Source organism: Phoenix dactylifera, unplaced genomic scaffold (genome assembly GCF_009389715.1).
Source record: "Phoenix dactylifera cultivar Barhee BC4 unplaced genomic scaffold, palm_55x_up_171113_PBpolish2nd_filt_p 000144F, whole genome shotgun sequence".
Lineage (NCBI taxonomy): Eukaryota > Viridiplantae > Streptophyta > Magnoliopsida > Arecales > Arecaceae > Phoenix > Phoenix dactylifera.
Genome location: NW_024067699.1, coordinates 62199 through 123186, shown reverse-complemented (window position 1 = coordinate 123186; position 60988 = coordinate 62199). Strand labels below are relative to the sequence as shown.

The window sequence follows — 60988 nt, the reverse complement described above, 5'->3', positions numbered from 1 at the left end:
AATTTCCTATATACTTGAAACCCCTGATCTTGGAGATCTAGGGATGATGCTACAGAAGAGAAGGTTGCCACACATAAGATGTGGAAAAATGACAGTGTGACTGTCAAATGTATCATACTTGCCTCTATGAGCAATGAATTACCGAGGTAACATGAAGGCATGGGACACTCAATCCATACTTCTCAATTTAAAAGAGTTGTATGGAGAACAAAGCAGGACTGCTAGGTATGAGATATCTAAGCAGTTGTTCCGTGCTAGAATGAATGAAGGAACTCCAGTGCAAAACCATGTTCTTATGGTTATAGACTTGATCACCAGATTAAGTCAATTAGGTTTTGCTATGGATAGTGAGCTCAGTCAGGATTTGATCCTGCAATCACTGCCTGATTCATTTTCTCAGTTTGTTGTGAACTTTCACATGAACAAGCTGAACACCTCCCTGCCCGAGCTGTTAAATATGCTCAAAACAGCTGAAAGGCATATTAAGAAGGATAAAGGTCCACTCCTTCTTATAAATAGCACCTCTATGAGGAAATTGGAAAATAAGGTTCTAAGAAACGATTGAACCCCAAGAGTAGCATCAAAAAGAAAAAAGGAAAGAAAAACTCCGGATCAAGTACCTGTTTTCATTGCGGCAAAGCTGGCCACTGAAAAAGGAATTGCAAGAGTTTTCTTGCAAGTATGAAGGACCGATGCAAGAGTTGCATCAAAAGGTATGTTATGTTACATGCCAACTTGTCATTAAGTTCTTCAAATTTAAATTCATGGGTATTGGATACCGGCTGTGGTTTTCACATTTGCAAATCTTTGCATGGACTACAGAAAATTAAAATTTTGAAGAAAGGTGACTTCGAGCTATATGGCGCTGGAGGAGAGTCCATCAAGGCTGAAGCTGTTGGAACCTACAACTTGGAATTGCCTTCGGAAAAGCTCCTACAATTAGAAGATTGTTATTATATACCCAAAATTATTAGAAATGTAATTTCCATTCCTTTGTTGTTAAAGAAAGGTTTTGAAATTAATGGAAAGGGCAATGGTTGCTCTATTTATTTTTCTAATAAGCATCTTTGCAATGGCATTATGGAAAATGATCTTCTAGTTTTATTACTTAATGACAATGTCTTTCATATTAATAAAAGCAATAAAAGAAAGAGAGAGGAAGTGAATAATACCCTCCTTTGGCATTGCCGACTTGGTCACATAAGTGAATCAAGAATCAACAAGTTATACAAAGAAGAGTTCTTTGATCCTTATGATTATGAATCATTAGGAACTTGTGAATCTTGTCTTATGGGAAAAATGACCAAGTCTCCATTCACTGGACATGGAGAAAGGGCAAGTGAGTTATTAGGACTTATACATACAGATGTATGTGGTCCTATGACAACTCCAGCTAGAGGTGGATACTCTTACTTCATCACATTCATTGATGATTTATCAAGGTTCGGATTTGTGTATCTTATGAAACATAAATACGAAGCCTTTGATAAGTTTAAAGAGTATCAAAGTATGGTTGAAAAACAAACCGGAAAGTGTATTAAAATCCTTCGATCTGATCGAGGAGGTGAATACCTTTCTAGTGAATTTTTAAATCATCTTAAAGAAAAGGGCATTCTCTCTGAATGAACACCTCCATATACGCCACAACTAAATGGTGTAGCTGAATGGAGGAATCGTACTCTATTAGATATGGTAAGGTCCATGATGTGCTTTACAGATCTTCCTATTTCCTTCTGGGGTTATGCCTTAGAAACTGCTACATATGTGCTAAACAGGATACGTTCAAAATCTGTATCTAGTACTCCATATGAGATATGGAGAGGTAGAAAGCCCAATCTTAAATATTTTAAAATATGGGGCTGCCAAGCATATGTCAAAAGAAATTTTGGACATAAATTAAGTGCTAGATCAGATAAATGTACATTTATAGGTTATTCCAAAGAAAGTATTGGATATCTCTTCTATCACCCTACTGAACAAAAGGTATTTGTTAGTAGGCATGCCACTTTCTAAGAAAAAGAGTTTATTTTAGAAAAGGGCAGTGAAAGAAGAATTGAACTTAATGAAGTTCAAGACCTACAAATAGAAACACAAGAAATTCTTCAACCAGATGTACCCATTGATGAAGTACAACCACAACATACATCTCCTCTCCAAAGGTCAGATAGAGTGCGAAATGCACCTAAAAGGTATGGGTTTATCATTGAGAATGATGAAGCCCACATCATCGAAAATGATAATCCTCTGACCTATTCGGAAGCTATCATGAGTAATGACTCTAACAAATGGTTAGAAGCTATGAAATCCGAAATAGACTCTATGTATACCAACCAAGTATGGACTTTGGTTGATGCACCAGAAGGTGTAAACCCTATAGGTTGCAAATGGGTCTATAAGAAGAAGATTGGAGCAGATGGCCAAGTAGAAACCTACAAGGCTAGATTGGTGGCAAAAGGTTTCAGGCAAAAGCAAGGAATTGACTATGATGAAACTTTTTCACCAGTTGCCATGCTTAAATCTATTCGGATTTTTGCTTGCAATAGCTGCATACTATGATTATGAAAATTTTGGTAGATGGATGTCAAAACCGCCTTCCTTAATGGTTATCTTGAGGAAGAGGTTTACATGACACAGCCAGAAGGATTTGTCTCAAGTGGGAGAGCAAATCAAGTATGCAAGCTTAAGAGATCCATTTATGGATTAAAGCAAGCATCGAGGAGTTGGAACATCCGTTTTGATACAACAGTCAAAGAGTTTGGTTTTATCAAAAAATGTGGGTGAACCATGTGTGTACAAGAAGACTAGTGGGAGTGCCGTTGTCTTCTTAATATTGTATGTAGATGACATACTAATCATTGGAAATGATATTCCAATGTTACAATCGGTCAAGACTTGGCTATCAAAAAGCTTTCCATGAAAGACTTGGGAGAAGCATCCTATATACTTGGTATAAAGATCTATAGGGATAGATCTAAAAGGATGCTAGGCTTGTCCCAGTCTAAGTACATAGATCGTGTGCTGAAAAGATTCAGCATGGAAGGAAGTAAAAGAGGTTACTTACCTATGAGTCATGGCATACGTCTCTCTAAGAAGATGTCTCCTAAGACATCTGAAGAGAGGAATAGAATGAATTCTATTTCCTATGCTTCGGCAGTAGGATCAATTATGTATGCTATGCTATGTACTAGGCCTGATGTTGCTTATGCCTAGGCATAAACAAGCAGATTCCAGGCTGATCCAGGAGAAAATCATTGGATAGCTGTGAAAATATTCTTAAGTACTTAAGAAGGACTAAAGATATTTTTCTAGTTTATGGAGGATCTGAGTTGAAACTAGAAGGATTTTCTGATTCTAGTTTTCAATCAGATCCAGATGATAGCAAGTCCACTTCAGGGTATGTCTTTACCCTAAATGGTGGTGCAGTGAGCTGGAATAGTTCCAAGCAGCAAAACTGTAGCTGAACTCAAACTACTGAGGCAGAATACATCGCTGTAAGTGAAGCCGCTAAGGAAGCTGTCTGGATGAAGAAGTTCATCGCTGAGTTGGGAGTAGTTCCTGAGATTGCTGGACCAGTTTCAGTTTATTGTGACAACACTGGAGCTGTTGCTCAAGCAAAGGAACCAAGATCTCATCACAAATCCAAGCACATTCTAAGACGTTTCCACCTCGTTCGAGAGATCGTCGAGAGACATGACATAGTCATTGAATGAGTAGACACAAAGAACAACTTAGCAGACCCGTTCACTAAAACTCTACCACAACAGCAGTTCGATCGCCACCTCGATTGTATGGGGATAAATATAAGAGCGATTGGCTTTAGTGCAAGTGGGAGATTGAAAGAGTAGATGCCCTACAAGCCAATCGCAATATGTATTGCGAAAGGTTTTTTCTTTTGATTTGTCCAAATCATGTACATGACATTTAAATATGAATAAAGGCGTTATGTTTTATCATATGCTGTTGATTATATTTATGATAAACTCCTTAGATTAGGGCAATGGTTTTAAGACTATGATGAGATCATACTAGTGAGACTTAAAATCCTAAAATCCTAATCTTAAATATTCCCAGTCATTGGTACATTGAGTCGGGGATCAATGATTACCGGAAAGACTGGCATGTCTTATGTATGCTCGATGCAGAGGATGATTGATCTCACAATCATTTGTGTGGAGACACTAATACAAGGATGTGGGTGCTCATTAGAGGAATGAGTTCACTGAATTGACCTATGATAGTCAACTTTAAAGACCACGCAATAGCACGTATCTAGTAGGATAGTGATTACGGTATCGATCCACAGGGATTGGGGTATAGTTATTTTTCTTTAAAAATACAAATATTTAAAAGGATGAATTTGTAAAGACTATTAAACTAAGCAATTTAATAAAAGAAAATGCAATTAAAGGGATATCAATTTAGGAGAACCTAGGGCAAGGAATTCACCACTAACATCGGAACAAGGATTAATTATATTTTTAATTTATTCTTGGATAAACATGCAAATTGGCTACAAGACTAATAAGCATTCGAATATAATTTTACAAAAGTAATTTGGGCATAATCCATCTTCAGTTGGCATGAAATGTCTACCCTAATCTAAGGTGGCCGCACATCGCATCTTCCCTAAGCATGGACTATCTTATATTTACCTAGTGATCATGAAGAACAGTTGTACGAACATCATACTTAAAATCACAGAAATTAAATATGATTCAAAAGAAGATATCCATTAAAACAATAAGTTCATACAACTCCAAGAATAGAAAATAAAATATAAAACCCGTCTTCCTTTGTTAGGGCTGCATCCAGCCTTGGAGAAGAGCTCAGGCTTCCATGCAGTGGTGGACGGCGGCGGCAGCACAGCAGCAGCAGGTCCTTCCTTCTTTATTTCTTCCTTTGGGAAATATTCTCAAAATACCCAAAAGGTTTCTCTCTCTCCTGGCTCTATGGGATTCGGCCTGTGAACCCAAGCTTCTTCTTCTCCTGGTGAACTATGTGGGATTCCGCCTCTGAGAAGTGATGATGGGAGCAGCCCCCGGTGGGGGAAGAGGGAATGCCCCCCGGTGGGGAAGGAGGAATGCCCACTCTGATCAGAAGTCCTCCCTTATATAGGCAGTCCATCTCTCTCTCTCTTGCTTGTAGCTGTTCCGAATGGGTGGATAAGGCATGAGCTGATCAGGGCGTTTGAAAGAGGCTGAGCTGGGAGATGAAGCTCGATCAAATGATTCGGGAGGATGAGGATGAATATGGAGACGTGGGAGTTTGGATTCTAAACGGGATCTGGGACGGCTGGGAACTGATCCGGAAGGACCTTGAATCGTAGACGGCTTCTAGTTTGTAGGGAAGATGGGTTGCTCTGTTTTGAGACTGGGAAGCTAGATCAATGCATGGGTCTAATCCGCACGCGGCTGGGAATGGGATAAGGACGATTACTAACGGGATGAAGGCTGAGAAGAAATGAGATGAGCCGTTGCTGCTGATCCACGGATGCTTTGGGCTTGGTTGGGAATGAACACTGGAAACAGGGGATAAACTTGGATTCGGCTGGCAGTTTAGATGCAGCTTGCTTGGAAGCTTGGGAACGGCTGGCCATGGGATAAGGATGCATTTGTTGGCTTGACCCGAGATGAAGGGATGATGGGATGCACGCGGAGATGGTTGAGAAGATCCCGGCTGTTCCGAAGCAATGGAAGACCGTGGACGTTGGGAGGATCTCATGCGAACGGGCGGACGTGGATGCAGGGAGATGCTTGGAGTTGAGCAGCTGGACACGGGGATGATGTATACGGTCTGTTTCAAAGCAGGGGAGGATGCATTTGAACGCCGTGAAGCTCGGGAAGATGAAGCCAAATCGCAGATGATTCAGGATGCTTACTGGCTGGAAACAAGGGATGATGAATCGCATGAGGATGATGATAAGGTGAGCTGGGAGCAGGGGATGCTGTTTACGGTTGAAGATGCTGGGAGGGAGTTGGATTCCTGGGCTTTATCCCGTGGAGGGGATCTAGCGGGAGAAATAAAGGAGTGTGGGATGTTGGGATCATGCGGAGGAGGGGGTCTTGGCTCTGTTTTGAAGCTGGGAATTAATCCTATTCGGCTGGAACGAGGCCAATGACTAGATTCCTCTGAGATCTGTGCAATTATAGATGAATAGATGATTTACTTTGAGATCTGAGAAATAAATGAATGAAAAGTGTGGGAAGAGAATTAGGTGAAGATGGGAATTAATGGGAATCGCTGGATTTTGGAAGAAAGTTCTTGGAGTCGACTGAGGATGTGAAATTATGAAATGATGCAGTGTAGGTTTAGGCTTTATCTTATTGAGCTTGATTCGACCTGCATACATTAGGCTCAATTAATAAATAATTAAATCAAACTCGAATTAATTTATTAAAATGCAATGATGAGGGTAACACATCTTTTATGGTTAACTTTACAAAATATGTGCATTAAAATAATGATAAGTGCTATGAGAAAGAGGTTAATTTATGTATTATTTAGCACTTATCAACCTACAAAGAGAAATCTTATGAAGTCTTACTTACATGTCAAAAGATGATTCTCTTAGTGGGAGTTGTGCAACTGATCCTATGACCTGAGATCACCATGGTATCTTGTGCACATGAACCCATATTTTGGTTTACACTCATTCATGACAATAAGTTATGTACGAGGTCTTCTGGATATGGTGAATTGTGTACGAAGATTATGAGTAGGTCAACAAGGATTAATCACTTCTAGTAAGAGAAGATAGCATCCTATTTATTCTAATCATATGATAATTCAGGAAGCCTTTGATCAAAGCCAGAATAAAAATTAGAAAGAGTTTCTAATGTTTCATTATTTGAATTATCATTAAAAGATTGAGAAAAATATGAATATGAAATTGAGTTTGACATATATTCATACTCATATACATATTTGGGATGCAGTTTGATTAAAGGATTGAATTGCATGGTAACTTGCCACTGAAGGGTATTTTTGGTATTTCTACCAAATTCCATATTTTTCGGATAGACATGACACGTTGCTAGACGTCAATCTTGTTTTATAGGTTTGATCAAATTAAAGAGTTTAATTCGATCACCAATTAGAAAGGATTCTAATTGTTAAGTTCGGGTTCGCGCAGTTTGGACTTAAATCGATTAGAAGAGTTCTAATCAAGTTGGCGTCAACTCGCACTCACACCTATTGCTGGCTAAGTATGGAACCCAATGGGTCACACACAAGGAAACTTATCAAGGGTCTAATTGGATTAGATCATGTTTGCAAGATAAACATCCTAGCAGGTGTTGCAAACCTTAGCTCCTAATTCGAATTAGATTCGAATCTGATTCGAATTGGATTCGAATCTGATTCTTAATTGATCTAATTTGATTAGATCATATTCTAATATGGGTTAGCCAAGAGTTGGCACCTAATTGGCTTGGTTTGAGTCTAATTGGATTAGATTTAATAAATCATTCAATCTAGACCATTAGATCTTGATCTACCGTTGGATGAAGACATAATGAAGAGTTGGTTTAACCCAATTGGATTGGGTTAGAGGATGGCTACCATAATTGACCATTGGATCTTAATCCCACCATTGGATGAAGACATAATGGGTCAAGTGAATGGCGCCTTGCATTGGAGCCCTTGGATCATCATCATGAAGATCAAGAGGTGAGGCGTGATGGACATGTGATTAGCATGTGATGTTGACTTGGTCAAAATATGGCACCACATGAAAGGACATATCATTTGATACATCTCCTCACTTGATCTGCCACCTCCTCTTATTTGATTATGGCCCTTAGATGATGTCCTTTCATGAAAGGATGTGTGGATGGGATGCATCCCTTGGAGATGCATCCCTACACCTATTATAAATAGGCTAGCACTCCATGGGTTTCATCATTCCAATTCCACCCCACTTCTCTCTTCTTTCTTTCTTACATTAGTTTCTTTCTTTCTAGCATTACTTCTAGTGTGTCCTAAGCCAAGACAAGGTGGTCTTCTTTAGGACAAAAAGGATTAGAAGTGATTTTAGAAGGCTAAAGAAAAATAGAAAGGAAGGAAAGCAAGCCATTAGAGTTCTTTAGAAGAATTCTGCATTAAGCATCAAAAGTCTTTGGAGCTAAAGTCTTGATCAAGTTTTCGTGTGGATCACCATTGGAGGGTGGACACTTGGACGCCTCGTGGAGATTGTACACTTTGGATTAGCGTTTGAGGTATTCTACTAATTCTACATTTATTTTATATCATTTGATTGTAATCATTAAGGTGATCTAGGCTTAAAAGGGTTTCATGCATAGGGACTTTATTAAGAAATTTTTAAAATTCCTAGCTTCCGCTGCGCATTATAACATGCTAAAACCCTTCATCCAGGTGGTCAAGGGGGTCGGTCCTGCCGTTGTAAGGCTCCACCTGGGGCATCTTGAACCTTGGCGGGACCGGCTCATCTTCAATCTGTTGGGAGAAGGGGGACCTCGTGGTGAACTCGAAGTCACCATCGCGTCCCGACCTCCTTCCATGGAGTGCCTCAATCTAGCGCTCCAGCCTCTCGACCTTTTTGTCAAGCTCATTATTCTGGGGGATCGCCGCGGCGGTCCGCTCCGGCGCAGGTTGCCCTGGGACTGATTCGGCTTCTGATGGTTGTGGCCAGCCACCAGGACTTCTCACCGGGTGTTCTCTCCAGAGGGAGGCCTGAACTTGGGAGTCTTGGCCTCAGAGGGGGAATCCGCTTGCAGGAGGCACCGGCTGAACTGGGGCTGGAGGGAGCGGTGCCGTTGGGATGCCCCTGGGTTGCAAGCTTTGGACAGCAGTGGCCAAGGCCTGAACCTGTTGTACCAGAGCATCAAACTGCTCCGGCCGAACTTGGGGAGTTAACTCGGTCGGAGGTGGCGAGTTCTGGACAGAGTGTCCAGGACTGGGTGGAGGACGTCAAGAGGCATTAGAAGCTCCCTTACTTCTCAGTTTCATGGCCGCGACTCGGGCCCTTCCTCTAGCGCCAACTGTTGCTGAAAATTGAACCCGGGGGCAGCCGCGAGCTGAGAGGGGAGGAGCTCCGCTGCTGGAATGGTGGGCGGCGGCGCGTCAGCTGGTGGCGTCCTCCTGGAGAGTCCTGCAAGAAGCCGGTGGCCGGAATCTCCGGCGCCGGCCCTCCGATGCTTAAGTCAGAGGGGGCTAGTATATGAGTGTGAAAAAAGAGGAGAATGTTTGTTCTTGTGTCTGTCCTCTTTCCCTCCGGTTTCCTTTTATAGAAGGATATTATATTACCTAGGAGGTGACAGGGAAAATTATTTTCTTCGTGATAATTGGGGCACGATCATGCTCATTAATGGCGTTGTGGAGAACGAGACCGGATCAGACCGGAGCCAGCGAATTGTCATGGTTGATCGGACCTGTTGGAGTGGTTCAACCGCCGGCCGTGGTGGGCTTGGGGTTCGTAGATAGCAAGTGCATTAATTGCTTGAGTGAACCGGTAATCAGGGAGAGCCATACGCTTTGATGGTCCAGCGATCCGGAGATCATCTTGAGCCGTGTTCATTAATGGTTGAGTGCACTGGAGGCCCGCAGAGGTCACACACATTAATGATCGGGTGTGCCAGAGGCCTGCGGAGGTCACGTGCCTTAAATGGCTTGACGACGGTAGCAGAGTACGGTGGAGTTGGATATCTAGTTGTCAGATTCTCTCTAAGGGATTAGGCTGGGGTCGAATATTTAGACAAGGCATCTTTAGGGCTCGGCACCTGGCCAAGGGATTAGGCTGGGGTCGAATATTTAGACAAGGCATCTTTAGGGCTCGGCACCTGGCCGGGTGCCGAGCCAAGCCAGTTGCTTAGTGGGGTGCCTTTGACTCGAGCGTCGCGAGGTCGGCGCGTTCTAGTCGGCGTCTCCTGGTCGGACGCTTTCTGGTCGGGCGCCTTTCTGGTCGGGCGCCACTTGGGTTTTTCCGTGTTGCGAGGTTGGGGCCCCCTGATCGGGCGCTTTTCGGGTCGGGCGCCTTCTGGTCGGCGCCCTCTGGTTGGCGCTCTCTGGTCGGCGCTCCCTAGGCGAGCGCCTCCGGACTGGTGCGACTTGGGTTTTCCCCCAACAATTACTAACCAAAAATTAAAATACTCATGATTGTTTCTAAGCCATCAAGCACAAAATTAATATTTTGACCCCCCAACATGGCATTGACTTGTCACCAAAAATAAATAGATTTGCACCGGTCTTTGCTCAATCGTAGCATCACATGTTATGTTTTTCCGAAAGAAAAATGTTAAAAGCCAACTGTCCTATCATTGGTTAATTCACGGCGCTCCATATAGCCAGGCTGGACCGGCGCATTTCCGTATGATTACTTGATTAGATGTATGACTCGGACAGTATTAGTCCAAGAAGTTGACCGCCGCGAAATATAAATATAAATATATATATATATATTATATATATATTATATATATATATATATATATATATATATATATATATATATATATTCATCTTCTTTTTACCACTGTTTTAGCTCAAGTTAGAGATTAACGCCAGTAGTAGGTAACGATGATTCAGTATTTTTGGAAATATAGAGTGAACACAAAAGATGTCACATATACATGATCACTTATGGATTCAATGCAACCGTAAGGTGTGACTTATTATAGCCCTAAGTTTATTGGTATTAAAAGTTTCCTTTTACCCTCCCCCTAGTTACTGACTGAAAAATTCATAGCAGCACCCCATGTCAAATGAGATTTGTGCTAGAAATAATGAGAAGGCTAAGAATGTTGTTGCCAACGCTCTTAGCTTCTAGCTCTTGCAGTAGGTCTTCTACTTGCCTTTGGTCATGATATCGGGGCAAACTTTTTCAGCAATAGTCCTACAATCATGGGAAATGTTACATGCATAACTTCCCTACTCACAATCTCTATATTACTTCACTCAACAGTGGGAGTTTTATCCGATGAACATTATGATTTGGTTTCTCTTTATACTTACATGTGTTGAGAAATAGTCCCACATTGGATAGGTTAAGAACTCTAGTGATGCTTATATATTTATAGGCCTACCTACTAGCTTAAGCTTTTAGATTGGATCTTTTAGATTTTGCAACCTTTTATGCAATTGGCTCTCTTTCCATTCAAGTTCGGACTTCATGGTTTGCAGCATTTTCTTTTTTCCACCACATGGATTGAGAAGAGAACAAATTATCTCCAATTTTGACATCTAAGCTTTCAAAATTGAGATGTATTATGGTGGCATACAAATCATTTTTTAAAGTTGCACTTTTTCTTTTTGCAAACAATGTTAGGTTAAGTTAATTAACTTCTCCTATACTGCTATAAATTTTCATTGAATTTCAATCAAGTAATTTGTCTTCTATATTGTTTTAGATCATTCTGAAAACTTTTGGTATTGCGTAAGGAGCATAATATCTTTTCATCATTGGATTCGTATGTTTCATGATGTCTACTAATTTTTATTAAACTAGAACTTGGTAAATTTGCTTATTATGTTAAGATATGATGGGATGAACTTGGTGGATCCAACAGGTCTCAGGGGGGTTGACGATTACCACTTGCTGCTGAGAGACATAAGGGTCATGGTTTGCGATGAGATGGCTATTCAGGCGCAACATATTTTTTGAGAGGCCAATGAGCGGCTGATTGACGCCACCCACTCGGAGGACTATATATGGGTGGGCAAGACGGAGGTGCCTAGTGCTCTCCGGGATGTACCGTTTTTTGATTTTCTTGGTTGTATCTGTACAAGTGGACAAAGCTGGACCTAACTTTGAAGGATAAATAAACAAACTAGGCTATAAGCTTGGTGTATTTTTGTTGGTTATAAATAAACTTGGTCTAAGAATTGACAAATTAAAATGGCTCCATTTTATTTAAGTACGCACACAGATATACCTGTCCACGCCATTAATTATTACAAAACACGATCTCAACCTCCATATTTAGCCTTGTAGTCATTCCAAAGCTGATTTACCGGCTTGCCAAGAAGCTCTACAAAGAAGTTATCACTGTAGCCGTTCTTCATCTTGGCGTTGAGTTGAGCAACAAATCCACCCTTAAGACTGTTACAGTAGTCAAGGAAATAAGCAGTGACATCGTAACCTTGATCCCACCGGTCTCCCTGGCCGGGCTTAACCCAGTGGCTTGGAGCATACCCGGCCTTCAGCCTCACGTAGTCCGCTATCCCTTCTATCAGTCCTCCCGGCGCGTTGCCATTCCCGTTCCACTGCCAGACATGGGTCACCTCGTGATAGAGCACGCCGGTGATCTCCGTCTTCACGTCGCCGGAGTAGCCGGCGATGTAGTTGGCGCTGACATGGATCCCGTTGTTGCTCGTGTATGCGACGCCATTCATGGTTTCAATCACCAGAGTGATCAGCTGGACATCCTTCCTGTCCATCGCCGACTGCCTGAAGGTAGACCACACGAAGGAAGAGGCGGCTGCAAGCACCTGCTTGCTGTAGGCGAGACCGATCTCTTTGTTGAAGCGAGTGCCGCCGGGGGTGCCGGCGGCGTTGTTGCTGGCCTTGTATCTGACTGCTTCGGTGGTGCCCATGGCAGCAGAGCTCAGGAGGGAAGCAATGAACAAAGCTAGAAGTGCCATTCTGCTTTCCCTTCCACTTGAGTTGTGTGGAAGCGTCAAAGAGCCTTTATTTATAAAGGTGGAGGGTGGCTTTGACTAGTTCTAGTTCGGCAGGATGAGGTTAAACTGACTTTCAGGCATGGGGCCACGGTTCAGACCAATGAAAAGAGGGCCATAGGTCTTCAACGTTGGTTCATGGGGAGACGTAAGAATAGTCCTCAAGACTTTTAAGAACCTTACTTTCGCTTGATCAAACTTGGAGGGCGACCGTTCCAGGCGGCTGAACGTGCGTTACGCGGTACCCCAAGTGTATAAGTTCAACGGTTCTTTGATTCCGGACGTCCATTAATTGCTGGCCATTATGTATATGATGCGCACTATGCTCGCGCAAGATTAATTTAGTGCGCGTCCCAATATCTATGGGCGTGGATTTTTTTCCCCCCTCTCCCTCTTCTATTTTTTTTTAATAATATAATTATTGTTGTTTCAAGTGGATACTACTATTCATATTTAGATATTGTTGGAGCTAATGATTTTTAAATATGTACATTAGAGTTTAATAAATTCATCTCTTAATAGCATATATATATATATATATATATATATATATATATATATATATATATATATATATATCGGTAGTGAACCGATCAACCAAGTTTAGCTCCCGCTGCTAAGTGAATGAGTAGATAAACCATAATGGTAAAAAACCAAAAGGAAAGATCTTTTTCATATGGCAAAGCGTAAGTGCAATATTAGACTCTAACTGATCAAGTTTTTTCGGATCAAGAACCTTGGAACATAATGTCTTAAAAAATAATGACAACTGAGAAATAATTGTAACAACTTATTTCAGCGTTGACGATCTTAAATCCAATGAAAAAATATCTTGCATCAAAATGTGACCATCGTTATTTTTAAAATTGAGATTTATGTATCCTAAAATATTCGATGCATACCTATTAGAAACCTTCATATTTTTCAGAACCGTTAGAAAAAGATCTTTATCTTGAGTAGACATTGTGTAACATCTTAATGTATGACAGGCCAGCAGCAAGCAAGGATTAGCTATTTTTCTTATTTAACTCTTTCTTTCTTTTGCTCCTTCCTTTCTTTGGTCCTTCCTTGCAGCCATTGATTATTTCTTAATGTATGACAAGCTAGCAGCAAGCAAGGACTAGTTGTTTTCCTTATTTAGCTCTTTCTTTCTTTTGTTCCTTTTTTTCAGTAGTCCTTAATTGTAGCTATTGATTATTTCAAACTCTTGTATATATAGACAAAGCATACAAATACAATAACAAGGCACAAAGCATCTTTCCTCCAATCTTGGGACGAGGCCACAGGCCGAAGGGGGGTAACGACCAATTCCCAGGTGACAGGTCCATTTATGGACCGGATATCCCCCCGAAGGGGCAGGGGGTAACGTCCATCTAATCTGGAAGTAGGTGTTTGAGCGAGGTGTCCGAGCTTGGGTTTCTCATATTTTGTCATGGTATCAGAGCAAATTTTTTTTTTTTATGGCATCATCTTCGAGTTCATCCTCGAGTTCTATCTCGAGTGCCTCTGCTTCCATGCCCCATACGGCTGCTGAACATTCCAGCCCATATTTTCTCCATCATGGCAGTAGCCCAGGCACCATGTTGGTCTCGCAACCCCTTGATGGATAACTACCCCACCTAGAGCCATTCCATGTATGTGGCATTAAGTGCCAAGCACAAAATAGTGTTCATTAATGGGTCTCTTCCCAAGCCAAGCCCGACTGATCCCCTGTATATGTCATGGGTTCGTTGCAACCACATGGTCCTCTCTTGGATCATCAATTCTATCTCTAAAGAATTGAGTGCTAGCGTGATCTACATGGACAATGCCCGTGACATGTGGCTTGATCTCATAGACTGGTTCTCCCATAGCAATGGTCCTCACATTTTTCAACTAAAGAAGGTGATTTCCTCCCTTACTCAAAATCAAAATTCTGTAAGTACCTATTTCACCAAACTCAAAAGCTATTGGAATGAGTTGCTCAACTTTCGACCTCTACCCGATTGTTCGTGTGGCGCTTTCAAGCAATTGGTTGATTACCAACAACAAGAGTATGTTCTCTATTTTTTAATGGGTCTCAATGACTCTTTCTCTAATATACGTGGTCAAGTTCTTCTTATGGACCCCTTGCCATCCAATAACAAAGTCTTTGCCCTTGTTATTCAAGAAGAAAGACAACAAGATATCACTGTTGTACCGTCCCTCAACCTTGAATCCACTGCCTTTGTTAGCAGGACACATACTACTCAACAACCTACTCGGTTATATGGCAAGAAAAATAGCTCCAACTTTTTTTGCCGTGAGCGTCCAACATGCTCTCATTGCAACATCGTTGGGCACATTGTTGATAAATGCTACAAACTTCATGGGTACCCTCTAGGCTATCACACCAAGAGCAATTCTCAACGCTTGGCCAACCAAGTAGCCACCACAGCCTGTCCTTCTGATGCTTCACAATTGCCGATTACCCAAGAACAGTGCCAGCAACTTCTTGCTCTCCTCAAGAGCCCTTCTCTCTCTCAAGCCTCGGCCAATCATGCAAGTAACATATTATCCCCACAATCTCAGCCTACATCTAATCTTGCAAGTACATCCCTTTGTTTTGCATCATTCTCTTCACATAAAAATTTTTGGATTATTGACACAGGCGTGACCAACCACATGGTCGGATCCGTCACTTGCCTCACTTCCATCACTTCGACTCTTCAAGCTACTGTCAAATTGGTCAATAGTGATGTTGCTTCTGTCACCCATATAGGCACTGTACACCTCTTGTTGTACCTTCCTTCTCCTTTAATCTTATTTCTGCAAGTAAGCTTGTTTGTTCCCTTTCATGTTGCCTTATATTCTTGCTTGAATATTGTTTTATACAGGACCCTTGCACATAGAGGACGATTGGGATGGGTGAGGAATACGCTAGGCTATATCACCTGCTACATCATTCGGTTGGCTTGCCTGCTGTTGCAGCTTCTGTGGCTGTCACTTCTCCAAATCTATAGCACTATCGTCTTGGCCACCCTTCTTTTTCTCATTTAGAATTAGTAGCACGTTCTATTTCTAATATTTTTCTCTCTTCAAATAATCATTGTACTGTTTGCCATCATGCAAAACAGCACCGTTTGTCTTTTCCACTTAGTTATATCAAATCGAAACATGTGTTTGACTTAATTCATGTTGATATTTGGGGACCGTTTTCTACGGTTTCTCGCGATGGTTCTCAATATTTTTTAACTATTGTAGATGATTTTACATGTTGCACATGGGTCTATCTCATGCGCACTAAGTATGAAACCCACTCTCTCATTTGATCTTTTTTTTCCCTTGTTTCTACTCAATTCAATGCAAATATTAAACAAGTGCACAGTGATAATGGCTTTGAATTTGACATGCGAGATTTCTTTGCTGAAAATGGAGTTATTCATCAACGGAGTTGCGTCAACACACCCCAACAAAATGGAATTGTTGAACGCAAACACCAACACATACTCAATGTTGCTCGTGCACTCCATTTCCAAGCTAGCCTCTCTCTTCAATTTTGGGGAGATTGCGTACTTACAGCCACCTACCTTATCAATCGCCTCCCAACTCGACTTCTCTTAGGCAAGTCCCTTTATGAACTTCTTTTTTCTTCCAAGCCATCACATTCCCATTTGCGCATTTTTGGAAGCTTGTGTTATGCTTCCACTAATGCTACTGTTGACCCCCTAATGGATTTTGATGAATACAAAATACTAGAGTTTAATTCCATTTATCTTAACAATTTACTTGAGGATTTCAGGTGATTAACTAAGAATATTGTTAAGAAATGTCTAGGCAAGTTCCCATATTTTTCAAGAATTTATTGAAGAATTTTTGAGTTGAAGAAAACAGATCAGGGACAGCCGAGACGTCTCCGGGTCGTCTCAGAGACGTCTCTGGCACAAACAGGAAGAATTGGCACGTCTGGAGACGTCCCCGGCACCTGGCGAGGCGTCTCGCAGGGTCGGAGTCGACTCCCGACACTGCGGAGTCGACTCTCTCAGAGGCGGCAGAAAGGCCGATTTCAAGGGATGCGCGCGAGTCGTCTCCACAGGAAGCGGAGTCATCCCCGCAAGTAAAAAGCAGACTTCCCGAGTCGTCCCCAGAGAGTGCGGAGTCGACTCTCTCAGGGTATTCCAGAGGGTGTGTTTTTCGTTGACAGAACTGCCGAGACGTCCCCTGAAAGAGCGGAGTCGACTCTCTCAGAGAATTCCAGAGGACATATTTTTCAGAGATAAAACAGCGGAGTCGTCCCCGAGGCAGCGGAGTCGTCCCCATGCAAAAAGCGTAAACATCCCGAGACGTCCCCGTAAAGTGCCGAGCCGACTCTCTCGGAAAAATAGAAAAACAAGAAGTCAAAGAGTCCTTCTGCGGAGTCGTCCCCGTAAAGCGCAGAGTCGACCCCAAACAACGTCAAAAGAAAGTTTATACAGCCGAGACGTCTCGCGTTGAAGCGGAGACGTCTCTGGAGCGCCTGGGACGCAACTGACACACTTTTGCAGGTTTGTTTGAATTTCAAACGGCTATATTTTTGTGTCTAACGGATCTATTGCTTGTAGGGCTATAAAAAGGAGCTTTTAAGTGCCTTTAAACAACTTCTCACCAACCAAACACAAGATCATTCAAGAGAGAAGAAAGAGAAAGAGGTTCAAGGGAGTTAGTGCTTTCAAGAGGAGAAATCAAGTGCATTCAAGCTTTCCCATCTGATTTCGTGCTCAACTACTCACTCCCACTCGGCATTCAAAGCTCGCATTCAAGCAAACGTGATCCACATCGGAAGAACCACCATCACCCACGCTTCCAACGGCAAAAAGGGTTCTTCCGGTTTTGTTGTTTTTCATTGATATATTCGCTTTCTTAAGAGCTTTCAAATCTTTGTAAAACATTTGATTATTGTGCTTGTTCCAGTCAAGGGACTTGGAACAAGGGATAGGCGTCCCAAGCCTAGGTTAAATTGGGGGATTGTAGGGTTCGTTGTTAGCCCGGGGTAAAACAACGAGTTGGGTAGTGCACTCGCAAAACTACCGGACTGTAATCTGGAGGATTATAGTGAAATTTCCAAGAGGTCTTGGGGAGTGGATGTAGGTGCTGGGGTGCACTGAACCACTATATGTTTGTTGTGTTTGTGATGCTTTTTGTCATTGTCTAACTTGCTCACTTACTTACTTAGATAAATTGCTTGCTTAACTCTTATCCGCGCATCCTTTAGTTGCAAGCATATTCAATTTACTTAATCAAGTCTCATTCAATAAATCAAACTGTTGCTAAGTTTAAATTCCACTGTGCATCTATACAACTTAGCATAATTAATTGAAAAGTATTAGAAGTAGCCTAAAAGTTTTAAAAGACCTAATTCACCCCCCCCTCTTGGGTTGTATCTACTGGGCAACAAGTGGTATCAGAGCCGGTGCTCTATAATTTCTTGCCTTGTGTTTTTGACCTAACCGTCAAAGAGCCAAAGATCATGACAACTCAAATAGATAGTTTTCTAGGAGAGGGACAATTAATTGATAGACCTCCACTATTTAATGGCATAAACTATACACATTGGAAAGCACGCATGCGCGTTTTTATACAATCGCTTGATTATAATTTATGGAGCATTATAGTCAATGGAATACACACAAACACTAATCATAATGAGAAAATGGCTCAACAAAATTCAAAAGCCATGAACCTATTATATTGTGCATTAGATAGGAATGAGTTTAATTGCATATCTTCTTGCATAACTGCTAAAGACATGTGGAATATGCTAGAGGCTAAATATGAAAGCACTAACATTTTTAGTGAATCTGAAATTAGCTCTAAAGAAAAAGAGAGACAAGGTGATATTGAAAACCTATGCCTTGTGGCACACAAGGACGAGGTATGTATTGAAATGCAAAGTGTCTCCTCTTCTGAATATGAAGTATATGATAAACTTGAAAATGATTTTACACTTGATGAGTTACATGATGCATTTCTTGATCTAATGAAAGAACATAAGAAACTCATTTGTAAAAACAAGAACCTGAAGAATGAAAAGAAAATCCTAGTAAATGAAACTGAAATCTTAATTAAGAAAAATAAAGAACTAAATCAGAAAAATCAACTTCTCACTGAAAGCCATGATAAACTTAAGAAAAATAATGAATTGCTTTCAGAAGATGACAAAAGATTAACTAAAGAAGTTGACAAATTAAAACCTGTTGTTGAAAGATTTACTTTGAGCTCTGAAAAGTTGAATCTAATGATAAATAATCAAAGAGCTGAATTTGATAATATTGGATTGGGATGTCAACCTTGGTACACCCAAAAATCTTTCAAGAATATGTTTGTTAAAACAGTTTCTAATCATTTTAAAATAGATTCTTATAATGCTGATAAACAGGAACAAAGGTTATGCAAAATCTCTTCTGTTCCTCAATCTGTACATTACAAATTTGATAAACCTAAAAGGCAAAAACAGAAAACTGAAGGGTTATCTACCACTCATGTTAAATCCATGTTTGTTAAATTTAATAAGAAGATGCAGAAATACACTTCTTGTAGTCCTAAAATCTGCAAGCCTATGGACAAAATAGCTATTAAGAAAATATGGGTTCCAAAAGGAACAATAATAGCTAACCTGCAAGAACCCAAAAGAGCTTGGGTTCCTAAGTTGAAAATCTAAATATTTTCTGCAGGTGTGTCTAGCACTCAAGGCTCCAACAAAAGATGTTAAATTGGACATTGGGTGCTCTAGACATATATTAAAGAATGCAACTTAAAATATACTTAAGAAAAGTGACTAAAATGGAAGAAATAATGAAATTAGTAATTCTTGCATCCTCTCATACTGAAATTGTTTTATTAGTTGATTAAAACATAACTTGCAAGTATTAATCATTTTTTTCTTGTGATATAAGTGATATTTCTGATATGAAAAGAAAATATATCCAAATCACTCCATCTTTCTAGATTATGCTTTACTTATAGATGGATAATTTGGTAAATCAATTCTTCTAAGAATAACTCTATGAATTCTCTATATGCTTGACTGAGAGTTTTTATCCATGGCATTATTGTTCATTGATCATAGATATGAAAATGTGTACTTGGTATATCTTTGAATATATGCATTATAAATACTATGATCAAAGAATTCTTTTTGGCATATAAAATTAACTTATGCTAGTATGGACCTAATCTCAAAAGATCTTGTCATTGGTTTACTTAGATTATCTTCTGCAAGGTCAAAGTTTGCTATGCATGTTAACTAAGAAAACAAACAAGAATCAATTTCTAAATCTAAAGATGTTGTTTCCATCACTAAGTTTTCACAAGCTTACATTGGATTTGTTCTTGGCAAGTAAAATTAAAGTATTTTCTGCATTTGCTAAATCTTGTGAAAGGGATCAAATGAAAAAGGTTTGCAAACTATGAAAGTAAAAGAAGTATCATGGCATAGTCTTGAAAACCAATTTTTTATTAAGATTGTGCACAGAAAATAATATTGAATACAATTGTTTCTGCACCAAGAATACCATAATTAAAATAGGATTAATAGAATCCTTGAAGAAATGAAAAAGGCAATGATGTATGATCGTCATATACTTAAATGTTTTTTTTTAAAAAGCTATCATCATTGCTTGTCATATATATGGTTTCTATTAGATCTATTTTTGATGAAAACTCCATTTGATCTTCTGAAAAATAGAAAATGATCTGTTGCATATCTTTCATATTTTTCAGTAGTATATGTTATGCTTGATATGGTTTCTTGAAAACAATGCCAAATCTGATAAAGATATTTCTATCTTTGGATATCATTCATCAAGCAATGCATATAGAACATTCATGAAAAGATTCTAGTTGTAGAAATATGAACTCATTTTATTCTTTATGAGACTAATGATTTATTATCAAGATACTAAAATTAAATTATATATGTATATGGTTAATCTTTTACATATAACAATCTGAAAACTTGTTAATAATTAGAACTAAATTGAGTTTTTCAGAAATACACTTAATGAAGTAAAATTGATGATTACTAAAAGACTAAATTAAGAAAAGATGAAATAGATCTTGATGAAATTCTTGCATGATTAGAAGTAAAGATCACCATTATCATTTGCTTGCTTTATGAGCTTTATATTCTATCAAATGAATGTGTAGAATGCACTCCTAGGTGCTTATTTTATTAAAGAAGATATATGTTAAATAACCACCATATTTGAAAACACTCATTACAAATATGATAAAGCAATATATGATTTGGAACAAGCATCAAAAGCATGATATAAAAGCTTGAGTAACCTTTTTGATAGAAAGTAATAGTGATAAATCTATGCATCAAAAATAAGAATTTGTGATATCTTATTTGCTCAAAGTATACATTGATGACATCATCTTTGGTTCTACAAACGAGGATTTATATGAAGATTTTACTAAGCTCATGCAAGGTGAGTTTGAAATATGTATGATGAATGAATTAACATTTTCTCTCAAACTCCAAATTAAGAGAAACAAGAAAGAGGATCTTCATTGACCAAAGTTAGTCCACAAGAAAACTCTTATAGAAGATTGGCATGAAGAAGGTATTCTATGACCTCATCTTGTAGAATTAGAGAAGGATGAGCAAGGTAGATCTATTGTTTTTAAAAGGCTGTATTGAAGCATGATAGAATACTTACTTTATCATACAGCTAGTAGACCAGATTGTATGCTCATTATGTGCAAGATTTCAATCTAACTCTAATGAATCATAATTTATTGATAACAAATAAATCATAATCTGAATTTTGATAGAAACAACTGTTTAAGATAAGTTGATTAAAACTTAGCTAGCGTGTCTTAGTGATAATTATCTTAAGCAAATAAAATCTAAACTAAATTATTTTTGAAAATAAGAAATTGATTTGACCTTGATAAATCTTCCTATTGCCTCACATGCTTGTCCTTGAACTATCTTGGTTAATGAAACTATCTCTTTAGTTCAAGTGATATGTGCTTGCTTATATTTAAGCAATCTCTTGAGTAAAGTGACTCAATATTCAACTATTGAGTCATCTAGTTAAAAATATGTTGGAAGAATGTTTTGTATCTTGAAGAAACTAATGACTTTCCTTCTAGAAAGAAAAGAATTTTGCTAATAATGCAGGATCCTTGAGCAAGAAAATGAGAGATTTCAACTTGAATGATATCTCCATGTAAGATACGACAAACATTCGCATGCAAACAAGAGAGAGGACTTTCTTCAGCCAAAAGTTTATACATAAGAAATCTAGTAGGTATTTGACTTGAAGAATGCAGAATGATTCGCTAATTTTAGATACCTCTCTCATAAATTAGCTGAGCAAAGTCATTAACTTAAATCTTACTATGGCATGATTAAAGTCTTTAATTATTAATTTCTTGATATCATGTCTATATATGTATTGATTGACTTATGCTTTTAGAAATTGGTTCATGGTTTGCCCAAACTAAAATATATCTTTGCTTATATCATAACCATGAATTACACAAGTTTATGCTTAAAATTTTGATTTAAAATAACTTGTGAGAAGCTATGAATTCTTGAGCATAATGAAAATGTTGTTTGCATGATATACATCTATATGATACATAAGATTATTTCTTTATTCTGCTCTTTCATGTAAATTACTTGAGAATAATAAAAAGAGAGAGAGATAAAGAAAAGAAATTGGACATTATTCAAGAGAAGTAAAATCTAAGTAAAGGCAAATACTCCAATCTTAAGGAAAAACAAAACAAGCATAATATATTCGGCACATTTGTGAGACTTGTGTAAGTATTCTTTTGGAAGGATAAAATCCATAATGAATTACACTTAAATAAAGAGAATTTGAAGTAAATATTTTAACCTTTCTATATTGCTCATCATAGGGATGGTGCCAATGGGGAGGCTAGTGGTAGTACCCGGCACTATTTGACCCAACTATTCGGTGTAGGATATATTAGGGACGGCACAAGAGGGAGGCTAGTGGTAGTACCTCGTGCCCCTTCCAACTCCACCGGATAGGGAGCAAATAGAGTATAGAGCATAAGAAAGTAAAAATGAAAGACAAAGTAAATGAAAGTATATAAGAAGAATCAAGTCAAATTTTTAATCACTTGAAAATACATTTTAAGGATGAAATCAGTGTAAAATTATATTTAAATAGGGGGAGTTTATTTGAAAAGAATTGATTTTGATCCTTGATATGCTTTTTTTTAATATTTTAATGCATGACTTAACACATGATATATTTTGCATGTGGCATGATGTTCTGAATTATGGATTCTCAATATTTTGTAATGCTCCATGCTTGGATAATTTGATTGAATGTTTGAAATACTATATGAAGTTATTTTATGGTATTATTGAAAAGAAATTTTAAATTTGTCATTCACAATCATCTTTGAAATCTGAAAGTTGAATAAATTTGTAAAAAGGAGAAGAGAAGTATATCTCTAATTAGGCAAATGAATTGATTTTGTTTTATCTTTCAACTTGCCTAACCTTGGTATATAATGTTCTAATTCATACCAAAACTCAACATAAATACAAATATTCTGAATATGCTCTTATATGTTTGAAATATGTGTTTTCAATAGTAATGATTTAAGATGAGCTACAATGTGGAAGATACATATCTCAAATTATGATTTTGAAAGCCTCTATTGAAAATCTTTATGAAATTCAGAATCTGATTTTGTATAAAAGCTTAAACTCAATATGATTTCTAGATAAAAACTACAGTTTAAGAAAAATAAAGAAATTCTGATGCCTTGATTGTTTGCCCCGATACGCATCTGAAACATATCATTTCTTATCTTTAAAGTGTACTAATATTGGTCCAAATGATGTGTCTTTCGATGATCTTGATTGCAAACAAAAAAAATTTCTAAATATATTATTTTATTTTGATATTAAAAGATTTATTGTGCTTCATGTATACATTGCTGAAAAACTATGATTAAGAATTTGAGTTCTATAAATATATATACCTCAATGATCATCTATATGTTTTTCTCTCCTACACTCTTAAAGACTTCCATCAGAATATATATAGAGTGAATGATCTTAAAGCTAGAAATATTTCAGCTCACTCAAATGATTCTAAAAGAAAGAAAATGTAAATGCTTTTGAAAGAAACTGAGCTTCAAATGAATCATTTTCTGATTAATATTTCTATACATTTTCTCTAAGATTAAGAGAAAGCATAACTTGTTCTTGAAGGATTAGAAAGAGTAATTGCTACAAAATTTTGAATAACACTAGATTACTCTACATTCTCGATATCATAGAATTTCAGTTTTATTCACATTTATCACTAAAATCTGAAATTCAACAATAGAAAAGAATGATTAAAGAAGAATGCATCTTTTGAGGGGGAGCTTTAGATATTCAGTATCTCATACCTTGATTTTTATGGATTGATTTTGATGAACCTCCTTATATTGCAAGACTTGCTTTAATTATATAATAAGTTTATACCTTGAGATGAGTTCTATAAAGGTTGTCTTATCTCAAACATTGAGTCTTATGAAAATAAGCTGAAACTTATAGAAAATATATTTGTTTTGAGATTGACAATTTTATTGAACATTATCTTCAAATTCTAAACTCTTAAATGGAATGATCAATTGAGGGGGAGAAAGAAAATCTCAGAAGGAGAGATCTTATGGAACTTAATCGCATAAATCCATAACTAAAGGAGAGAGAAAGAATACTAAATGAAAAGTGATCCTAATACTCTCCAATATGTATCATCTGCAATTTAAATCTGAAAATCTTTATGATACACCTTGAGGCTTGTTAATTGGATAATATATCTTATGCATAAAAGAACTTTGAAGTCATTAAGAATTAATGATCCAACATGATGATATGTTTTTCAAGTATATAAGTTTTGATCTTATACTCTAAAAATTAATTAAATTGCTCTCATGTTGATAAAATACTTAATATATTGGGCAAAAGATCTTAAATGAACAAGCTTTCATACTTATTATTGAAGAGAGGTTAGATTTCCATTCGTGCTTTCCTTGAATATCATTTGTGGTACTTCTTGAATTAACTTAAGAAATATTCCATCTATACTTGAGTTGAAAACTATCCTTGGAATCACATTAGATGTGCTCTCATCATAATTTGCTCTGAAATTATCCAAAATGGCTCTGATCTATGCTCATTTATCTTTTTCTAACATTATTGCCTTGAGCATTCTTATCTTTGTGCTTAATGTTTCACTATCTTTTTGATGTTGTCAAAAAGGGAGAGAAATATCTGAGTATATGCTCATAATGCTTTATGTGTTGCATTTACTCCAAGTTTTGTCAAAAAGGGGGAGTAGAACCAATATGGAATGCAAAATGCAAATTTAAACTCATACTTGAAATTTTAATTAGAATCAACAAAATGAAAAGATAAAATTGAAGAATATTGGCTTTAAGACAATTGTCCTTCTGGAAAAGAAAGGAGGAGTCAAAAGTATTTGGTTTTTAATTGTTGTTAGCATCAATATTTCATTAATTTACACTTTAACTTGATTCAAATCTAAAAGTGATAGATGATATGCCAAAATTGCTCAAAGAGCTACTAAGATCAACACTTATGCATAAGGATAGAACTGACAGTTGACTATATTGAATTATGCATACTGTATCTAGCTCTAACCAAAACACAATAATTGTACATCTGATCAAATACTGTGTATATGTTTAAATTTTAAATTTTGCATATACTCAGTGTTTTGTCATCATCAAAAAGGGGGAGATTGTTGACCCCCTAATGGATTTTGATGAATACAAAACACTAGAGTTTAATTCCATTTATCTTAACAATTTACTTGAGAATTTCAGGTGATTAACTAAGAATATTGTTAAGAAATGTCTAGGCAAGTTTCCATATTTTTTAAGAATTTATTGAAGAATTTTTGAGTTGAAGAAAACAGATCAGGGACAGCCGAGACATCTCCGGGTCGTCTCAGAGACGTCTCTGGCACAAACAGGAAGAAGTGGCACGTCTGGAGACGTCCCCGGCACCTGGCGAGGCGTCTCGCAGGGTCGGAGTCGACTCCCGATACTGCGGAGTCGACTCTCTCAGAGGCGGCAGAAAGGCCGATTTCAAGGGATGCGCGCGAGTCGTCTCCACAGGAAGCGGAGTCATCCCCGCAAGTAAAAAGCAGACTTTCCGAGTCGTCCCCAGAGAGTGCGGAGTCGACTCTCTCAGGGTATTCCAGAGGGTGTGTTTTTCGTTGACAGAACTGCCGAGACGTCCCCTGAAAGAGCGGAGTCGACTCTCTCAGAGAATTCCAGAGGACATATTTTTCAGAGATAAAACAGCGGAGTCGTCCCCGAGGCAGCGGAGTCGTCCCCATGCAAAAAGCGTAAACATCCCGAGACGTCCCCGTAAAGTGCCGAGCCGACTCTCTCAGAAAAATAGAAAAACAAGAAGTCAAAGAGTCCTTCTGCGGAGTCGTCCCCGTAAAGCGCAGAGTCGACCCCAAACAACGTCAAGAGAAAGTTTATACAGCCGAGACGTCTCGCGTTGAAGCGGAGACGTCTCCAGAGCGCCTGGGACGCGACTGACACACTTTTGCAGGTTTGTTTGAATTTCAAACGGCTATATTTTTGTATCTAACGGATCTATTGCTTGTAGGGCTATAAAAAGGAGCTTTTAAGTGCCTTTAAACAACTTCTCACCAACCAAACACAAGATCATTCAAGAGAGAAGAAAGAGAAAGAGGTTCAAGGGAGTTAGTGCTTTCAAGAGGAGAAATCAAGTGCATTCAAGCTTTCCCATCTGATTTCGTGCTCAACTACTCACTCCCACTCGGCATTCAAAGCTCGCATTCAAGCAAACGTGATCCACATCGAAAGAACCACCATCACCCACGCTTCCAACGACAAAAAGGGTTCTTCCGGTTTTGTTATTTTTCATTGATATATTCGCTTTCTTAAGAGCTTTCAAATCTTTGTAAAACATTTGATTATTGTGCTTGTTCCAGTCAAGGGACTTGGAACAAGGGATAGGTGTCCCAAGCCTAGGTTAAATTGGGAGATTGTAGGGTTCGTTGTTAGCCCGGGGTAAAACAACGAGTTGGGTAGTGCACTCGCAAAACTACCGGACTGTAATCTGGAGGATTATAGTGAAATTTCCAAGAGGTCTTGGGGAGTGGATGTAGGTGCTGGGGTGCACTGAACCACTATATGTTTGTTGTGTTTGTGATGCTTTTTGTCATTATCTAACTTGCTCACTTACTTACTTAGATAAATTGCTTGCTTAACTCTTATCCGCGCATCCTTTAGTTGCAAGCATATTCAATTTACTTAATCAAGTCTCATTCAATAAATCAAACTGTTGCTAAGTTTAAATTCTACTGTGCATCTATACAACTTAGCATAATTAATTGAAAAGTGTTAGAAGTAGCCTAAAAGTTTTAAAAGACCCAATTCACCCCCTCCCCCCCTCTTGGGTTGTATCTACTGGGCAACAGCTACCAATCATTCCAAGTTTTATGCCTGTGCTAGGCGTGGTCTTTTCTTAGGTTATCTATATGGTGTCAAGGGTTACAAAATTCTTAACCTTGACACTCGTGCAATCTTCATTTCTCGGGACGTTGTTTTCTATGAAACAACATTTTCCTACCACAATCATTCTCCTAAAACTTCAATTGTGCTTCCTCGCCCCATTCCTGAACACGTGCCAACTTCCTCCTCACCTCCACCCGAGACCACCACTGCTCCTTCGACCCTACCACCGCACCTTTCCAACCCAATGCGATCTTCACAGCCACGGCAACAACCAGGATACTTGTAGGACTATCATTGCCATCTAGCGTCATCTCCTAAATCTTCCCAATCATCCACTATGCGGTCGGATCTCCAGCAGTCAGGTACTTCTCATGATCTTTCTTCATCGCTCTCTTATGATTGCTTGTCCGCCACTCACCGTGCTTTGCTTTAGTTATATCTTCCTATATCGAACCTCGCACCTTTCAGCAGGCTGTTAAACATGCTCACTGGCGTGATGCCATAGCTACTGATATTCGAGCACTTGAGGAGAACAATACTTGGACAATCACTACTCTTCCTCCTAACAAGCATCCAGTCGATTGCAAGTGGATTTATAAAATCAAGTACAAATCCGATGACACTATCGAGCGTTACAAAGCTCGCTTAGTGGCCAAAGGTTATACTCAACGAGAAGGTTTTGAATACCACGACACATTTTCTCCTGTAGCCAAATGAACTACTATTCGGTGCCTTCTGGCTGTAGCAGCTATCAAGAATTGGGAGTTGCACCAACTTGATGTCAACAACGCCTTCCTTCATGGCGACCTCCATGAGGAAGTATACATGTCCCTTCCACCGAATTTCTCTAGTCAGGGGGAGCATCAGGTGTGTTGTCTCAACAAATCCCTTTATGGCTTGAAACAAGCCTCTCGGCAGTGGTTCTTTAAGCTCTCGAGCACTCTTCAGGAGCATGGCTTTATACAAGCCTCACATGATTATTCTCTTTTTACGCAGATACACAGTACTTTTTTTGCAGCTCTCCTTTTTTATGTCGATGATATTATCATCGCCGGCAATGATAATGCTTCTATTGCTAACCTTAAAGCCTATATTCATGGTTGTTTTAAGACTAAAGATCTGGGTCCTCTTAAAAATTTCTTGGGCTTAGAAGTAGCTCGTACTTCCAAAGGAATTTCTTTATGCCAGCATAAGTATGCTCTAGAAATTATTGTAGATTGTGATCTTCTTGGCTCCAAACCCACCACTTTTTCTACGATTTTCTTTGTTTTGGTGGATCTTCATCCTACTACCTTCCTTGCTTCCTTCAACTGGCTTTGGGTTGATCAAATCCCACTTCACCCTACCCCCAACTAATTAGCTGCCCACAGAATCAAATCCAATTATGCTCAATTGTATCATTTAGCTCATTTCTCTATTTTTAAATCATGATTCAGTAACCTCGATCCAATTCCACCAACTCCTAGTCATTCAAGTCGAGCTCATCCGCCCTCGTACATACCATTTGATCAATTATAGGCTCAATTAAGCAAGATTTTATCTAATTTCATCAAATATTAACTTTCTAGTTTCTTGAAAATTGAAAGAGGTGTAACACGGAAAACTTCAATTTGCAGTTTTTGAGCAAAAGCTCCACTTGAGATATGTTGGAAAGTCCTAATTTTCTAAAAGATTCTGGTTCGAATTAATGCAGTTTTTTATAGTACAATACAATGCAATACAATATAATGTATAATATAATATAATTATCATCATTACTAATCTATTATAATGACCATGCATATAATATTATTATGTTATAATAACATTATAAGTATTTTGACCCCCAACATATCATTGACTTATCACCAAAAATAAATAGATTTGCACCAGTCTTTGGTCAATCGTAGCATCATACGTTACGTTTTTCCAAAAGAAAAATTTCAAAAGCCAACCGTACTGTCACTGGTTAATTCACGGCACTACATGGAGCGGCGACTTTCTGTGTGACTAGAGGAATGACTCTGGCCGTATTATTCATGAAATACGGAGTCCAAGAAGATGACCACCGCAAATTACGGTCTACGTGGGACCCTACTTGAGAACAAAAACGAGATGACAAAATTTCGTCTATCAGTTAATAAATATCCGCCGTTTGAAATCTTTATGGAAGAATTCGAGTGGAACGAATAAAACATAATCTCGTACGATCCCAGCACCTCCTCCACCAGGAGAAACAAACTAAACAAACTATAAGCTTTGTGTTCCTTTTTTGGGGGGGGTTATAAATAAACTGTCTAAGAATTGACAAAATACCTCCGTTTTATTCAAGAACGCACACAGATAAACCTGTCCGCGGCATTCATAAAGTATATAATAGTCTATAATTAGTACAAAACACGATCTCAACCTCCATATTTAGCCTTGTAGTCACTCCAAAGCTGATCCACTGTCTTTCCAAGAAGCTCCACAAAGAAGTCATCACTGTAGCCGTTCTTCATCTTGGCGTTGAGTTGAGCCACAAAACCAGTCTTAAGGCTGTCACAGTAGTCAAGGAACCGAGCAGTGACATCGTAACCTTGATCCCACCGGTCTCCCTGCCCCGGCTTAACCCAGTGGCTTGGAGCATACCCGGCCTTCAGCCTCACGTAGTCCGCTATCCCTTCTATCAGTCCTCCCGGCGCGTTGCCATTCCCGTTCCACTGCCAGACATGGGTCACCTCGTGATAGAGCACGCCGGTGATCTCCGTCTTCACGTCGCCGGAGTAGCCGGCGATGTAGTTGGCGCTGACATGGATCCCGTTGTTGCTCGTGTATGCGACGCCATCCATGGTTTCGATCACCAGAGTGATCAGCTGGACATCCTTCCTGTCCCCTTCCGATTGCTCGAAGATCGACGTCCATACAAAGGAAGAGGAAGCCGCCAGCACTTGCTTGCTGTAGTCGAGACCGATCTCGTTGTCGAAGCGGGTGCCGCCGGGGGTGCCGGTGGCTTTGTTGCTCGCCTCGTATTCGACTGCCCTGGCGGTGTCCAAGGTAGCTGAGGCCAGGAGAGAAGCAATCATGAACAGAGCTAGCAGTGCCATTTTTTTGCTTTCCTCTTCACTTGTGAGGAACCATCAAGGGGGGATTTATGCTTATATTGTGGGGAAGTGGCAATCTGAATGCATGGGTTTGGCTAGTCTCACGGGTCTGCTTAAATTGACGAAGTCATAGCCTTGACCAAGTCATCGTTGACGCCAAGTGTGTCCCATATGACTATGTAACTTGACACATTGGTCGTGGAGCCCAGGGCTCAGACCAATGCAGGGAGGAGGTTATCGTCAAGGTCCCTGTCACCGGCCGACTCAATTTTTCTTTGTTTTTTGTTCACATCAAGAAACTTCCACTTGATAAAAAAACATCACGCCGCTCGTGAATCGAGAGATTGTGACTATTCCTCGTAGACCATCGGCCGTTCTGGACTGCGACTATTCCTCCCAAACCCTAATTGCAGTTTCGTAGATTTGCCCCTTTTTTTCCATCACGATCGATCTCCCCGTAGGTGGTCCAAAACTCTAGATCCTACAGTGGATTGGTCTTTTCGGCCTTCGGCGACTTCAGCATTTGGCAAGTTTGATGTGCTTTGTCTTAACTTTCGAGATATCCGCCTCCTCGGAAACTCTAGAACTACAGCTTATTGTAGGTCTTCTTTATCCTCCCTTCTTTTATTTCTCTAGGTATTACTCCGGCGACTTTGATTTTTTGCTTATTTTTTTTGTTTGTCATATTTTTGTTGGTTTCTGTTGTGGGAATAAAGGGTTTCAGACTTAATTCCACATCGACTGAATAGCGAAAAGGTCGGTGCTTTAAATGGAGGGCTCGATTATCTTTCCCTCATGGGGCATCTTTTAAAGGACAAAACCGTGACGAAGGCCGACCTGTGTCATATCCTGCCCCAAAGCGGACAATACCTTCTGTAGGGACGCAGTCTTCTTTCTCTGTTCCAGTTCGGTAGGAGCTAAAGCCTGAGGTCGGGGTCTCCGACCTCATCATCGGCACGCCAGGAAGGGGCCCTTAACCTCGGTTCAAACCTTCCCGCTGGAAGGCTCATGTTGTGGGAATAAAAAGCCTCGGACTTATTCCCACATTGACTGAATAGCGAAAAGGTCTGTGCCTTAAATAGAGGGCTCGATTACCCTTTCCTTAGGAGGCGCCTTTTAAAGGGCAAAACCGTAAGGGAGGTCGACCTGTATCGTATCCTACCCCAAAGCGGACAATACCTCCTGTAGGACGCAGTTTTTTTTTTCTATTCTAATTCGGTGGGGGCTAAAGTCTACCCGATCTCATCATATTGATGGGGAAAGGTGGATCACCCAACGCATAGGGTTAAATCACCCAAATTCGATAGTAAGCCTGGTCTCGGGGAACGTGATCTCGGTAAGCATGATCTCGGCGAACGTGATCTCGGTAAGCATGGTCTCGGCGAACGTGATCTCGGTAAGCATGGTTTTGGCAGGCATGGTCTCGGCGAGCGTGATCTCGGTCTTGGCTAAGCAAACCTTGATTGACCTCGAGGCCAAGGAAGATCGAGTCAGAAGCTGAGACTGACCCCAACTCCACCGACAGTCAAGCCGGTCTCTAAATCGGAGTGTCTGTATAAAGAAGGGGTCACCAAATCCTCCATATTCGAGATCAAATCCTACAGTCTCCGCCACAACAGCTGTCAAATTTGAATCCTTGCAATCTCAACCGATTGCCAGCTAGCCTGAAATTCCGTGCTATTTAAGGTAATTTATTTAACCCAAGATTTGCGCAATCACATCCGATTGCGAGTAACCACCACACTCCCTCCTATAAAGAGGGAGGAATTTCGGGGGAGAGAAGGACTTCTCCCTTCGACAGAAAAGATTTCTTCATTAAAATATCTACAAATTCTCTCTGATTTAAACATTGGAGGGCCTTCGTCGAATCCCCCGGCCTGGGCTTCTTGCAGGTCTACCGAAGACAGCCGTCCGCTACCGCCTGCGGCAGAAGCTCCTAGTTCGCGATCACCCCCGGGTCCGATTTCCAGCAATAATATTTTCCATTGTTCTTTGATTCATATTGATGCAAGTTGTTTTTTTTGGTATTATTTTTGTTTTCAAAAATCAAATAAAAGGATCCATATCCCCTCCATGAGGTGATGAGCTTTTATGTTTGTCATGTCCCACTCCAAAATCCTTGCATTGGGTTCATTGAAGCACAACTCTGAATCATTTTTCTATTTTTTCAACTGTAATTAACCGCTGTACAATTTTCTGCATGTCTGAAACTTGAGTCTAGATCTTGGCAAATAGGTTGAGACAATTATTTTACAAATTAAAGAGTACGTTAGAGTTCATAAGAAATTACTTGCAGGATATAGGGTCCGTAGACCATGTAGATTCACTTGAATGCATGGTAGCTTAAGTGCCATTCGTTGTCTATAAGAGAAAAATAAAGGAGCCCTGCCTCTTTGGAGACATCCGATAAAATTGGAACCATATAAACCCTGCAACACAGTTATTGACAAAACAACCATAACAGACTTGATTTGCCTAGTTCTGCATGGGCTGCAATTATTTGGATTGAATTAGTGACTGCTATAATGGCTGTTGTTTGCCAATATAACGGGAAACAACTGTCAATAATAGTATTTTTTGCCTATTACTGCTCACTGAAATATTTTCTGCAGCTTGTATTAAGATTTGAGTGTAAAAACATTATTAAATCAAGTGGAGCGGATGAAATATTGAATAACAATTGTTATTCAAGCTTCCATTATTAAAATATGACATAATAGAGTTTCTTTTAAAGCTTTCTCTATACTATTTTGCTAGTCATGAAACCTTGACCTCATAGTCTGATGTGTATGAGGACTATGTTTCAAGAAAATGGATGATTAAGGTTGTAGAATTGGTGGTAGCATGGCCAATTTGAATGGGATTTGCTTCTTTGATTTAAAGATTGTTCATATGTTGCATATGGGCGCGCATATTATTGAGCCTCTAGAGTATACCACAATGGTTTGCCAAAGTTGTTTCACTGACGGATTTTTATTGCAGATGCCATATATCCAAACTAGGGAAAACAATTGAACATTGAATGCTGATGCAATGGCAGACGGAGTGTATAATTTGATTTATAATCCTACTAAATTTGAATGTTTGACAAGAGAATAAAAGGAACAAGTTGTTTAGTATGTGTGATAGCATCCATATCTTCCAATTTTGCACCATATCTTAAATTAGTTTGTAATAGCATCAAGAATACCTAGGCACTTTCACTCAATCTCGACTCAGATCCGAACCAGACCCAACCCATACCCATACCCAATTTTTCTGGGTTGAGACCTAATTATACATGAATCTGACCTGACCTGAATGACCGTTGAGTCAGAAATTTTAGCCGTAGATTCAATCCGATTCGATTTGATCTTTTATTGAGTTGGATCTGGGTTCAATATTAGAATTCGAATAAAAAAAAATTAGGTTAGATAGGGGTCACTCATGATTGATTTTCACCCCTTGCCATACGGCACCAATAGTCCGGTTCAAGGCTTCAAGCTGTGTTAGGTTTCGGGCCATGCCCGTTTGTTGGCCTTTGGACGGCGCCATGCACAAATCTTTTATCTTATACTATAAAATAAAAATATACGAGACCGTTTTGTTGGCCGTTTCTCTGCATCGCCTCGCCCAACTCTCTCTCTCCGGCCTGATCCCCAATTCCAAACCATCCGGCCCTAGCACCATTTCCCCCCTCACCTCTCTCTCTCTCGCTCGCTCTCTCCCTCTCACGCCTCTCTCTCTCTCTCTCTCTCTCCAGTCTTCACCTTGCTTCGCCCCCCGCACTCTCTGGCTGCCTCTGTTTCTGCACCCTCTGGCTCTTCCCCCCATGATTGGGTACATCGAGGTCCTCTTCTTGGTGGGATAAGGTGATTCCCTTGTGTTGATCTTTCTCCTTCTTCATCTAAAAATTTTCTGTTGTTTCCTTTACTTTGATGTCTTTAACGGGGAGATCTTTGCAGATCAAAAATAAAGTAGAGATCTTTATTGATTTTCTAAAATTTACAGGTCTGATCATATTTCAAAATGGATTCTTTCTAATATCATGGCGCAGCTTCAGGTTTGAATCAACAATCACAATTTATGCGATCTTATATGCATTACTATTTTCCTTTTTTTATGTTATATATATATATATATATGTATATTTACTTTTTTTGCTATTTATATTGTTTGCAGTAGTTATTCCATAAGTTATGCATGTTTTTGTTTTGCTAGATTTTTTTTCCCTTTCTTGTATAACTAATTGTGTTGTTTGGTTATAATAGGAGGAATAAGGTTGCTTTTAAGTATGAAATGAGTGAACTATATTTTACCTTTATCATCTATCACTCATCTATATATCTTTAGGTATTTTGTTCAAGTGAATTATCAAGCAACCATACTCATAATTCGACTTAAAATGATTTCTAGAAATGAAAATTACCATATATAATACCAAATAAATCTAGTGACATGTTTCTTTAATAAGATGGGTCAATGACATACTACTTTTTTCACTTTTCTTTTTTCAAATTTAAGATAAAATTGGGACAATGGGGTTAGGGAGGGGAGACTCGATCAAATTCAGTTGTCATAAGCAAGTGTACCCATTGTTCATAGGTTGATTACAAATAGCAATTGTCTTCTACATTGTTAAATAACTAAAATAGTCCTATGAGAAGTGCAACCATCCATGCTACGATGCAAACAAAACAAGAAGATGACATCACAACTTCACTAGCTACTAAGGGTAGCTTTATCCATTGCAAAACAATAGGGCTGACATAAATTGAAGGACATATGATAGAAATAACATATGACATGGCTCTTTTTGAATAGTAAGGCACACATACATATAAGGGTACTCAAAAGGAAAAACCTTCGCCTGATAAAAATTCTCCTTTACGTTCAAAATGTTCAAATAAACTTCGTATAATTGTTTTGTCTTTATTTTTTAATATCACCAGTTAGATTTGGCATGAAAATCATGCTTTTTGAATTGTTCAACAGTTAACATTTTATTTTCTAAGGTAAAATCTAGCAGTATTTTAGTATAGGAGCATAGGAACTTCTTAAATATATTGCAATTTAACTCAAGAGCATTAAATGCTTAATTCCTAGTTTCCTATATCAACTTTTTTTTTCCTTTTAACTTTAATAAGCATATTACTATTATAATGAAAGGAGACTAGACTATTAAAAGAAATCTGAAGATATTGTTCAAGTTGCAAGCATTAAAAGCGCAGATAATAGATTATTGATGAAAATGACGAAATTTAAAAAATATGGAGATATTATTTTGAAAAATTGCTAGATAGAGATTTTACCAAGAAAATGTTTATCAAAGAAGTATGGTTAAGGTCTTAAAGAGAACTCAAGGTTCTTTTCGTATAACTTAATAAAAATGAAATGAAGATAGCTTGCAAAAATATAAGGAAAAGTGAAATGAAGATAGCTCGCAAAAATATAAGGCGTTAAAATATGATAAAATACCTATTGAGATGGGAAATAATGGGAGATATTGGGCTCACTTGGCTTATAATTTATTTAAGAATATTTTAGAAACCAGAAAAATATCGGATGATAGGAGGGGAAGTCTTATAGTATCCATCTATAAGAATAAAGAAAATGTATAAATTTATTTCTAATTATAGAGAATTAAATACACAAGTCATTTGATGAAATTATCAAAAGGGTAACCAAACAAAGATTTAGAAATATAATGACAATTTACGTAACCAATCTGGACTTATGCTTGAAATATAAGCAATGGAGGCTATCTTTTTATTTAAGTAATTGATAAAAATATAGAGAAAAGGAAATGACTACATGTGGTGCTACTAAGGGTGCCCCAATCCTATATTAAACTAGAGTAGCACAGTGAAAGAGAACTAGAAGCGGAAGCAAACCGTATTAGATGCTAAAGCAGAAGAAAATAAATTAACATTAAAATTAGAAGCTAAAATAATGGAGATTTAGAATTAGAAGGAATAACTAAAAGGCATCAAGTCTCTTCTTCTTGATGAACCTTTGGAGCCCCACCTCCCATCTTTGTAGGGCCCTAGTTGAAGTCCAACATTTGACTTGTATTTCTTTTTTTTTGCTTTGGCGGGTTCATCATACAAAGCGTGTATGAATAGACCCAATAAAATCAAAATATATAAGCTCACGGAGTGCCCGAGGCAGCTTCCCCTTTTCTGACCACAAGGTGAACCCTGAGTGGTGAGCCGCATAGGCAGCCACCCGGTCGGCCGCCCCGTTGGCCTCTCTAAAAACATGCCTAGCCTAGAAGGCCACCCCATCCCTCGTCATCATCCTAATGTCCCGGAGCAGAGGGTGGTCCGTGCTCATGCCCCTCGGACCCTCCTGGATCCAACTGATCACTGTGGCCGAATCGCCCTCCAAGATAACCGAACTGGCCTGCAGCACCTACCTCGCATGTCGAAGACCCGCTCAGGCAGCTTGCAACTCCGCTCTGGGGACCGACGTGTCGAACAACCGGCAACTGCCCGCTGCCACCACCCTGGAGTGCGAGTCCCATACGACAAAATCCGCACCTCCCCCGTACCTCCATCTAGAATAGACCCGTCGAAGTTAACCTTGAGGAAACTCGGAGGTGAGGGCTTCCAGGTGAAGAATACCATCTGAGGGGTACAAGAGCTTTGAAAGAGAATTTTAAAAGAATAATTTTAATGAACTTCAATGATAAAAACTGGTAGAAATGGGTCCTATTTATAGTTTTCTAGGGCCCTTATATTGTAGAAATTTTTGAGATCTCTTAAAACTCAACTAAAACTCAAATTAAACAAGTCAAAAGAAGATTAAACTAAGAAATCATTCCTTAAAGGATTTTAGATGCTAAATTCCTTTTGATTATGAGAAATAGTCTAGGTCAGATTCAGACTGTGTTGTTTGGATGGTGAGGCAGTTCTTAGTTCATTCTAATGGTATCTTGGATCCATTTTATGGTGGGTACTGCATCATTAAATGGTTCTGATGTTGTTACCATCGGATCATGAATTGGTCTGCACTAGTATGCCTTCAATTCTTTTATCCTAGCTCTCCAATTTGACCTCCATCTTGAGTGGTTCTGAATGTGTTGGAGAGCTTTTTTGGTACGGGAGGTTGTGGTGCTTGGCTCAATTGGGATTTTCCTTGTATTTGTGTTGACAAAGTGATTATGGCTAGTAGATTTGCTCTATATCAACATATGGTCGTTACTAACTAAAGAAACCTAATGATGTATTCCATAAAAGAAAAATTTTAATAGGTAACAAGGAAAGTAATTTAATGGGCTTTAAGAAGGAAGTGCATATTTAAATGATATAGTGAATTAGCTGAGGTTCTATATGCTGGAGCATTGATGTGTCAGGAGCTAATGGCGGTACAACAAGTGTATTTCTAGTCATAATAAAGTTGCACCAAGGGTCAGTACTAAATTCATATCCTTTTGCACTACTTATTGATAAATTTGTTGTTAAGATTCAAGAGCATGTGCCATGTATATATTATATACAGATGATAGTAGTAATTGATGAAAAAAGAATTAGATTAAATACTAAATTGAACTTCTGGAATGTAGCTTTAATGGATAGGAGCTTAAAAATTAGTAGAACAATGAACAAGTTTATAGAATATAAATTTAGTGAGAATAAAAATTAAGACAGTATTTCGATTAAGGTTGATAGACAAAGTTATTATTTTTTTACTTTGAATTTTTTCTAAAAAATGATAGGGAATAAGCGAAGTTAGAACTAGAGTTGGTTAAATAAAGTGGGGTGGTGTATTTTGATTTTTATGATTGATGCATATCCTAAAAATTTTAGAAAAAATTTCTACAAAACAATAATAAGACCTGCAATATTATATAACTCATGATGCTATGCAATAAAGAGAGATCATGAGAGCAGGTTCTGAGCGTGGTAGAAATAGAAGTGCTAAGATAGATATGGGGCAAACTTAGGATAGATTCAGAAATGAATATATTAAAAGATCTCTTGGATTTGCACAAAGTAAGAATGAAGTGAGGGGAAGATTGGAGGAGCTTCCAATAAGGAGAGGTATTTTAATTTATATAGAAGGCTATAAGAAATGAGAAAAGGATCTAAAATAACATGCATGGAGGTTGTGAAGAAAGATATAGATAAGCTTAGAATAACATTAAAAATGGATCCTGAATAGAAATGCTTGGCTAATAAGGATTGATACAGCCAGCTCTAGATAGTTGAAAAAAGGCTAGATTGTTATGGTATGAAAGGAAACTGGACTAAAGAAGTTTGTACAGTTTCTTTTACTCTTTTGAAATCGAAGAATACATAAAATAAAAGAATCCCAAGAACTACTTTGTTTTAATGTTATTTTACATATTAAGATTGTAAAAGAAAAGGATCCTACTTTGGTTCTCTTCTCTCAAAAGGATATTTAGTAAGTGAATCACTAGAGTGTATAATTGAAAAACATAACGAGATGAAAATAGGAAATATATTCAAAGTGTAGATCAAAGGTATGGAGGATACTATTAATGGCAACTTTCTTTTAAGAAGAAACTACTTTTTCCCCATTTTTCTTCGAACTGGTTCCATGTCAAAAGTGGGAGACATCTATTTTGACAGTTTCACTTGAATGAAGTGAGGGATTGGGGTGACCAACATTTAGATTTTCCAACAACAAAACTAACAAGAGGATGATTTTATTTCAAGAAAGAAAGCATTTTAGGACGAAATACATGGATTGACAGACATGAAACTAGTAAAGACCCAACTTAAACCAAAAGTGAAGGCTACTAGATTAAACATGACACTTGATATGATAGCAACTTGGGACAAAAACACAAAAAGTAAACATTGATACCGATGAACAATGAAAATTAAAACAGGAAAAAGGAAAGAATAACACGAGCAGTCATTCGTTTCTCATGAGCAGCCCTAATGGAGGCGAAGGGAAGTTGTGCCTGCCAGAGTGGCCTCACCATTCGCAAATTCATCATCCATGTAGATTGGAGCTTTTGTGGGTATCTCTCCAATAGGACTTTTTCCTTTTTCCTTTTGATTGGCCGCCACTAATTTCTTCTTCTCATCTTTCTCAGCTGAACTCTTCAAGACGGCATTATCACTAGATTTTTTTTCCTTTTCCTCAGCTGATTCATTCAAGAAATGCAAGTTGAGCTTGTTAGCGTCATTTGAAATCACAGGGGTCCATGGAATAGTCTTAAACTTCTTCAACCTTTTTGATGGTTCTCCTGGAGCTCTGTCCGCCTTTCTTATCTTGCTATGAGAACTCATATGCCCCCCAAAGGCCTGCCCATTAGGGAACTCAGCAGAACAAATATCACATTTATAGCGGGTGTTCGTTTCTGGATTTGCTATGGGTGATCCATTTGAGGGACAATCCCTGTTTAGATCTTCATAGTTTGGCAATGGATGCATGAACTGCAGATTTGGATCATGGAAGGGGTTGGTGTGTTGAGGTTCCACGAATGCTGCTTGGTTTGTTGAAGCAAAATAGCCAGAAGGGAAAATATGTTGTTGAAAAGAAGCATTCCAAGGACGATTTGGATATTCATCAGTATTGATGGGAAAGCTTCTTGCTGGATAGCAAAATGATGATCTTTCCGGAGAAATTGTAGGTGAAGAGTAGCGGGAGATAGAAGCCTGTGCAAGGTGATGATTCAGACCTCTTGTTGGAGAGAAAAATGATCTTCCTAAAGCATTTGCTGACCAAAACCCTTGGCTCATGATCTGCAAAGAACCTGCTACATTGAAGTTAATTTGGTTAGTGAGGCTAGGGGGTGGATTGGTCATATTGAATGGAAATGAGTTAGATCTGGTTGGCATGAAATTGAGCTTCTTGATGGAATGATTGTTGTTGAATGACCAAGGAGAAGGTAAGTGTTGGTTCGTTGCATAGCGTTGAGCCATCGGAGTGACAATAAGAGGGGTATCCATGCTTAGTTTTACAGGTAGAGGGGACTCTAAGGGAACGGTATTGGCAGCTTCAATGAAAGACGAGGTTAAAGGAATGGTTCTGGAACCAGAGATATCCATGGGACTAGTGGTTTTCTCCATTGAGAAAGAAATGAGAGAGAAACAGAGGGCGAGATAGAGATAGAGATAGAGATAGAGAGAGACAGAGGAATTTGAGACAGTGCTAGGATTGAGCAATGGAGAGGTATATAAAGGATAGAGATGCAAGATTAGTGTGAAAATTGTCTGGCACATGGTTGCTGGGTGTAACGTCTGCCTGTTACAAACCTTTCATTAGTTTTATTTTCTTTTACTAGGAATGTTGAAATTAAATGCTACCTTTTATTTCCTTTCATGTCTCATGCAATGCTCATGGACTATGGTCTCGAATTGAATGTAATTTTGGACTCTTCTAATTTTACTAGTATCTGGTTTGTTGTAAAGATAGATATGCATATCTTTTTGGCATCCTGTCTAGGTTCAGTGAGTTTCATAAGATCTTCTATATTTCCCAGTGCATGAAATTTCTATGACTGGAATAAATGCCAATCTTTATAGATTGTACCGTTCTATTTTAACATCCAATTCAAACACGGTGCTAATTTTAAATGGAGAAAGAACTCCAACCTATTTTTTTTGGGGGGGAGCAGTTAAAACATACCAAATACCAAGTTGTAGGCTTAATTGCTGGTAGAGGAGCTTCGCAGGTGGTGGAGTTCTAGGATTCTCCTAACATTAATTCTTCTATTATAAATTAATAACTAAATTATATAAGAATACTCTTATTTTGAAAGAGATATTGGGATCATTCTTTGTATTTGTCTTCTATGTTAATTATTTCCTTACGCAATAGAAAATAATAAGATTGTTCATAAAATTTTCAACTCGAAACATCGATAAAAAGATCAATTTATGACAATGTTGGATTAAGACATAAGTTTGCCCAAGCTTGTGCCGAGCCTTATGTAGTACAAGTTTGGTGTTGAACCACCTTTAGCACATAAGCCACATTTAACACAACTAAAATTGCTTGATGTGCACCTCTATTGAGTATAAGAAGAGGAGTTATGACATAGGCCAGGGATGAGGGACCAGGGGAACCGATTGTGTGAGGTCAGCATGCATGCATGGAGGAAAAATTAAACTCTTATGGGTAGCGGAAGCAACTGGGTTAAGGATGCTTGCTAGTAAGAGAACTTTGGGTGCGGACCACTAGCATAAATTTAGCGAGACTCAAACAATATCTCTCTAATCTTGGAAGGGACTGAATTTTGTAAAAAGATCATAGAATAACTAGATAGCTAAATCTAAACCAGAAGGCAACATCTAAGTTAGATTACAAGGATAACTAGTTGAAGTCTCACCAACTAAATCCTTTGATCTGATTACAGCTACACTGGTCTTCACTTGGGCTTCGACGTCTTCGCTGATGCTATACTGGGTTCATGTAAATTCTTCCGAAGTCATTAGAAGAGGAGACTCTTTGAGGTGCATGAAGGTTGCTATGGTCTTGCATCATAATGAGGTAGAATTATACCACCAAGAACACTTGCAACAATAGTCTGTTGTGCTAGTACCAGGCTCCGGACCGGTTGCCTAGTGGCATGGGTCGGTACGGACATGCGTCGTGCAATGCCGGGCCTATACCGACACAGTAGAGGAGGTGGGGGAGAGGGTGAACGGGAGATAGAAAACGAGACAAGGGGGAGGTTGGGGGAGAGGAGGGCCGATGGAGGGCTGTTGGAGGCCGGCGACCCGGGCAGGAGGCAGAGAAAGGCTTCGTAGCCGGGAAACAAGCCGGGTCCCCGATTTCATTCAAAATAGGGGTTCGACACCTTTTTTTTATTTTACGATTTTTAAGTGAAGTCGGTAAATCACTTGCCGACTTAATGTAAAAATCGCAAAATTAGAAAGGGGTCTGACCCCTGTTTCGATCGAAATAGGGGACTCGACCTTTTTTCGACTGCGAAGCCTGGTGGAGCGTCCTCCGTGTGGCTCGCCGGCCCTCTGCCGGCCGGCCTCCACCTCCTCTCTCTTTCTTCCTCTCCCTCTCCCTCCCTCCTCCACTCGCTCTCTTTTTCTCTCTTTCCTTCTCCTTCTCCCTATCTGGTAACGGGTTTTATTTTCGTTGCTGGAACATTCTCGGTCCGCCATTGGGGCGGCTCGTACCGGAATCGGAACTGTTTGGTTCGGGACGGTTCTGCCGACCTTGCTTGTATGAGTGCTTCAAAACTATAGTTGATTTCACTAATATGCCAAAGAGTGGGTTATATGGGGTATAGCTCTTGAAGGCCTTATGATGACTAGAAGTCTTGAGGGTGGTGCGGACGCTAGTGCCAGATAACCCGTCACTCGGGTCTATAGTCACCGTAGGAGGATGGTTCAACTAGTTTCATTGTGGTTGGAGTGATTTTATTTTATTTGATAGCCTTTGGGCTTATTAGGGTATTTTGTTATTTGATAGCCTTTGGGCTTATTTTGGTATTTTGTTATCTTTGAGGGTCTTTGTGAGATTAGTTTCTTTTTAGAGGTTTTTTGCATTTTCTAGGTCTTATAAATATATTGGACTATACATCGTATAGGGTATGCTATGAATAAAATTTTGATATTCTTTCTTTTAGCCCCGGTGTGAAATCCTGAGCTAGGGCTAGGTGTGAAGCCTAGTTCTCCTTCTCTCCTTTCTCCTCTATCCTCTCTTTCTCCTTTCCCTTCCCTGCTGTCCGGCATCAGCATTGGTATCGAAGCAAGGCAATTAAATTTTTTGGGGTATTGTGGGCATTGTTCTTCACGTGGGGACCCAAGTTGAAATAAGGGTTTGAACGTCTCTTCCAAAACCCCTCCCTGCTATCTGCCCTTTCCTTCCGGCTGAGGAGTGGTTCCTTATTTCCCTGTCTAAGTGGAAAACCCAAATCCGACGGCACACGAGGAAGAAAGGCCAGCGATCGGATGCGAGAAGTGGAGCATGCCCAATCTCAAGTGACCCGACGCCGCCCCGCTGCCCCACACTGTCGTCGCCCATCATCCGGAGCCGAGGAAGAACTCCAACACTACCTCCGGTCGCCTCCCTTGACCGCAGCCGTCTCATCTCCACCCACGACCCTTCGCTCGGCCGTTATCACGTTCCGCGATCCGCGAAAACAGTGCCTCCCCCGCATCACGGCTGCATCTTCGTCTTCGTCTCCATCTGCGGCGTCGGACGACGGGACACAACTGCCTGAGCTCTGTCGCCCCTCCTCCCTCTAGCCGCTCTCCGCTCCTCTTCACTCGCCACCCCGAACCCTATCGCTACGCCCACAACACCTCCCTTCTCTCCCTCTACTCTTCTTCTTCCTTCCGCCGCACTCCGCCTCCTCCCTTCCTCTCTTTTCCGATCGGGCCATCAACAGAATCATGGTCAAGTATCATTTTCTCATTCCTCGACTCGATGATATGTTGGATATGATGGTAGGCGCCACGATCTTTTGCAAGATTGATTTGAAAAGTGGCTACCATCAAATCCGAATTCGCCCAGAGGATGAATGGAAAACTGCCTTCAAGACGAAAGATGGCCTGTATGAATGGTTTGTTATGCCTTTTGGTCTTTCCAATTCTTCTAGTACTTTTATGAGGGTGATGACTCAAGTACTGCGACCTTTCATGGGCAAATTTTTGGTTGTGTACTTTGATGATATACTCATTTACAACTAGTCAAAGGAGCAGCATTTGGCTCATTTGAGGCAAGTCTGCACAACCCTGAGGAATGAGAATCTGTACGCCAACCTCAAGAAGTGTTCATTCTTTACTTCTCACATCAACTTCTTGGGTTACATTGTTTCCTCAGAGGGCTTGTCTGCTGACCCTGATAAAGTCAACGATAGTAGAGTGGCTCGAACCCAAAACCATTAGTGAGGTTCGCAGTTTTTATGGGCATGCTACTTTCTACTGTCATTTCAGTAAGGAGTTTAGTACGATTATGTCCCCAATCACTGCTTGCCTTAAGAAAGGCGACTTTCAGTGGAATAGCACTGCTGCTAAAGCATTTAGCGACATCAAGAAGAGGATGACTGAGGCGCCAATTATGTGCCTGACTTCAGCAAGGCCTTTGAAGTGGAATGTGATGCATCTAGCCTTGGTATAGGTGGGGTGCTCAGCCAAGAACGCCATCCTATAACATATTTTAGGAAAAAACTAAATGAGGCTAAGAAGAAATATTTCACCTATGACAAAAAATTCTATGCCGTAGTCCAGGCCCTCCGGTATTGGCGCCATTATCTGTTGCCCAATGAATTCGTCTTCTACTCTGACATGAAGCTCTTCGCTACCTCAATTCCCAAAAGAAGCTAAATTCTAGGCATGCCAAGTGGGTTGAGTTCCTTCAGGAATATACTTTGGTCCTACAGCACACATCAGGTGCCACAAACATAGCTGCTGATGCACTGAGTCATCGAGTGACCCTGCTCTCAGCCATGTCTATCAATATCACGGGCTTCGACAAACTCAAAAAGGACTACTTATCTTGCCCTGATTTTGGAAAACTCTACAAAGCCCTCGCTGATGGACAACGATCTTTGATCGATGGGTTTCATCTTTCGGATGGTCATTTGTTTAAAGCAGCCAAGCTCGGTATTCCACGGACATCAGTAAGAGATTTTTTAGTGTGGAAAGTACATGCAAGTAGTCTTTCAGGGCATTTTGGACAGATGGAACGTCAATTCTTCTGGAAATTGCCAATTAGCCAAACACCGGAAACAGAACCCGGGCCTGTATACCCCTTTGCTTGTACTAGATCGTCCTTGGTACAACATTTGTTTGGACTTCGTGCTTGATCTTTCTCGTACCTTCAGGAAAAAACGATTTCATTCTTATAGTTGTATACCGTTTTTCTAAAATGACCCACTTTATCTCTTGTTCAAAAATTTTTGATGGTTCCAAAGTAGCCAAACTCTTATTCGATGAGATTGTCAAACTATATGGCCTTCCAAAAACCATCGTGTCCGACAGAGATGTCCGATTCATGAGTTACTTCTGAAAAACTTTGTAGCACATGGTTGGTACAAAGCTCAAATTTTTCACTACTTATCATCCACATACTGATGGCCAAACCAAAACGGTGAACCGAAGTCTTGGTAACCTCTTGAGGTGCCTTGTGGGCGAACACACCCGTAATTGGGATTCAATCTTTTATGTAGCACAATTTGCATCCAATAATTCAGTCAACAGGCCCATAAGCATGAGTCCATTTGAGGTCATGCATGGTTACCAAGCTAGGAAACCTTTAGATCTCTTACCCATATCACCACATGTTAGGATTTCTGAGTCTACACATGCATTTGCACAACACATTCATGAGTTGCATCAGAAAATTCACAAGCATATTCATGCAAGTAATGCTCACTATAAATTGCAAGCTGATTCCCACATGCGTGCTAAGAAATTTCAAACTGGGGATTATGTAATGATCCATATTCAGCCTGAGCGGTTTTCTCCTAGTACCATTAAGAAATTGTAGGCTCGTAGTGCTGGGCCATTCAGGGTGTTGCACAGGGTTGACACTAATGCCTATGTCATTGACGTTCCCTCTGATTTTGGTATTAGCCCAACTTTTAATGTTGAAGATTTGGCTGCTTACAAGGGCCCACCAACAATCTCCGATGACCCTTGTGCTGGGCCCTCTCCTAAGCCCGATGATTCCCCTATTACTGGTCCTATACCAGCTTCGATTTCTTTACCCCTCCACCGAGCATTGAAATAGCACATTGATGCTATTTTAGACGATCAGACAATTTTACTAGTGGAGGCATCCAGCGCTTCTTGGTTCGTTGGCGAGGATGACCAGAGTCCTATTTCACTTGGATCACACACGAGGAGCTTCAGTAGATTGACCTGGACCTGTTGGAGTACGACCAGAGCTACACCAAGCTGCGCTTGTCGAGGTCGACTTCTTCCCACACGGGGAAAGCTGGTGTGGACACCAGTGCCAGATCATCCGTCACTTGGGTCTACAGTCACCACAGGAGGATGGTTCAGCCAGTTTCATTGTGGTTGAAGTGATTTTATTTTATTTGATAGCCTTTGGGCTTATTAGGGTATTTTGTTATTTGAGCTTATTTTGGTATTTTGTTATCTTTGAGGGTCTTTGTAAGATTATTTTTTTTTAGGAGTCTTTTACATTTTCTGGGTCTTATAAATATATTGGACTATACATCGTATGGGGTATGCTATGAATAAAATTTTGATTCCCTTTCTTTTAGCCCTAGTGTGAAACCTTGAGCTAGGGCTAGGTGTAAAGCCTAGTTCTCCTTCTCTCCTTCCTCCTCTCTCCTCCTCTCTTTCTCCTTTCCCTTCCCTGCTGTCCGGCATCAGAGGGCCTCTACAATTTGACTCGGATAGGATAACATCAAAGAAGGTTTCTAGAACAAATCTTATCTGTAGAGTGCTTCTACATGTTAAAAACCATTTGATGTTGACATGCGCATTCGTCGGGATAAACCAATGGTGGCTAGATTATTGTCATTTGATCTCTGTATTGACTAGGACCTTAGTAACTTCCAACAACAAGTTTTCCCATCAAAATGATGATGCAAGAGTTACCGTCCATTCACTAACTGATAGTCTGATTCTTGTCATTGGTTAATAGACTCAAATTGCACTAACAAAGCTGGTGGTATTTTGTATATAACTTTCTTATCCGACTTTTGATTGATGTCATTCAAGTTACACTTGAAAGCTTACTCAATGATGGACATGATGGAGGTGATTTCATCTTAAAAAATTATCGATCTTATATTTGGAAATTTAAAAATTTATTTCTATCTACGACACAGAGGGCAGGTCTTGACACAATGATAATGTTGCTCCATTGTAGTAATCTGGATGTCATGGATTCGGAACATGGAAATAAGCTCTCCACATATAGGGATAAGGCTATGTACATTTGCCCCTTTCTAGACTCTACAGTAGTGAGAGCCTTGTGCATTCAAAGGCCCTTTTTGTCGCTGCTTATGAAAACCTTTTGTTGCTACTTATGTAAACCTGACACTGCAGGTATTGGAACTTCAAGGCACCTTTGAGTCAAGTTCCTGCCTCCACATATTCAAGTTGGGCCATCAATTTAGGATTCTTGAGGGTCACTTATGATGCTTTAGTGCTGCTTTTTTGCCCCTAGCATGAATCAATCTTGAGGCAGGGATATTGGCAGCCTGCATCAATGCAATATTCACTTTAGTGAAAAATAGGAAATACTATAGGATCAATATAATCAAAGAATGAATATGCAGGGGCAGTGATCATGGTGCTTAAGTATCTAACTAGGTAAGTTTAGATGTATGCATGAAGTAAACCCTAGTTTGACTTGCAGAAGTCATAGGTTAGGGATGCATGCAAGTGAGAGGAAACTAAGAGTGCAAATTGTTAGGATAAATCTAGCAAGATTGGATCACTGGTCCCACCCAACTTGTGAATTTAAAGGCCCTCTAATAAAGAATGAATATTAGATAATGAAATGATATTTTTGGACTTTTATACAATTATGGAAGTGAGGAAAGTAAATAAGATACCTAAAAAGTAAGATCAAAATAAGTTAACTAATTAGATTCTTACTGCTCAAATCCCTCTATCTGACCAAAGATGAATTGGTCTCACTTGAACCTCTTGTGTCTTCTGATGTAGCACTAGCTTCAAATAGAACCTTCTAGGATCTGATCGGGAGAAGTTAGAGTCAGATTGTTAAGAATAATCACAAAGCATGCTCAGAAACTTAAACTTTTTTCAGTATAATGCAAAAAATAGAACATAGGGAATTTGTAATGTTCTAGGGCCTTTAAAATCAAGAGTGCCAGGATAAACAATTTATAATGTTCTAGGGACTTTAAAATCAAGAGTGCCAGGATAGGCAATTTATAATGTTGTAGGGCCTTTTAAGTGTCTCTAGATTTTCACTCCAACTAAAACTATAATAAGAAAACTAGACTTCCAGGATTAGTCCCATGCCTTAAGGGTGAATGACAACCTTACTTTTTTGTTTTTTTGGTAATAAAGAGGCAAGGACTCAAGTTTATTACTTTTGAGTACAGGTACAACCATAGCTATTAGTATTTCCAAGATAGGAGAGTTCTGGAGGAAGACTAACATTACAATAAGCATTTGAAAGACTAGAAGCTACCTTGTAGCCAACTAATTAGTTGGTTGGTTCCGTTTCCCAAAAGTATAATAAGCTTGAAAACATTATAGAGAATTAGCAAACAACAAGACATTTCCTAACAAGGGATTAGCAATAGTAGGGTCTATACCTAATTGCACTAATAGTTGGGAAATCTAATCACAAATCCTTGACCTAAGCGAAATCAAACACTACAATTTTATCTGACTATAGGGTTGTAGCATTATATTATGATCTGATAGTTAGGAAGCCACCCTCAATATAAATGGACTGGGCAGCATTGACATCATTCAGTATCTGGCCATTAGTACAATTAAAGTTGCATTGGAAAGATACTTAATGATGGATGTCATGGAAGCGGTCTCATTCCAGCGTTACTCATGCTAATTGTTTGCTTCAGCATGAAGCTTAAGGTAGGGTGTTTTTGGCCCCAATCAAATGATCACAAGTTGGACCATCGAGAAGAAGGGGCATTTATATGATGATAGAAAGGGAATGGATGTCATCCTTATCCCTCCTTGCCCCACCAACTAAACTCTACTAACCTGCGAGCTTTTGCAATAATCAATATCTATTAACTGTGATAACAAATTTTTTGATTGACTAGATGTACTTCATTAAATAGAGATTTTTGGATTAAAAAAACAAATGGAAAAATGAGCTAAAACATGACATTTAATAGGCATATGTCATGTTTGAGAAATTCTTGTGCTTCTTATAATGCTTAACACATACAATGAAGGGACCACAAGGAGTCCTTGGAATGCCTTAATTCACCATAAAATCTATATGAAGCACTACAAGAAACACTTGAAGTATGTAAAAAAACAATATAGAAAGGCAAGAGATAAAAAGCAAAATCTAATTAAAACTAAGAAATAATATGTATACAACTAAAAAAGGTGGGAGTATGGGAAAATCCAAGACATCTAACATTTGTTTGGCGTGATATATGGATACCATCTTTTTCTAGAATAATACATAAAAGAAAATCTTTTGTGACGCATATGTCAATGTTCAACACATATCACGTGTTTACCATCTATAAGAGGAAACAAAATAATACATGCTAGGCCCATGATCTCATGCTATTCTCGTTCTGCATCAATTATGTATTTCATTAGCTTTAATATTTAAAGATAATGCTCATCCATTTTGCTTTCCTTTTCATGGAAATCCTAGGGATTGGATCCATAGGTTTGGAAGGTTCACTTCTCTTTTTGACATAGTTTCAATTTTTGGCCATTAATGTGAAAGTTGGATTGGATAGATAACTTGATTATGGATGTCATGGAAGTGGTCTCATTCCAAGTTATGACAATATCATCATTGGTGAAGTTTTGAAATTGCAGGTACCTACAACATATCCTAGCACTATAAATGTTCAAGCTCTTCAGGAACTTGAAAACCAAGTGCCACTATATGTCCATGCTTAACCATCAATTAAGGCTTCACGGTAGTCATTCATGTTGCTTTGGGGTTGATTGTTTGCTTTAGCATGAAGCTTAATGTAGGGAATTTCGACTTGAATCAAAATATCTCAAGTTGGCCATTGAGAATAAAGGGCACACGTAGATGATAGAAAGGAAATGGATGCCACTATAGCACTCTTTGTCACACCTACTAGTTCCCACTAACCTAAGAGCTTTTGCAAATATCAGTATATATTCATGCGATGAATAGTATTGATTAAATAGCCATACATCATTATACAAAGATTTTTTAACAAAAAAATAAGAAAATGGAAAAAATGAGCTAAATCATGAGATTTAATAGGCACATCTCAAGTTTGGGAAAAGCTTATGCTTCTTATAATGCCTAACACAAGCAAATAAGGGGTCACAAGGAGTCCTCTGCCCTACTTCACCATGGAAGTTATATGAAGCAATACAAGCACACAAGTGAGTAAGAATAGAGAAAAGCAATAATTTAAAAATATAAAATATAATTAAAACTAAGAAATAAAATGCATATAACTGAAATAGGGGGAGTACAGCAAAATCCAAAGATATAAACATTTTATTTTGGCTGATATATTGACACCATCTCTATCTATAATAATATAAATATGAAGGAAAGTGTTTGGGAGATTTATGTCATTGTGCAACACATGTCGTGTATTTAACATTTATAAGAGGAAACAAAATTGTACATGTTAGGCCCATCAACGTATGCTAGTCTCTTTCTTCATCTTTCCTATTTTACTATAATTATTTACTTCATTAGCTTCACTATTTAAAGATCATTCTCATCTATTTTGCTTTCCCTTTCACGGGGATCCTTGGGATTGGATCCATAGGTTTGGAAATTGCTATCATGGTTACTTCTCTTAAAGTGCATAGCATATGCCCAATGCTTCTACTATAATTTATAGATAAGTAGAAAAAGAACCAAAAATTTGTCGAACAGGTGCAAACTAGACGAGTTGATTGAATGTTATGCCCCCTAATGCATGCCTAGTATCTTGCCAAGTGGTATGTCAATATAAGCATTTAAACAATGTTTGTATAAAACATTTGTGATGTTAAATTTATTGAACAAGAGCAAATTAGCAAAGTCAATTACATGTGTCCTTTATCACTCATCATCTTATTATGTGGTTATCAAGTTAAGAATTCTTACAATGCTTGCACAAAAGCAAAGTTAAATTTATTGAATAAGAGCAAACTAGACGAGTCCAATAGATGACAAATCCACAACCATGTGCCAATTGTTACATAGGTGGTTAGTAAAACTCCAATCACTTCATTTGAAATGGACAACATTGATCTGAACTATCCTTAAGATTAATCATGAATATTAGAAAAGTGACAACTAAGAAAAGTTCACAAGGCACTTTTAGGATATGGACCATTACTTTTGACCATCCAGAATTAATTTAATCATCTCTTATATCTTTCTTACATAATCTTCTTTTTCTAAAAAATTCATCCCTTTCTGGACACCCCCACAGGTTGTTGTTTTGAAGATTAATTCTGGTAGATCGCTTAAGCCAAATGGTAAGGCTGTGGCCTTTGGGACCACTCTATGCTTCCTCTGATTCCCATATTTTCCATGAAGGTATCTGGGTCACTATATTTCCTTCTCTAGCATTAGATCTTGACTTTGGGATGATCTAGGATCATAACTCCCATAGCATGTGTACCAACAAGCTATAAAAAATCATGTAGATGTGTCTAGGAACAGTCATAAAACTAGCATAGTTGGCCCCTATTGTACCTAAAAAAAAACCAACATATTCTCACCAGTTTGTTCCCAATGGAATAATAAAATTAGATTTCATTTTTCTTCTAGTTCGAAATAAAATCAAAATCGTGTGCCATTGTAGAGCTGAGGAAAGCCATATTTGGTGCGATAAAATTCTCAAAACCATCGAATAATATATAGTATATACTGCATGCATCCGTATCTCTTTAGTAGTGATACATCGTATTTAGGAAATAGAAATTTGATACCTTTCGAGGACATTGGAAATTTAGTACATCGATGTCCTTATTTAGGATTGAGACATGAATAAAAGCAAATTATAACACACCTCATGCAAATAGCTCCTATATATTACTCAAGGCCTAGACCTTTCCTAAACCACCTTCTCTTCTTGGTAGTTATCATGACTTTTATGGCTTTAGCAACAAAATCAGCTACATGCAAATGTTCCAGGATGAACCTCAGCTTTGCAACCTCAGATCTGAGCCAATTGAGCTGGTGGATTACATGGGAATAGAGAGGAAAGTCTTCAAGGTGGAGTTGTAGGAGATAAAATCTTTTAGGGAAAATTAGAACGACATCTCTTCAACTTTTCACAATTTGCCCTTACATCCCAAAACTTCTGATTTTTTTAATTAGACCTCAAAACTTAAGATTTGGTTGCAATGTGGTCCAGCCATCCATTCGAGTTCTAACACTGTTAATGGCAGTGTAAAATAACAAATGTACCCTCAGGGTTTAAAATCGAGTTTGGGGAAAAAACCACTTCCAAGCGCCCCACTAATTCCTATCATTACTTCTTCTATTCCAGCCAAGCACCCAACCTATCCCTCTCATTTCCTCCTCCATTCTGGCCAGGCCCCACTAATCGAATTTCCTGTCAGCCTAATTAAGCCCCCCTCCTCCATCTCTGCAGGCTCTCATTTCCTCCTCCTATATTTTGACTCCATCCCTCTTATTTCGCCAACTGGTACCCTCCTTCGATCTCCCCCACCAAGGTGGAAGTCGTAGCCCAGTGGTGCACCTATGTGCTCAACTGAGAGGCCATCCCTGGATCTGTCAATTAGGTAAGAAGTGTCTACGACTTTGTGTATTGGCATTTGAATATTGTTTGTATTTAATAATGCCAATTGTTTTATGAATCCATGATCCTAATGTATGTCGATAGATGTTTTGTTTAAAATATTTGAATATGCTGGTGACATCTTATGATTACAATGTGCACTGCTTTAAAATATTTGAGCCCACTGACTGATTGACTTCCATGTGCACACCTATGTGCACATGTTATGTGATTTTTTTTTTTTTACCATTGTTGGTTTATTCTTAATTTTCACTCCTATTTATTGGTTGGGAGAGAAAAATGAATAAATGCAACTTCTGTTGGTCATGGCTTCATATTTACTTTGTATATTATGATGTTTTTCCATATTTTTATTTTTTTTGTACGTTATCATGTGGACTCTTCCAACTCTGGGGAAGCCTTAAATGGTTTTGTTGCATTAGCTGTAAGCATTAGGTGGGTCTACACAACAACTAGCTTTATAGGTTTCATGGCTAGCCCCTATCTTGTCCAAAGCCATCTGTCTATGTATTTGGCATATTATAGTGGCTGATGTGATGAAAGTGTCAAAAATTGTATCAGACTTTAATGAACCATACCTCGATTCATATAGCGGAACACATCCAGATGAGATAAGTCCTGTTTCTTTTATCTATTATGGTTTTAGGCTTTTTATTAAGTATGTATTTCTATGTTTGTCCAAGCAACATGAGGTGCAACTTCTGATTTTTGTGATCAACACTTATATAGTATGTTATGTGGCTTCTGTGTATATTTGTTATATTTGACTTTCTTGGATAAGGTCCTCTCCCTATTCCTGTTGTTATTCATGAATCAGTGACCCTAATGTTTTGGAACTATTTAGTAGAATAGTGCTTGTTAGGGAGCTCTATTGTAGTACAATATTGCTTGGGTTGAAAACCCACTGTTACTCTGTAGGGATTATACTAAAATATTGCTTGGGTTAGGGAGCCACATTATTATGTCTGGGAACCTATTTCCATGTAGGAATGTAATTTAGGATTTATGGTAATAATATCTGCCGATGTGGAATATGTACAATATTGTCTGTGGATCTTTTTCCACGGCATATTGGTAACCACATAATATGCAAACTTTTTTTTTTCCGAATGTATGATGTGCAGACTTTTATTTGTCCACATGATTGTTTATGTTAGATTTTATGCAGACTGTGGAAGTGTGGATCATATGACCACAGATATCTGCCAAGGTTGGACTTTATGCCTTTATGTTAGGCTTTAGGATTCTTTATGTTAACATTGCACTACTTTTCCCATATGGCATTGCCCATATGACATGCAGACTGTATAAAAATAACAGTGGGTTCCCTCGCTTGGTATGCAAGCCCGTTAATGACTTTCTGTTGTATGTTGTCTTACTGTTAGAATACCCTGCAATATTCTTAAGCATTATGGCTTTCTGTTGCAAAACCTATTATATAAGTAGTAGGTTCCTGTAATTCTGTTGGATGTTGTCTTATTGTCATTACATACCCTGTCTTACTGTTAACACTAATTTTCTATGTATGCAGCATGGCTTTTGAGCTTTTCACTTCGAAGAGCCACCATGGGGGTTGCCTTTGTTTCTCCCCCATAATGCAGTATGTGGGTGGGACTGTCAGTTACTTTGACAATTGTGACCGAGGCAAGATGAGCTTGATTGAGATAGAAAACTTGACCATAGATCTCGATTATCAGAAGACTGAGCAATTGTATTATTTAGTTCCTGCGCAGTTAATGGAAAAGGGACTAAGGACACTAATAATATGGATGTGTTGAAGATGATAGAGGATACAAGCAGCGCGAGCAATGTAGCAATCTATGTAGAGCATGGTATGGATGAAATTGATTTAGATCTAGTGGAGGCACCCCTGCACTTCCATCCACCCAGCAGGATAAAGAAGTATCTGTTGCTCATCATATTGCACCACAGGATAGGGTTCCAAAGCATTGTAGGGAAGAGGAGGATTTAGTAAATATGAATATAGAAGAGGGAGGACATGAATAATACATGAACAAGGAAGTAGGCCTTGTAAGAGGCCTCTAGTAGAACAAGTGCAAGAAGATAGTGGCGGTAACTTGTCCTTAAGTGACTTCAAGGAAAGTGATGAGGATGATGATGACCTCTTTGAGTATTACATTGATGACTCCGTTATTGAGACATAGGTACAGAAGCAGTAGGAAGAAGAAATTGGAGAATACATTAGGGAAGAAACTGATGAAGCAGATGAGTTGATTGGTAGGGAATACGAGATACCTGATGGTGATGAGGCTAGAAGCTTGGGTAGGTCTTTAGAAGGAGAAGCTTCAGAATATTCTAGGTTTTCAGAGTTCAATAAGGAAAGTAATTTTAGCGGACCTATAGAGCTGAAGCTTGGCATGCTTTTTTTACTTCAGTGCATATATTTAGGAAGGCATTGAGGTAGTACTCTATATAGGAGGGCTTTGACTAAGCTTACAAACACAATAAGAGGGCCAAAATTACTGCAGTGTGCGAGAAGAACTGTGGGCAGAGGATTCATGCCTCATCCCTTGAGGGTAGAGACATATCAAATAAAAAAATTTGATCCTACTCATAAATGCAATAAGCATTTTGAGAACCATAATGTCAATTCCAGATGGCTACATGGAGGATTTCAAGTCTGATGCCAACTGGAATATTGAAAGTTTTATGGCACGTGTGAGGAGACAAATGAAAGTACAAATTTCTAAGGCCTAAGCATATAGGGATAAGAAAAAGGTACTTGTAGCCATTCATGGGTCACAGAGACAGTATGGAAAGCTTTGGAAGTACTGTGACATCATTAAGAAGACAAACCCTGATAGCTCTATACTTATGGGAACCTTGCCTAGGAAAGGGGAGCAGCCCATCTTCTAGATTGTATGTTTGCATTGATGCATGCAAGAGGGGGTTCCTAAATAGATAGAGATTTATTATATGCTTGCCACTTGAAGGGTGCCATGGGAGGGCGACTGCTGGCTGCTATTAAGAGAGATGGGAATGATGACATATAGGAACGATGGAGGAAAAAGGATGGACTTTCATATCAGAAAAGTAGAAGGTAAGGCTTAGTATTCATTTTTTATCATATTAGCCTCACTAATTATAAAGTATTAACCCTTATTTGTTTGTTATCTAATGTTTTTTTTTGCTGGGGTTAGTGGAGACCTTTAACTCCATCATGCCAAATGTCAATCGTTGATTTTGTGCGAGGAATTTGCATGCCAACTTTTGGAAGTTGTGGAAAGGCAAGAATTTTAAAGATGCCCCTAAATTTTAGGTTATAATGAAAGCTATGGTTGATTTCGACCTAAACATAGCCAAATGGTTTCTTATGGTGTAGACATGCATTCAGCACCAGACCAAGGTGTGGGGCTTATTTAATTATATCCCTTAGCATATTGGCCTCACTAATCATACTGTACAAATTTTTTTTGGTTTGTTGCGAAATTTTTTTATAAATGTGATATGATTTTGAATAATATTTGTGAATATTTTAATAGTTATATTATGGAAGCTGGGGACAAGCCCGTTATAACTTTACCGAAGACTTTAAGAAGGATTCTTGTGCAACTCTTTCAGGCCAAGAGACAGGCTGTCATAGGTATGGGAGTCCAATATGTGCCAAAATTCAGAAGAAGGTAGAGTTAGCTAAGCTACATGCCATGGATTGCCATGTTATTTAGGATGGTGGTGGCAGTTTTGAGGTTGATCATCCAAATGGCACTTTTGTAGTTGACTGATAGAGAAGAATCTATAGGTGTCAAAAGTTTGATCTTACTAGAATCTCCTGTTGCTATGCAGCTGTAGCAATTATGTTTTCAAGGAAGGAGGAAGAGCATTTTGTAGACTATTGGTAATCCAGGGATATGTTCTTCAAAGTCTATGAGCCAGTTATTAAGCATGTGCCTGGTATTCAAATTTAGGAGCCTTCAGTATAGTTTGATCTAGTAGTTGCACCCCCACTGAGGAGACCTCTTGCTCGGCTAAAGAAGTGCAAAAGAAGGGAGGAGGATGATGTGCTCAACTCGCATAAAATTAGAAGTAGCTCCTCTCTTAGATGTAGCAATTGCTTGGAGTCGAACCACAATGCCAGAACATGCAAAGATCCTAAAGGATAGACCTACTAGAAAACAAATGGCCCAAAAGGGGGAAGGTTCCTTAAGCCAAAAAGCCAAGGCAACTGGTAGGTCAAGTGCTAAAAGGAGGAGGCCTAGAAAAGAAACAAGAGAGGGGATAGCTCATCAAAAGGTAAGCAATGCCACACCCTTTCAAGTGTTTGGTTTTAAAAAAGAAATTAAAACTTGGTTTCTAATTTTAAGTGGGGCACTCTAAACAACAATTTGGAACTTCAAATGAACCTAATGTACATTGAAGCATGTTTAATTACATATTATACCATATTTACCTGCATATTGTGTCGTGTTTACTTGCATAATAGTGTGCCATGTTTGCTTGCATATTGTGCCACTTTATTTACATATTTACTTGCTTGGATATGTGTTGCCTTAGGGTTAATGTGTAAGTTGCATATCCTTGAATATTTACTTGTGTTTAGTTCTTAGGCTGCAGAAAATCCAAGTGTGCCACCTCAGCAGCTGCATATTGAAAGTACCTCAAGGAGACATTTTGGGATTGCTAGTAGAGATGTCCCAAGAAACACATGGAGGGGACAACATTTCACAACAACAAATCAACTACATAAGAGTAGCAGCAATAGCAGCTTAAACAGCACCAGTAGCAGCAACCCACTAGCACCGCACTAGTAGACTAGTAGTAGCACCAACAGCAACAGCCCAAGTAGCACTAGGAGCATCAGCTGCATCAATAGCAACATTAGCACCACCACCGGCAGCAACATCCTAAAGGATTTAGGCTCTGCCCTCTTAAAAGGCATCCATGGAGGATTTGATACTCTTCTGTACCATTTTGATATAATTTTGTTCCTTTTTTTTCGCATACTATTTGATACCATTTTGTACGGTGGAATGGCATAGTTTGTGATATTTGGTATATGGTACAATTGAATATAATGGTGAATGTGACGCTTTCATATAATGGTAAATGTGAAATGTGATACTTTTTTTAGTTGAATGTAATGGCACAGTTGAATCTTATACTTCTGTTTTAGTTGAATGTGATACTCGCAACTATTTGTTTTAGTTGAATATGATACTTTCAGTTTTGTTTCATTTGAATGCGATACTTTCTGCAACTTAGTTTGGTTAACAGAATGTTTAGTGCTTGAGTATCAGTAGGTTGGGCTGATACTTGAGTATCAACTTATATTTCAGTAGCTTGGTTTGCAGAACGTTAAGTTTGTTTCACTTGTGCTGTTGAAGATCAAGTATCAGCAACTTAAGTGTTACTTTTGTTGCATTTCTACTAAATTCAGAACATGTTTATTATCTTTGATATGTAGTAGAATGTGATGTTGAATATCAGCAGTCCAGGACATTTCATTTGTGCTGAGTTTTACTCATTTGGTTTGCACATAAGTATCTGTTGCATACCCTTAACTACCAGCTAATAAATTGAAGTCATTCCATAATCTGCTTCCATAAACTGAAATACAATTCCATGCCCTTAAGTAACAGCTGGTTAGTGTGCTCTTCAGTACTAGCTTTAGTGGCTGAAATGTGATTCTACCATGTCAAAAGCATCATAAACATCAGAACTAAGAATATAGCTAGCACTAGATAGCATGTATTTCCATCCACGACATTTTTAAACTGACAGACAGACTCCAAAAGTTTATATAGTAACACCTAGACCTTAAAAGTTGACTCTTATATATTTGGACGCTAAAAGCAACTCGGGTTCACTAGTGGTTGAGATGCGATTCTATAGTTTCAGAAAAGTTATATCATATCGTTCTTGTCTTTAGACATGAGACAGAAGAACACAATTAACACAAAAAAGTAAACATTTCCATTCATTACAGTCTTAAAATATTGCAAATAAATCCTATAAGCTTACAATAGTATCACTCGTTTCGTAAAACTTTCAAAAATTTGCACTTGGCCTCTTCCCTGACTGCTATATCCACAGCTGCTTATGGGGTGAAACCTTCTATATTAACCCTCCATCCCACTTCCTAGTTCTCCATTTCAGTGCCAAAAAACTTGCTATGATTACTCAGTAAGCAACCAAGCACCATGTCAGGCACTTTCTTCTCAATCTGTGGACCCAGATCTTATTCTTCATATTCTTATTTTTCTGTATCAACTTGTTGATCACTTCTTCTAGAATGTGGTGAGGAAGGAGGATTATACCATTAAAAAAAATCACATTATCTTCTGGTCTACATTAACATATTCAAGAGAATTGTGAGAGTTCTTGCTTGAAAAAAATAATTAAAATTAGCAAACCCCATATCTCGTATATCGAGCACCCATAAAACCATCGTCCAGGATTGACTGCGGTCTTTGAGATCTTCAATGGAGCCTACAACTCATAGTTGCAGCAAATTGGAAGGATTTGACGGAAACTTTGGCTGAAGTTTTCATGCTTGAAGCCATAGACAATTTCAAGGTTCCTCTCTTCTCCCTCCACTCTCTCCTCTTCTCTCCCTCTTTACCGGACACAACCAGATATGGAAGCTCCTATTCAAAAAGAAAGAAAAAAGAAAAAGAACAGAACGAGTGGCAATCACATGATTGCCATGTAATCTCCTTCCATTCCTGCCAAAAAGTAATTTGTCTTCTAATGGAATTTTATGTCTAAACTTACTTCACTTGACAATCAAGTGTGCATGGATCCTAACGAAGATGGACAGCCAGGCCATGTTGCAATCAAATCTTAAGTTTTGGGGTCTAATTAAAAAAAATAAAAATTCTGGGATGTACGTACAAATTACAAAAAGTTGAAAGGATGCCACTGTCTTTTATTGGCTCTTCTGAGCCAATGGGAGTATCTTCGATTTGATAATTTGGCTTTAAACCGGCTGTTTCCCAATCTTTATATCTCAGCTGTGAAAGTTCACAGTCCAGTAGACGACGGGATGTCAGAATGTTAAGACTTTTAGAGCGTTGGATCTGCCAGCCAGCAGCAATAGAAGTTATTTCATATCTTATCGAATGGCTCACAGCTTGTTATTCTGCGCCATGTCATTAATAAGTGGAACGGACGATGTAACACCACCTTTCGAACCAAGTCTATGAGTTTTTTTAATAACAGGGGTCTTAGTCTCTTAGATCTCCTTTCTTCGTTAGTTTGTGGAAGAAACAAGCACTAGTTAAAATCAAAATTTCATTGTGGCTGGTGATAACTGAGAAAACTAAACGCAAGACAAAACCTACTGAAAAGACTTGGAATATATCTGGTGATTGCCCCTCATGCAGAACTTAACTGGAATCACTATCTCGAATTCTGGTTATTTATTATAAGTTTCCCACGACACTGAAGCTTTGAACATCAAAGGTTACGCTTCATCTCTGGTTTTGCTTAGGATCACTTGGAGAAACAATTGAATCTTCTTAAACCTACTTGAACCTAATTCTGGTTATTTATCACTTGGAGACAAGCAGCTGAACTACTTCGACACTAGTCAACCTTGTGTAACCCCACTAGCCTGAAAAGTTTTACATAGTATTAAGATTATTGTAATGTTCTCTTTCCTTTCTTTGAGTTGGTTCCTTCATTGTTTTGCCTAGCTTAATTTTGCAGGATTGTGATTCTGATTTGTATTCTCTCTTTTCTCCTTATTAGTAAATTGGGTGGGTTATGCCTTCCTCTTATCTTCAAGAAAAAAAATAAATCAAAAGATTCTTATTCTCTTGTCATCTTTTTTCTGACCCATGTTTATGATTTGTTGCTTTGCATCAAGTTTTATTTTTCTTGCTCCTTAATATTACACACAAACCCAAATGATTTTCTAGATGTGAAGTTCCACTAATACTGCTCCCAGATAACTTTTTCTTACAATAATTACAATTAGCTAAAATTTTCCCATTTGATTCCTTGTCATTTGCAAAGTTAACCCATACTTCTAAGCTTAGCTTTCCTGTAGGAGATTTGGCCAGTGCATGTCTGATATTCTCATCTTGATCTATTCTAATAGATCAAGACATACTACTTGTAAAATGTAGAAAACTTGCTTCATTGATGGTAATCAGATTTTAAAAAAAGAAATATGTATAGGATAACAAAGTTGGCACTCCATCTGACCTCCCCTGGCTTAGTGTTATATCCTGTGATCATTTTTATTTTTTTGAAAGAAATGAATTTCAAGTAGTCAAATTGTATGCCGAATATAGGTATTTGATGGAACAAAGCGGGCTACAACTTGGATACTTGATATTTGCCACGACGAAAAACAAAATTATTATAAGGTGCATAAGATTGATCTTTGAGTTTTAGATTGTAGGTCGATCTAAATCCAAATATAACCGAATAATATTTCATGTTTACATTTATAAGCAAACCTGAC

The 60988-nt window shown here is 38.8% G+C and overlaps 2 protein-coding genes and 1 long non-coding RNA gene across 4 annotated transcripts; 1 reads left to right on the top strand and 2 right to left on the bottom strand.

Moving 5' to 3' along the window:
• Window positions 1–11838: 11838 nt before the first annotated feature.
• Window positions 11839–12617, bottom strand: LOC103714785. The gene has a single exon (XM_008802193.4). The coding sequence runs from the start codon at window positions 12595–12597 to the stop codon at window positions 11923–11925; it is 675 nt and encodes a 224-aa protein (XP_008800415.3). The 5' UTR covers window positions 12598–12617; the 3' UTR covers window positions 11839–11922.
• Window positions 12618–29424: 16807 nt separating this feature from the next.
• Window positions 29425–30262, bottom strand: LOC103714784. Its single transcript, XM_008802192.4, has one exon. It carries the CDS (start codon window positions 30204–30206, stop codon window positions 29526–29528), a length of 681 nt encoding a protein of 226 aa, XP_008800414.1. The 5' UTR covers window positions 30207–30262; the 3' UTR covers window positions 29425–29525.
• Window positions 30263–33789: 3527 nt separating this feature from the next.
• Window positions 33790–57656, top strand: LOC103714783. 2 transcript variants are annotated; one of them, XR_605269.4, is made up of 4 exons: window positions 33790–34054; window positions 34194–34245; window positions 54089–56808; window positions 57123–57656. It is a non-coding gene; the product is annotated as an uncharacterized LOC103714783 (long non-coding RNA). The 2 variants fall into 2 exon arrangements; XR_005507320.1 differs by having other exon boundaries at window positions 57116–57656.
• Window positions 57657–60988: the final 3332 nt, after the last annotated feature.

Bases quoted from the DNA above. Each gene is read 5' to 3' on its own strand.
- LOC103714785 (XM_008802193.4), bottom strand. From the start codon at position 12,597: ATGGCACTTCTAGCTTTGTTCATTGCTTCCCTCCTGAGCTCTGCTGCC.
- LOC103714784 (XM_008802192.4), bottom strand. From the start codon at position 30,206: ATGGCACTGCTAGCTCTGTTCATGATTGCTTCTCTCCTGGCCTCAGCT.